We start from the raw sequence: 72089 nt of genomic DNA on the forward strand, positions 1-72089 counted from the left end.
TATGAACCCAAAGTAAATATTTTGATTTTGATATGATTTAATAGCAATAAACGGATCAAGCTGATGCCAAAATAACGTCTCGGGTTACGTATGTAACCCTTGTTCCCCGAGAAGGGGAACGAGACACTGCGTCAATGACGATTTCGGATAATAACTCCACCACCTGAGGGTGGAGTCTCCATTCCCCAGGCCTCAGCCCCTGTCTCGACACCAGGTCTGCTCCTTGATTCTGGGTCCCAGGGACGTATGTCGCTCTGAGGGACAGCAGTCTCTGCTGGGACCACAGGAGGATCTGATGTGCCAGTTTGCATAACGGGCGTGAGCGCAGACCCCCCTGGTGATTCAAATAGGCCACCACCGCCGTGTTGTCGGTCCTGACAAGGACGTGGCGACCGCGGAGACCGGGCAGAAAACTCCTCAGAGCTCTGAAAACCGCCAACATTTCCAGGCAATTTATGTGCCAAGAGAAATGATGCTCCTCCCAGGAGCCTCTTGCAAAGCGGCCGTCCATGACCGCACCCCATCCCGTGAGTGAGGCGTCTGTCGAAATAATTGTTCGGCGAAAGATCGCTCCCAACACGGGACCTTGGGACAGGAACCAAGATTTCCTCCATACAGACAGGGAACAAAGGCATCTGCTCGTAACCCATATCAGATCCGCAGATCTAAAATCAGTCGCTGTCGCTGGACAACTGCTAAGTGTTCAATAATCACAACCTGCAATTACTATAACTGTATGAACCCAAAGTAAATATTTTGATTTTGATATGATTTAATAGCAATAAACGGATCAAGCTGATGCCAAAATAACGTCTCGGGTTACGTATGTAACCCTTGTTCTCCGACCTTCTTGGGAACTATGAAGTACCGGCTGTAGAACCCGGAGTCCCTGAGGTCCGCCAGGGAAAACCTGCCGAAAACCCGTGGCATGTGAGCCCGAGCGCCTCCGGACTGCGGCCCCTTGGGGCAGGCAGAACGGCACATGCTCGCTGGACAGCGCCTGCTGCCACGAGGGAGGGGACCTCGTTTGCCTTCTCTCGGGGGGGGGGGGCTTCTCAGGACCTCTTCCCCCGGCCCCGGCGAGACTGAAGAACAGTCCTCAGATCCGTTGTCTCGGGGGGCTGTGGGCGAGAGCACCGCCTCGAGTCCCGGGTGCGCTGAGGGGGACCTTGAGCAGCGACAGTCTGCCTCTGGCTCTGGCGGTAGGAGCTGGACGACGGCTGGGACCGTCTCTCTGCAGCCGCCGCCATCCTGGACCCAGACCGGCACGGGAGATACTGCTGGAACGCCTCCCCTTGCGTCCTGGCATGCTGGAACCTGCTGACTACGCCGTCCACCGCCTTGCCAAACAGGCCAGAGGTCGCAACCAGTGCATCGAGCAGGAAGGTCTTCTCCCTCTCCTGGATGCCCGATAGGACTCCTCCCGAGTCCACGTCTTTCAGCAGGTCGGCCTGGTATGCCTGCAAAACCGCCATTGTGTGCAGGCTCGCACCAGCCCGGCCCGCCGCTGTGTACGCCTTGCCCACCAGAGCAGATGTCACGCGACATGGCTTGGTAGGCAGCGCCGGCTCTTTAAGGGACTACGCAAGGCCGGGCGAGAGATAGCTGGCCAAAGCATCCTCAACCCGGGGCATCGTCCCATAACCAGAGCCCTTGACCCCCGCGACGTCACTATAAACCCTGAGCAGGGAGTAGTCAAACGTGCTGAGAAGGGCTTATCCCAGGATTTGCACAACTCGTCATGCAAATCCGGGAAAAAGGGCAGAGACCGGTGTGGAGGCGGCGCACGGCGCTGTAGGAAGCGCTCATCCAGCTTACTGGCAGCCTGTGTGTCTGGCATGGGCTGCGGCCAATCAAGCTGGAGCTTGCCCACCGCTCGTGTCACCACCTCCAAGAGCTCGTCATTGCTCGGCGCTGACTGATGACGTTGCTCCGGAAGTCTTCCTCCTCCAAAATGCAGAGCACATCCAGCTCCTCAGAGCCGGACAGCTGCAGCCTCTCCGGGCTCACACCCCGAGCGGGAGAAGCCGAAAAAACGGGCTCCCGAACGGGGGAAGAGGGGAGTCGGACCCAGCAGACGAGGAACGGGAAAAAGCCTCAGCAGTCCCGATGCCGTCGGAAATGTCGCGCTGGGAGCCCCATGACCGAAGCCGCCGTGCCGCCTCAGCGACCGAGCCATGGGGAGAGCGCATCCGGCTGTCTCCGGAGAAAAGAGCCGCACGGGACCTCAGCACCCTCAGGGGCAGGGCCTCGCAATGGCCGCAAGCAGCCCCCTCGAGAGCTGCCTGGGCATGCGGCATCCCCAGACAGGAAAAGCACAGGGCATGAGTGTCCCCAGCCGTGATGTAGCGCGGGCATGGAATGACACACTGCCTGAATTGCTCACCAGCCATCTCTTCTGATTCTACTTCCAGGTAATCTTTCCGTACTGTGGTAGCTTTCTTCTGCGTAGTCTCAAACATGCCAGAGTGCCTGCTGAATAGAAAAAAGCAAAAAGCTAATGTGTGCTGGTGTGCTTATATATATATACGCGTCCAGTTACGCTGTCACACGCTAACGTTCTAGCAACGCCAATAGGATTGGAGTAGTTTCATTCATGATTTCAGCCCTGCCACGCCCAGAGGCGTTCCCATAGTGTCGTCACCGACGCAGTTCGAGTTCCCTCGAAGGGGAACTATAATATGATGCCGATTTGTTAAATATATTAATTCATGCTTTGTCTGTCAACAACTTAAAAAATGTTTTTCTTTCTGAATGGAGTTCAGATTGATCAGGGCTATGCTATGCTAACTTGTTCACAGTAAAGTACAACGATAGCTGGAATAAAGTAACACACCATAAGACCAATGCAACCAGCTCAGTTATCCAGCGGCTAACTATAAAGCCTGGTTCACACTACACAATTTTAAGCCCGATTTGCCGGTCGGTGAGCTCGGCGACCGTCAGGCTGTGATCAGGGGTAAATTTGCGATCGACTGGCGATCACCAGTCTTTATGTGTGAACTACTCAACGACGCATCAAAACAGCTCCCTAACACAATGCAGACGCCAGCCAGATATTTAGCATGCCAAATATCTGGAGGACTCGGCCGACTCTGCTACTTTTTTCTCTGCAAAACACTTTTTACTCACCTCCAGCTCTCTCTGTAGCTCAGACGATCCCTGCTACCTGCATGTGCTATTCCATTCTTTCACCCATATTCTTTGTCTTTATAATTGCTATCTTTATAATAACAAACAACAGCCGTTTGACATTTCACTTGTCTTTTCTTGACAAAACATGGTTTGGAGACCAGCTGTTGGATGACACAGTAGTTGTCAGCTCGTGTAGTGTGTGACCCCCTGTTATCAGTCACATAGTGTGAACACCACAACGATTTCAAGACTCCTGTCACAAGACTGCAAGTTGTGTAGTCTGAACAGTACGGCAATCGTCCGACGCTGAAAGTCGTGTAGTCTGCAAAAACCTTAAGGAGAACAGGCGGAGCGGCTGGACCCTGTCATCTGTAACACGACACAGCAAAGACTGCACGGAACCACAATTCTTCCCCACCTGGCTGGATTAGGGTTGCCAGTTTCTTGAAATGGAAATAAGGGACAGGGGAGGGGGAGCGCAGGCATATGCTTATTTAACAAATGTAATGTTTTTACACCTGCATGACTGCCTTATTATTACTTTTACTGTATCTAAATACACAATAAACTTAGTTGTAAGAAGTCCTGTTCATATGATATACAGTATCTAGTTGTGTAGTTGGCCTGATATTATTGCATTCTAAAGAATCTAACTCCTATATGGAGTATTGTAATTGTTATAGTTAGTTCTTCCTTTAACAATGGAGGTGACACTTTTCTGCATTATGGTTCTGGTTTTCTGCTCCAATTTCTGCCTTTTCTGCATCAATGATGGTGAAATGTTTTTAATCAGGTTATGTAAAGTGAAACACAAAACTCACTTGGTAGGTGACAATTCAAAATATAAAAATATAACAGAATATAATGCAGTAGGCTTCTTCTTTCTTTCATGATTTAGTCAACCCTCTTTCATGTCTTTGATTGGGGAAGTAAACTTTAAATGTGCATTTGGCAACTGTTCACATCTATGATACATTTTTTCAGTTATAAACTCCTAGACTTATAGTTCTTGTGTTTCAGCTGTAGCATACCTACTTTACGTTTAATACAAATTATGAATATTAATATTCAAAATATTAATTCATAAATCCTCATTTTTCGGGGCACCACAGGAAATTCAGTTCGCCCAAGGGTCTCCGTAATCCTAAGGTAACGTTATGGGTTTAATAATTACACAATTATTCCTAGTGATCAGTTAGTAGTAATTGCTTAATCATTTCTATAAAATCTCATATCGAAGGCGTAAATCCTCCGTTACAGTGGCCTGGAGTTAAACAATATACACACACAGTTCCTGTGATTATGGTGAAATTTATTAACTAACTAAAGGTGGATATAAAGTGAGTTGAAATATATCAAAGACATACAACAATAATGATTAAACAAACAGGATGCAATCAATGAAAATGATGGAGTTAAATGTGGATTTAGTGGTCTATTGTGGAAAATATTTGAGTCTAAGGAGGCAAGAGAACCAATAAACGCAAGTTACGGTAATAACTCAGTTAAATTTGGCTAGGATTAAACTAACGGATTAAAAGACTATTGGACATCAACTCAACCACAGAATGCCATTGGTTCCTTACTGCTTGTTGTTTCTCTAGCCGGTTGGTGTTCACGCTGGCTGAGTTTCGTGCGTTCTCGGTTGCGACGGCTTAACACGCCGTCTGTCGGTCGCTTTCTCTGCCAGGGAATTGCTCCGGAGGTCCGTCACTTCAGCTGGTAACTTAGTTGAAGAAACCTGCAGTGATGTCTGTTAACCTTGGCTCGGTTCGTGGGCCACGTGGCTGGCCTCCCAGGCTCCGTTGTTGTGGGGAAGAGTGAGGTTAGTTGATTCGACGGAAATAAAGCTTAAAAAGAAACTTGGTTGTTTCTGAATTAAAATTTGCGTGACTTAAAACGGTCTGATAACTTTACAAACAAACAAAAGAAAAGAATAACTTCCACGAAAGGAAGCGAGACTTCGAGTGTGTGGCTTGAAAAGAACAAAGAAATCTTTGCGGCAATGCCGGGCCGGTCTCCTTAGGGCGTTGTTGGGAGCCAGGACACACTCCGTAAGCATGTAGAGCAGAGAGCAAGAGCGAAGAGACCAGAGAACAAGAGAGCGAGCGGTGCGTGTTGCCGTGTTTTGTTTCCTAGGGTGTGTCCCAGGAGGGGGCTGTGTTTCCCCTGAGGGTTTATTTCTGGTCTCCTGAGAGAGGCTATCCCTTAACTTTAATGTCTATTTTAAAATCTATTTGCGTGTATTTTAATCAAATACCTTCCCACAATCAAACCTTAACCGTTCTTAGTTTCAAGCATTTGATAAAAAGGAAAGGAAACAATTACTCAATCGTAATGATTGGAATAGTTACCAGTTAAACACATTTTCAGGATTTCAGGATGGCAGGAACTTAACTAACATTTCCTGGATAATATTGGCTGTTAAACAATCTTACTTAGAGAATTTAAGCAAGTTCCACGAACATGGCATCAGATTATACACAATAAAATACAGAGTGATACATTAAACTGCGGGAGACGCATTACAAGTAATACTTCTTTTGTCCTCTGGGGGGGAGCTCTGGTCCTATGAGAGGAGACTGAGATAACTTTGATTATTTCTTTAAAACAATCATTTGCTCAGGAGCTGGGGAAATTAATTATTTAACACATGGTAATATTTTTGTTACATGTTCTTTAAAAAGAAAATATATAAAAAGGTGTTGAAGCATGGCATTAGTATAACATAAATTAAATGAATATCAGTGAGTATTGAGGAAGATTAAAACACTGCAAATTTACATTCTTTATAGATTCTTCTTTTCAACACAGTCTTAACAAGAACATGGTAATAGAACTACTCAAATTTAAGTGGTGAGAACTACTAAGTAAGCCATGAAGAGCTTTAAAAGTGATCAATAGAATTTTAAAGTCAATTCTAAAACATACTGGGAGCCAGTGTAATGAAGCTAAAATAGGAGTAATGTGGTCATATTTCTTTGTTCTGGTTAAAAGCCTGGCAGCTGAGTTCTGGAAAGTCTGGAGTTGATCAATAGATTTTTGGGTTAAACAGGTGAAAAGGCTGTTGCAATAATCTAGCTGTGATGAGATGAAGACATGTAAAATGGTCTCGGTGTCCTTAAAAGTTAACATAGATCGAATTTTTGCTATATTTCTAAGTTGATAAAAACACGATTGAACAAGTTTTGTGGTGTGCTGCTCGAAATTTAAATTACTATCAAACCAAACACCAAGGTTCTTTGCCACAGGTTTAATGTGATTTACTAGGGAACCAGCAGATGGCAGTATTTGTTTTCCCATCTGCTGGGACCCAATGACCAGGATTTCTGTTTTGTCTGAGTTCAGCTGGAGGACATTATTTGACATCCATTTTTTAACTTCACAAAGGCAGTTGCTAAGTGAACTCAGCATTCCAGGGTCTGTGGATCTGACGGGCAAGTATATTTGTGTGTCATCAGCATAAATCTGAAAAGAAATGCCATGTTTATGGATAATATGTCCAAGGGGAAGCAGATACAAGGAAAACAAAATGGGTCCTAAGACTGACCCCTGAGGCACACCATATTTAACTGGACAGAACGAAGAGACATAGTTGTTTACAGACACGCAAAACTTCCTATTTGACAGGTAGGACGAAAACCATTCTAGGGCAGTACCAGAGATCCCCACCCGGTGCGTCAGTCTGTCTAACATGATGTTGTGATCAATGGTGTCAAAAGCAGCGCTAAGGTCCAGGAGTACCAGGACTGAGCACATACCTTCATCAGCAGACATTAAAAGGTCATTGGTGACTTTAAGTAGGGCAGTCTCAGTGCTGTGGTACTTCCTGAGACCAGATAGAAACTTTTCAAATATTTTGTTATTTTCCAGTACAGTGAGCAGCTGTTTGGACACAATTCTTTCTAGAATCTTTGCAATAAAAGGCAGTTTTGAAACTGGTCTAAGATTATGTGGGAGGGAGGGATCTAAACCAGGTTTCTTTAAAAGTGGGTTTACGCAAGCCTTTTTAAAATAATCAGGGACACAACCAGTAGATAGGGAGCTGTTAAAAACAGAGATCAAATGGGGCCCAACAGAATCCATTACTTTCAGTAAAAACTTTGTAGGTATTACATCAAGTGGACTGGAGGACACTTTCATTTGTGATAATGTTTTTAAAAGCTCAGACAAGTCGATGGGATAAAACTGGTTAAAACTCTCTTGTTGCTGGTGAGGGACTTCTGAGTAAGAGGCCGTAGGGGTAATAGAGGCTCTGATTGACACCACCTTATTGGTAAAATAAGATAAAAACAATTCACAGTCATCATTACTTCCAGCTGAGGCACAAGGAGGGGTTGGGTTAACCAGCTGATCCACAGTCTTAAACAGAAACCTGGGATTGTGTTTCTGTGTAGTAATGAGTTCAGAAAAATAGTGTGTTCTTGCATCCTTAATTAATAAATCCTTCAGACTGAGGTAATGGACTTGGAGACTGGATTTTTTCCATCTGCGCTCTGCTTTCCTGCATTCCATTTTTAGGCTGCGAATGCTGTCATTTATCCAGGGTTGCTTACTAGCTTTAGACGTAGGCCTAACCTTTAGAGGAGCAGTAATATTTAGTGACGACAAGCAGATATGATTTAAATGATCGACCAGATTGTTGGTGTTGGAATCAGACAGGTGTTGGCTTTGGCTCTGAAAAAATGCACAAAACTTTGAAACACTTTGTTCATTAAAGATGCGAGAACACACGGAGCTTGGTGAGGCGGCATGAGTAACAGGCGAATCGCAGCTAAAAACAATACATCTGTGGTCAGATATGGTCATGTCCACTAATTCCACAGAGGAAATGCTGACACCCAGGGTAAAAACCAAGTCCAGTGTATGACCAGGGTTATGTGTTTGCCCTTTGACATGTTGTTTGAAGTTAAAAGAATGGCCATATTTAAAAAGTCAGTTGCATTAACATTGTTGGGGTCATCAACATGAATATTAAAATTGCCACAAAGAACAATTCTGTCATAATTTAAAACCAGAGAAGATAAAAATTCAGGAAGTTCTGATAAAAATCCTCCAGGCGGTTTTGGGGGGCGATAAATTATAACAAATATGATAGGTTGCAGCCCTCCAACTTTAAGAGTGAGAACTTCAGAGGAGTTAAATTCATCACAGTGTACTTGATGACATTTTAAATTTTTCCTATACACGCTCACTAGCCCACCACCACGACCACTGACCCTCGGTTGACTAAAACAATCACATTGAGGCGGACACAGTTCAGCTAGCTGGCTATAGTCACTCATTTGCAGCCAGGATTCAGTTAAAAACATAATCTAGATTTGCAGACAAGATAAAATCATTTAAGATAAAAGTCTTACTTTGACAGAGATCTCACATTGAAGAGAGCCATTTTAAATGAGTTTGTTCTGGGTGCTGGAGTTGCTGCAGTTGTCCTAATCCTTAAGAGATTACTATTATTTCTCTGTGGGATGTGCACATTTTGTTTTACTGGTCTATGCGTGATGATGACAGGAATAGACGTCTTTGGAACAACGCTGGTAAGAGGAGCAGGTGGAGACAGTTGGTTGTGGCAGTGAGGCAGAGATCTGTTCAGTGAGCGGTGGTGTGTCCAGGTGTGCTGCATGAATGATTAGTCATTCACGTAAGTCATGTGGACCGCACCACATGCTGTATGTGAGCAGCTAACATTTCTGAGCCCCGTTTGTTTGGGTGAAGTCCATCTGTCTTAAAAAGCGACATTCTTTGCCAGAAAATATTAAAATTATCCACATAACACACACGGTGAGCCCTGCAGGAGGACTGGAGCCAGTTGTGGAGGCAAAGGAGTCTACTGAAGCGGCCAGCACCGCGACCAACTGTGGGAATGGGACCAGAGATAAAAACGGACTTTCCACACTGCTTTAAAAAGTTAAAAAGACGGTTAAAATCTGATTTGATTTTAACCGAGCGCACCCCGTCCTGGCGGTCTATGTAGGCCGCTGCAGCCCTGTTGTCGGTGAGGGCCAGCACGTGCTGGTCCCGCAGCAGAGGGGCTGAGTGTCAGATTACCTTCCACACCGTGAGGAACTCCGGCACGTTTATGTGGAGAGGCATGTGGCCCTGCCGCAGACCACCTACCACTTGAGAGAAGCAAGTCCCCCTGCTGCCCTTGCCGTCGTCACGGTTGGGGGCGCCTCAAAAGGGCGGGGATGCCGGCTGTGGGGGGGCCTGGCAGGCAGCTACCTCTGCGTTCCACCGAACAGGAGAGCTTAGCACCTGGCGGGGGGAAGGGAGGGTCATGGGCGCTAACACACGCCGCCGTGCAGGAGGTAGTGCCTCCCTGCGTGGCGGGCATGTGCGAGTAAATCTGACGACAAGGCGTTGCCACCTGGGGAGGCTAACCAGTACTCGCTCCACCAGGGGGGGCCACATCGTGAGAGACCTTCACACACAGTCTGTTTGGGTGTCCTCCCGTGTGTGGTGGGAGGGACCACACGAGGCATCGTAGTTGCCCTCGTGGGTCCACTGCCGTACCGCATCCCCGTTGTGGGGAGGGAGGTGGAGGCCACACGCGGTGGGGCAGTCACACCCGTGGGCCATTAACCATGCCGCTCCACCAATGAGGGGGGGAGGGCAGGGACAGGCACAGAGGAAATGGTCTGCCTGCGACATTGGAGCCAGGCTGCATGAAGGCCGCACAGCCAGCTGCATCGCTGCGCTGCTCGACTGGCAAGGGAAGAGGGCGGGGAAGGCATGCATTTTCTTGGCTCAGGCCAGCCACCTGACCATGTCAGGGAGGGGGGCAAGGGAAGAGAGGATGTGCAGCTTTGCAGCAAGCCCAGGCTGCTCGTTAGCCATTTGGCTTACACACAGCTGGCTCACACAATGTGGGGAAGTGAGAAACAGCAGCTTTCTTCATTATCTCAAGAGCAGCTGTCTATGAAGTGCAACACTATGTAGTGTAGTTTACAAGAAACACAGTTCTCCCCAGCGTCACTGTCGCCTGCCGTGTGTAACGTGTTCGGCACGCACTTGTTGCTGTACATCACACATGTACAACGCACAGCACAGCCTGTCACACACCTCTGGATGCAGGAGGAGGGACTGCGTTGGTGATGCCGTGGTTACGCACAACTGTACTGTAGCATCATCAGCTATAAGGTTCTGTATGTGGCACTATTTGCTAAGCAGCAGGTTCTTATTCAATTTACAGAATAGGACAATGCCTATTACAGTTATTTTAATATTTTTGAAGATATACTACAGTGCTCACTTTTGAAATTAAACACTTTGAAAGGCCAGTGCTTTGTCTTTGATGTGGAATTAAAAAATCAGAACCAAAGTCTAAGCTGCTGTGTGTTTCCTCTTCAAGGCAACACTCAGGAGGGTTGTGTTCACAATAAGGCCAAAGTTATAGACTCTGAGAGAATCTGGTTCACACAAGCATAAATGAAAGGAACAAGAACAAGAGAGCGCACTTGGTGCACTCTTCTGCTCAGGTTTCAGGATTGTTATGTATTCAAATGAAATCTCCCTCTCTCTTCCTTACAGAGGTTTATGTGACTTAGAATATTCATGCAAGTTGCTCTTGAGTTGCAGGTCTGCCCAGAGGAATGTGTGTTTTGCATTGTACTTCTCCAGGGCCATCATTGTGCTGGGGATATAAGATCAGGTATTCATTCTCAGCAGCAAATGAGTAGTGTGTGACATTTACGACCAAAGAACTACTTAAACATCCAGTATGATGGCTACTGGAGTTGTAGGGTTTGGTATTGGGATGTGTAATTTTCAGTAAAATCAGATCAAACTATAACAACATCCTTTTCACCGGTGTTTAATATACAGCAGGACTCAGATCAAGTGGATTTTGCACTTGTTTTTTAATCTATAGCCTAATCTGTAAAGGTGGCTTATTGCTCCGCTCTGTAGCCTCACGGAAAGTGTTTCAGGCCTCAAACTTCAGCCGAGTTCTTTGCGTGGTGGAAAGTAACTAAGTACATTTACTTAAGTAATTTTATTGATTCAATGGAACTGCATCTGCTGGGGAGTGTTGTGTGATTGAACAGCTTGTGGTGAGAATGTTCTCTCAACTAAGATAAGACGTTTTTCCCCACAACACCAATCCGAAACTCAACTGTTCTTCAAAACAAGTACTCTTCCTTTTGATACTTAAAGTCTAGAATCAAATGCTCATCTCCTGTATGCTAAACAGGTTGTAGCTTCCCCATTGACAGAGAACAGCAGGTTTTGCTCAGTTGCCTACAATGAATTCCAAAGACATTTTGAGATTGTTTTCTTTTTTGTGTGAAGACTTAAGTCGTCATTGTTGTTGGGGTAGAATTACACAGGAGGGAAGCAATGTATATAGCTATTTTATAATCTAAAGAATAGGGGAAGCAGAGAATTGGATTACACTGTAGTTGTGGTTTGTGAACCTCTGTGGACAAAAAAGCCACTATGTAAATATAATGCATGATGTAAAATACCAAAAATCCATTTGTAAATATTCTATTATTTTTCATGTGAGTGTGTGTCTTTTGGGGAAACCTTTTCTACTTGTTACATGACATTTGACCTTGTTGGTGATGTCAACCCTTGCATCATTTGTCTTAGTCTACTGAGTCGCAGTTAGTTAGAATTAAAACTGAAAACACTAAACAGTAAATTATACATGGATAGTCAACGTTAAGAAGCTCGTAACGGTGTGCAGGTGCACATGCTCATGTGTTGAAATGTGCTCTTAACTACTAAGATCAATCATTATTGGGAAACAGGGCCTAGATCAGCTATGTCTAGGATTTGAAAATGTCTGACATTCTTACCCCCTACTGGCAATAACAAAAAAACACTGTGGCAGACACCAAACTACAAGGGATGCAGCATTCAGTTCTTTAGAGCTGCCCAGCAATAACCTATACGACTTACCTATACCTAACTTTTTTTTACGTCACATTTTTGAGGGACTTACTATATGAGTCTAAGAAATTCCCCTATCATGTCATTAATAGAGAATACTTTTAATTGTCAATGCCTGTGGTTTGTAACGAGACACGAAAGAGCCAGCTGATTCATAATACATACCCTCCTGACAGTGTTTAAAGCAGAACTCCCTAAATTACAGCTATTAGCATGAATTATCAATTTGAAGAGGGTGAAGAGACCAAGGGCAGTGAAGGATGAAACATACACCATCACTTAACATGCTACACAGCATGCTAAATGAGGAATGGCTCTTAATGTCTCTGCATCCCTCTCCCTCTCTCTTCCTTACAGAGGTTTATGTGACTTAGAATATTCATGCAAGTTGCTCTTGAGTTGCAGGTCCGCCCAGAGGAATGTGTGTTTTGCATTGTACTTCTCCAGGGCCATCATTGTGCTGGGGATATGAGATCAGGTATTCATTCTCAGCAGCAAATGTGACAAAGGTGATTTTTTAAAATATTGTAATAAAAAGTGTGTGTGTACATTTACAAACAGTGAAGAGAGATGGGGAGAGAGAGTGAACAAAGAGTTTCTCAGATCAGAAGCAGTGTAATATTGCAGCAGTATTCTTTCAAATCTGTTAAGTTGTCCGTCTGTAGGGATGGCAAACGATACACATCAGGTGTATCAACAAACACTACTCCAAATGAATGCCAATGTTACTCCATACAGTACATACTGGATGCGTAAACAGAAGCTAGTCATATTACCTTAAAAATGTATCTCAGGTTTGTTTTACAGCTTGTTTTTATTGCCCCCAACTGGCCAAAAAAAAAGCAGAAGCTAAACCAGTCTTGACAACAAGGGTTGATAAGCAAGACAGCAGAACTTAATGAAATCAGACCCTGCATAATAAACTAAGTCAGGTGTACATCTGTGATGATTTCAAACTCCGTTGCTACATTTCTTCCCCACATTGATCGAGCAGTGTTAGTGCCCAGGTGTTTCCTGAATCCAAGAAAGACTCAATATCCGTTTCATTACATCCTATCAGTATCTTCAGAATGCATGCTTACCATTTTTGGCATATATGAGCAGTGTAACCTGCATAAAAGTATGTCTTGAATGGGGCACCACTCATTAGAGTGTTCCAATCTCTCTGCCTGGCCAGTCACAGGAATGTTTTATTTAGACGCAGACTGTTAATGTGGTGTGCTCATCTTGATATTGGTACCAAGTGAGGCTATCCATTTGGCAGTCATGTCCTGCAGAAATGTTACCATGTTGCTGCCCTCTCTATTGGCAGATATCCTAATCATTCTGTCCTATTCGCTCCTCCTTCCTCTAGAAGGCAAACTTGTGTATTAAGTTTACTGAATCCCGTGGTTGCCTAGTGCATTTTGTGGCCATTTCACTGACTCTTTCAAATTCTTGATCTTGCTGTTTGGGTAGGGCTATGGAGAAGGCCCTCTTTTAATTGTGGAATCAACCACAAGTAGTAGGTCATTGGCTGCACGGACTCTGTCGGCGTCTCCAAACACACCTGCTACTTTGGTTCATGTATATGCAGCAGCCAAAAGTACGAAAGGGCTGGGTGAAGTGGAATATAGATCAACCAATCACACCACTGCCCTCTTCTCTCTGAAACAGATAAACTAAACACAACAACAAGAGCTGATGGAACAACATTTCTCCAGGAATCATGTTGTCTGGACACTGCTGAGAGGCACGCTGTGAACACACAATTACAATAATGATAGAAAGAAATATTTAAAAAAGTTGATGAAGCAATTTATATGACCTCATCAATCCAGCGCTATTTGAGTTTTAAAGTGGTCATATTATGCTAATTTTCAGGTTAATAATTTTATTTAGGGTTGTACCAGAACAGGTTTACATGGTTTCATTTTCAAAAAACACCATATTTTTGTCACACTGCACATTGCTGCAGCTCCTCTTTTCACCCTGTGTGTTGAACACTAAATTTTAGCTAAGGAATGATGCATCTCACTTCTAAAAGATCTTTGTTGGGAGTTGCACATGCACAGTTCTTAATTTGACGCAGAGTAGGGTGGGTCTGAAAAGTCAGTAAACACGGCTTCGGTTCAGCTATATATCTTCCCCTTACCAGCTTAGCAACATGGACTAGAGCAAGTTTTAGTTTTAGAGTGGTGAGTTATTAAACTGTAACAAATCTTGCACATCTTTCATCCAGAAAGCTTGGACTGAGCTCTGTCTCTACATCACAGTAACAACTTTATGTCCATTGACTGCTTGGATGGTAGCTAATGTTTGGAAGGGATAGAAGAGGCAGCCAGCGGACGTCTTGTCACTGTGTGCTGCAGCTCAGTGAGTTTTTCCACCGGTGTTTTTGAGGGCGTGTCTGACTAGCTGCTAGGCGAGCATTATGATGCGTGTTTTTTGTGACATCGACATAAAGTCGAAGAAAAGGCTGGACTTGTTTTCTGTGGGAGATGGGAACTCCCTTTGGGTTGGACTTTGGGCTTTTCACTTTGCAAACCTATTACTTGCACAAAAAAGATATATAACTCAATAAAGGAGAGGGAAAAAGCCAAAAAGCATAATATGACCTCTTTAATTCCATAGTATCTCACGTCATAAATGGTCACATCATATCATAAAATGCCATTTTACATTTCAACAATAAAATGACACTTTTGCTAAAAAGAAAGCAGAAAAGGAGGCAGTGACAGACAGGCCTTATGAGCTGCTGTAATCCAAAGTCTCTGGTAGAATAAAGTTATAGGAGGAGGTGTGTGTGTGTTCATTCTGTAGCAGCCTGGGGTCATTTACACGTCATTTCATGAAACTAAACACAGTGTATGGCCGTGTGTAATGGCACTGTGCTATGATGCGGCACCTCACAAATCAGAGGCCACAGATTGTGAACATATGTGTCCTGCTGCCTTCAGATGGCTGCAGGGATTTAATGAACTAAAGGAGAAGCTGTTCAAACAGTATAAAGCAGCTGTGGGCAAATACAAACATAGACTGATTTTCCTCCTTTAACCACATTAAACAGTCATTTTTGAAGCCATTAAATGCATCTACTGGCTGGGGAGTGTTTAATTAAAATAGTTTATTCACATTTTCTTCAGTATTTGGTTTGCTCTTGCTGATTGAATCACCAGACTGGCAGCAGACTGATGTTGCTCCAGAAACAAACATGTCAATGAAACAACCCATTTCCCCCTAAAATACCAACAACATGCTTTGCACTGCGTCATTTGAGTGAGACTCTCAACTGCTTGCACTTCTCCAGGGCACCGAAGTACATACTGAGCAAAGTGAATTTCGTCTGTGTTACCTTTGGTTACAGTGCTGTTAGTCTGTCAGTTCCCACTTTTAGTCGACGAGTCAAATAGTTTCCTGTTGCTTGACATCTTATGTACTCTTTATGACCAAAAGAAATGGATGTTAGCCTGGGTAATGAACTCAAACATAAAATTTGGAAGTAACCCAATTGTATCCCCACTATCCCTGTTATCCTTGAGCTCCTCTCAAACTTTACTTTAGCTCAGGCCCTGGAATCACTTTGCCGCTTTGACTCTCTCTTTCTTCTTCTACTTTTCCCCCTGAGCAAGCCAGCACTGAGCTGATGTTATGTTGGCCAGACCAGTTCTTCCCCCAATCATTCTTTTTGCTCCTGCCCGTTTTTCTCTGCCTCTTTAGGTGCCACAGCAGCTGCCACTTTTCTTTTGATCATTGTAGTCGTGCCTGCCTAGGACACCTCTAGGTCATCTGGAGTTGGACACATCAGGTATTTTCTTGAGCCACAATGAACTCCTGGCTGCCAGAGATGAAATGTAACCGTGAATTCATTGTGACTATTCCTTCCATAAAGTGCCTGTGTTGACAGAGGTGCTGGACTTCAGAGCCAGTGTACCCGCTATATAGTATAGCTCAAACCCCAACAAAATGGATGAGGAGGCTAGCCTAAAATTTAAGTTTTAATCAAATGTACCTGTAACCTGGCTAGCCCATTTAGATTTAATGCTTCATGATACTGCCTTACATTTTTATTCATTTAGCTGACGCTTTTATCCAGAGCAACTTACAATTTCTATATATGTCAGAGGTTGCATGCCTCGGAAGCAACTAGGGGTTAAGTATCTTGCTCAGGGACACGTCAGTGTCTCACAGTGGATTTGAACCCGGGTCTCTCACACCAAAGGTATGTGTCTTATCCACTACCCCATCACCACACGCCTGTCTTAGATTCCATTAAATTTTATTGAATATATTTCAAACTATATTTCATCACATGTCAGACACATCAGATTCAGACAGGGGACAGAAGAAGTAATGGGAAGGATGTTTCTCATGTTGCTTCCTAGAACAATGTATTATTCACTGTTCCAAAAGTACTACAAAACTTGCATCAAAAGTAGGACCCGAATATTTGGCCTCTACTGTCAACATAATATACGTCACATTTGTTGCATATTCTTTACAGTTTGTCAACATTTTGAATGTAATGATGTTTTAACCAGTAGTTTAAATATATCACTAAGAATACACTCAAAAAAACATACCAAATGTATATAGGACTTTATTGTGTTTTAAAAATGATCTCAGACAATTGAGCCAAAATTACTATAAATAATATAAAAGAAAACTGTCAAGATTCACAAAACGGCTAACTAAGCCACTTAGGGGCAGGGGGAAAAGCCGTGATCACAACACTGACATATTATTGTCGTGGAAATTATATTCCTGGTGAGGGGTTGAGCAAAGAATTGATTTACAACCGACCGTTGTCTTTGAAGAATTTATTTAAAAAAAGAGAGTAAACAGAAGTACTTTAAACACTTATACAGCTGGTCCAGAGACCAGGGCGGCTTCGGGCGTCTGGCCCCGAGCAAAGGGATGCATCATCATTTACACAGTCTAGGTTTCTATGTTTTGGTGAACAGAGATCCTCTCTTGGCCTTGAATGAATATTCCAGGAGAGGAGAGGAACAACAAGAGAGGAAAACACCAAAACGATCTCACAGCTCTGACCTAAACCCTAGTTAATGTGGACAGACTAACATAAGGAGTATAGGAGAAGAAAGGTTACGGATAAAAAACACAATACATATATCTATAAGCCATAATGAGAATAGTAATAATAATAATAATATTAAAAGATCGTACATAAAAGATTGTGTATGGTTCGTTCTTTGAATATTTGGTTTCAAAACCGAATCGGGAAAAAAAAGTAGTTTTTAATCAAACCTTTTAATCAGTGTATGATTCATTAATATACAGCTCGCCGATTTAACTAATAACAGTTTATGTTTGCTGTGTACCATTGGATGTACTGACAACTATCGATGAATTAATTTGATAATGAAGAAATCTTAAAAACCGGAGGACTCTACATCTTCTGAGGCGTTCCTTTTCTTGTCCCAGTTGCTAGAGTTGGAGACATCATGTTTGCCTGTCTGTAACAGAGGGAGGAGGAGAGAGAGAGCGTCATAATGTTACCTCCACTGGAAAGATTTTTAGAATCGTGTTTATTGAACCTCTTCCTTTTTAGATGTTGCCTCACAAACTATTTTTGATGATATTTAAAACAGATAAGTTACATTAAAATGAATTATATGTGTAGATGAATGACAATCAATGAACTGAAAGACAATAAAAGGCTGAATAAAAGGAGTAGAGGTGAGGGGAACTGCAGTGATAATTCTAAGAGTGACACCTTTCTCGTCACACAGTCAATATTGATTTGTGCAGCCTTATCCAGCAACTTTAACCCGTATTTCTGAATCAATGTACACTACTACTGATAACAGAATGAGGTAATCATGAGTTTTTTTAGATAAGAACTAAAACCACCAGTCAAGTCGATTGACACAGGCTGAGTTACACAATCCAAACCACTGTGAAACTCTTCCTATTCCTTGATTTGTATTTCACGTGTTGATATCAGCTTGACCCAAAGTTACCCAGCTCTGTCTGTATTTATATCTCTCTGTGATCCAACTTTGTGGCTCTACTTTAGCTTTTTGCTCGAGTGACTTTAAAAGTTGGTAGTTTGCTTATTTGCAGAGAGCAGAAACTGTAGTCAGCTTGACTACACGGCAGTTACATTGGACTGAATCAGAGTTACACAGTTCAGTTTAGAAATCGTCCATTAAAACTTCTTACACAATTCCTGCGTTATAATCCATTCCTGTACTGACCATTGTTGATGTTCCAAACAAACACAGTACAGCTAAATGATGTTTCAATCCTCATGCACAAACCTAAGGAGGTCTCAGGGAAGACAGCAGGAATTTTGTACTGTTTCGTTCCATCAGTACACCTGGTGAATGTCCGCTCTCTGGACAACAAGATGGATGAACAGCAAATTTGAAATTGCGAATTTAACACCCTCAGAGTTAAAATTAACACCCACCCAGGGTTTATATGATAACCACTAATAAAGTGTTAAATTAACACTTTCGAATGAGTTAACATTATAAACACTATGACAGTGTTAACCAGCAAACTCTTATATTATAAATTTTTAACACCACAACTGATGACAGTAACACTAAGTCGGTGTTCAAAGTTCACTATTAGAGACACCTATGGAGTAACTGTTCAACACTGCACCAGTGATCAGTAAACACCTAACTAATGTTGAGAATGTTAATACAGGGTACACGGTCCATTGGGATTAACACTATTAGGGAGTTAAAATGTAGACTATTAAGAGTTAAATGGACACTATTAAGAGTTCAAATGTACCCCATTAGGGAGTTCAAATATACACCATTAGAGTTAAATGCACACTAAGAGTTCAAATGTACAACATTAGGGAGTTAAAATGTACACTATTAGAGTTAAATGTACAATATGTTACAGTCACCATCCCACCACCCATGTACAATAATCACTTCAAAAAGTACTGCAATGAAAAATATTTTATTTTTCTTAAACAAAAGCTTCACTTTTAAATTTGACAAGAAACAGGGCACAAAAAAGCCCTGTACAATGACCTTGTACAATACTGCTCAGAACACAAGGTAGCTCTCTTGCTTGCCCTATAGAATGCAGCCGTCTGGCACAACATAGAAAAATGAGTCTGTACCATATGACATTTGGACATCAAAGGGCTTAAAGTATCTCAAATCATGAGGTGTAACAACTGAAACATTATGCATGTTGTCAACAACATGAAATGCATGAAAATGCTCTACAAACGTCTCCAATTCTACTACCAAAAAATAGACTTCATTTCTCAGAAAGATGCAAACAATCTTTATTGAAAACTGGCATCTCATGAACAAAATCTGTGCAAACAACAACACCAGTATGATATTCAATACCATTGTGTTTAACCCAAGATTTGACACTCATTTCATCTGACATATCCATTTGAAAATGCTCTGAAATCAAATTTTCAACATCAGTCAGTATTTTTGGGCCCCGACTCAATACCTTTGGCAGACAACGATTCCCAATGATAGGCAGCAGCTATTTGGTGTTTCTTCACAAGGGATTTAGTTATGTTCTTAAAGTTTTTTATGCTAGACGTAAAGAATTTATGTTTTGCTTCATATCTCATACTCCAAACATGCACTAAAGAACCAATTTGGCGTATACACTCAGGATAATGGATCATGAAGTGATGTTTTGGGATCAAATTATTTTGAGGATACAAATCTGTAAATAACCTGTGATGTTCTTCAATAACATGTTTTAAATATACAGTCATTCCCTCTGTAATACATGGTGAAAATACAATGTTTACAATGTGCAACAAAAGTAACAACAAATGCCAATGTGTGTCACCTTCTGGGACAACGTCACCGAAGATTAGTGTGAGGTTCCGAATAAGGCATAATGTTTGACTGGCATTAAGCCCAATACCACTGCCAGTACAAAACATATTTATGCGGACGATTCTTTTTATCCATGAAGCCATAATTGAATGCATATACGCGTTGGAGAATGTTTTCATTACAAATAAAGTTCTGATTCAAATATTCAAACAATAACCTAATTTCATACTGTGCAACACCTTCTAAGATATCATGCATGATGTCGAACACAAAGTTATCTGATACATTGAAGTATGACAAGTAATTGAGAATACTATTGTGTTTGATCCCAACACAAGAATTTTCCCTTGAATTCTCGAAGATAACTGTAATGCTCCTCATTGGTTAATTTTGTGCATAACATCACACGTGGATCATTTTCACTAAACATTGTTTGAGCAGATGCTTTGTCAATAAGACACCTCCTGCAGTAGTAGTTCGCAGTGAAAGATTCCACATAACCAAGAATTGAGTTAAGACCTAAATTGTCACCTGTTACTTGTGCAATGGTGCCATAAAGAGGTTGTTCAGAAAATGTCACTTTCATTCCATTTTGCTCTAGTACCTTTGGATTAAGTATTTTGTCAATGCCATATTTTTTTGCATCTTGGGAATGAAAGAAAGAAATGAGATGGATATTCATCAGGAATTAATTTAGACGTAGTGGTAAATTGCGGAGGGTAAAATATAAACATCCAAGCTTATGAATTCCTTGTTTTGACCCTAGTGGATTTGATGTTTCAAAGTCATCGTAATAAACTTGAATTTGTAACGCATTTAGGGATTTTGAATACAGTGGGTGATGTCGGTAGTATTTTCCGTCACAGAAATCCTGATACAAGTTACTAAGAGCAGCAGATTTGTTAATTTGACAACACACTTCCTCATTCTTGAAAATAAACTAATGTTTTTAACAGGGGTACATAAATGAAAGTGTCATTCACTGGTACCTGCTCATATACTTACATATACTCTTTGAATCATATCTCACTCCTAAGTGAATTTCTACCGGTTCAACGACACCCCATTTCTCACTAAAATACTTTGTCCATTTTGAGTTTGTGTTTAACTCACTAAATGGATTGAAAGTATTGCTGAAGACTTCTTCCACGGCACTTCTACTGGGATTATCAGCAGGCACTGCACTCAACACTTGTTCTTCAAGATTTGCATGAACTTCATTGACATACTCCTCCATGCTTTCAACAACGGATAACACAACATTGTTGGCAACACCACTGCCACTGTCCCTCCTGGTTGTCTAGGTGTTCTTCGAGGCTCCAGCATGACTGTAGGAAAAATTACATATCACATATATTTCCCATTTAAAATCATATTCTGTGGCCAAGTGCATACCTTGTGAAACACAAATAGATGGTCCACGGCCTGAGCTGCAATGATCTTTTTTGTAGGCTGAGGTGGTAGGATGTGCAGGAGCAGCAGGAAAGATGCCATATCATTGTCCCACTCTGTAAGAATAAAAAAAGCCCCTTTTGAAACTTTCAAACTTTGAGGCTTTCACACCTGAAAGTCCACACGAAGGTCCTAACCAAAGTTCATGTTTTAGTACAATTGGTCAGCGAGTGGCAGAGATTTATAATTTTGTCCTTATTTCAGAGCATTTCTCCATGCATTTGTTTATATTGGGTTTACATGGCAACTGCCGAATGTCCTGTTCATGGTCTAAAAGTCCAAACCATCCCAAAAATGCTTTCACACTAGAAACAAACCGAACCATGGTTCAATTTGATCCAGATCGAGATTACCTCTTTTCGTCATACCAAAGTTCTTCTGTTTGGTTAGGATCTAACTCAAAAGTCCGAAAGTCCGGACCAAAGGAGGTAGGTGTGAAAACCCCCTTAATTTCCAGGCCACTTAATCAACGGTCCCTAATTCTCTCTGGGTTTCTGGGCACAAAGAAACATCTTAATTTATCAGCTGTGATAAGTCATCATAAATCATCAAGTACCGTGTATGACATGATGCATTGAAAATCATTTCATTGGCCTTTAATTGAATACCTGGGATATCCTCTGAAGATTCATCATTGTACTGATTCCTGGCAGACCTCAGCAAACTCTAGAGAACTGGAGTGGTAGTAAGACTCTCTGCTTCTCTGATCACCTTTCCTTTGTAGGCTGTATGCCACTTCTCAAGCAGTTTGGCAGCTGTTTCCGGTCCAAAGAGGAAGCTAAAATCTTGACATATCTGTAACAACAGAGAAATGAAGAACATTTTTGGTTGCAATCACATGCCATGCTTACATCTATGAATTGTGGTAACAGAACAGGATGCAAATACTTACCAGCCCTTTAGTGTCTAGCAGTCTTGGAAACAGTGTGTGATTCATTACGGTAGTGGATGAGATGCTGTCTGTAATCAAAGGTCTCCTTCATCTTCTGGAGGATGATTTCCATGTCGCTGATGTGGTTCATCAAGGATATGACCTCTTTACAGTGTTCATCCAACTGACCACCTATCTGAGGCAGCTCCCTCTCATTTCTTGGACCACCTCCTCCCGTTGTCTGCGTTTTCGGGTTCCTTGGACACAAGTTTCGTCTTTCTCTGAATTGTCTTGAGCCGCCATGCCAGAAATCCAGAGCCGCTTTGGCTGTTGTAAAATTGTTCCTTACCAAGGACAGAGACATAAATAAATTTAACTTCGCTATCAGAAAATAGAAGGAATCTCATGTAACAATGTGTTAATAATATAAATAAAAGTCAGGCATTAGTTTTAGGGTGATTCTGAAACAGACAGTCAATAGAATTAGAGGGTATTCACTGACACTACTTGACACTTTTTTGTGATACCACCCCTCCTCACAGAGTGGCTACACAAAGTGGCTATGGTTACTACGAAACAGCAGAGCTATGCAACTAGCTCAAACTAATACGGTCAAATTCCTCAAGCCTGCAATAAATCTTACCTTCACGACAGCTCTTATGTTCAGTTTGTTGTTCACTGAGGTGTTTATGGTCATGTTGGCCACTGTAGTTTTTGCTACTGTTTTTTGAATTGTTTTGTGTCATACTGAAATTTACACTTAACTTTGGCCTATCCCATTTTTATCAGAGCAGGTAGACTAAATATTAATAACACCTCTCAGTATAACAATACAGTATAACAGCATAAACTTCAGTGTCCAAAATGACCATAAACTTTAACAAACACCTCTGTAAAGTTTGAACAAAAACTGAACATTAGAGCCTTAATGGAGGAAGGATTAATTTAAGGACTGCTGGGTTTAACTGCATTGGTTTTATCTAGGGCAGTGGTCAAAGCTGGCCCGCCAGCAATAATATCTGGTCTGTGGCCAGATTACTTTGATAAAAAAAAAACTTATTATAGCGGCTGGTGCTGAAACAGACCTCAGTCATGACAGCAAAAGTTACTCACATAATCACTTCCTCTTAAGTGATTGTGCCTACAAAATAAAACCCCGAGAACATTTTTGCAGCAGTAGCCTACTTTATGTCATGTTTAAGTGAGAGCCTTTACTTTGAAAAGTTCTCAAGGAAATTCAAAACAGTGTCTGGCTTGCTTGACACACCATCAGAAAACGTGAGATTGCGGATTCCCTGAATGAGAAAAGCAGGAATTTCCTTTGCCTGGAGATACTGGAGACACGAAAATAAGCGTCCATAGGTTGATGTGAACCAAAAAACCCTTGTATCATAAACTTACCCTTCTGTCTCAACCATGTGTGCTGCAAGAATGTTAACCATCTGTCGTCTTATACCGTTACACAGCATCCCAGTTTATTCATATTCTCCAGGTTTTGTCTGCAGGATCTGCTTTATCAACTAAACAGATTATGACAACAAGAAATTAGACTGTCAACCGAACAGTGTAGCTTCTATCAATAGCCGAATTTACTGGGTTATTAAGGAGGAACCACTCCAGAGTTACATGAGAACAAAACAATTAATAAAACACATGTGACTAACACATGTAAAATAAAACAATTTAAAAAAGGACGAGAATATTTCCTTCCTCCCACAGGTATATTTACTGTAATATAGGGCTGGGCGATGTGGCCAAAAATGTTATCACGATAAAAACATTTACTATCATTCAATATTGACAATTATCACAATAAATGTCAAATCATTATTTCTTTCTAGTTTAAAAGCTGATTTTTGCTCCTGAGTATAAATTGAAGAAACCAGAGAGTATTTATGTGGTTAAACTTTTCTTTATGGTCAGAATGTGACAAACACTTGATGCCAAACAGTGGATCACTTAACAAATCTGAGGGAGAATATTCAAAACTATTATGATAAAAAACAAATATTAGTAAATCTTTTTTTCCTCAACAAAATAAATATTTTAATAGAAAAATTAAGTGCTAATTTGTTCGTGATTCAAATTAATTAAACCAAATATTTATTGATATATTGAACATTTATTATATTATTGAGGAAAATTATATTGCGATTATTATCAATATTGTTTTATTGCCCAGCCCTACTGTAATATAACTTTAATGTAAACCTAGTACGGTACACTAGTTTCAGACATCATCATTATACCATGCTGTAGTCAAGTCAAGCCAAATTTGAAAGCGAAAGTAGTCCAGAATGTTCTGAAAGTAACGTCATGCTCTTTCCATATCTTATTGTTTGTCATATGGCATCATTTATTTATTTTAAAATTAAAACCATTAAATAATCCAGAAATGTGACAAAAATTTCAATTTAGAAATGATCTAAACTATCCATATGTAGACATTTGATGATAAACTTTACATCTCTGGCTGAAGAACTCAATGCAATGCCTCTTCATCACTTCTAATTCTCTTGGGTTGTCTTGACGTTTCACTGTCACTCCTACTGATGGACATAGAGAGGAAACTCCCACGGGATGACGATAGTGGTGTGGATGGAGGTGACGACTGAGAATGTTCCTGAATCTAAGAATAAAAGATATAATAAACAATTCACCTTATTTGCACTGTAGTTGTGGATCAAATTTTGGAATGAAAAACTGGGAAACAGCTAAAAACTATGCCCTAGTTGGTGCTATAAAGACATTCCTTGTTTTTTAAACAGTTTTTACTTCAAGTTAAACCTGTTTCCATCAGGAGTCTTAACATGCTAGTCCTAATACTGGGTTAGGGTTGTAAGGTAATAAATTCATTGCAGTGGATGCATTTGAAATGAGCGCTCCTATTAATGCAATGTGAAATGAAGCAATTTTTTAAATTTACCATTGTCATGACTGTCCTTGATAACAAAACAAATCCCTTCCACTGTGGATAATTCTGAAAACACAGATTCATCCACCTCAGTGCCAGAATCATCTTCCATAGTAATCTTGTCCACAGGGATCGAGAACTTCTCTCTCACTAAGTGATGAGGTTAAGAGACAACATAATTGTTTAATTTGTAAAATATATTGGCCTCCACTCAGTCTGAATTACATGGTTAGTCATATATGAGATATTTACCTTCAGAAATTAATTTCTCGAAATCAGCAGCTTGTAACTTGATGTATTTCTTGCGGTTTTGATACTGGACCTTAATTATCATTTTGCCATCTACATCATGAGCCTGTAGAGAAACAGAGGGACAACATGACAATGCTAATTTAAATGATAAATAAATATTTGTTACTTTTAATAAAGTAAAAAACAATAAAATAAAATTAACTGTTGACTACACTCAAATGCTCTGATGGATCAAAGTATACTTCTTGGAACTGAAGTTGGAGGGTATGCAGATGTTCTCTTTCTGCCCGACAGGTCTGGCACTTTACATACTGCTCTTCGCACTTCATATGGTGACTGTAATATCTTTGTATCCTGTCAAACAAACGCACTGATAAACACAAAATAGTCCCTTTATGGCTGTTTGCCTTTCATGGCATATGTGATCAAACATTACTGAATAGTACCACAGGAGCATCTGTTAATAGCTTGCCATTAACTGTTACCTGTGTGATTTTTAGGGATGGGGATCATAAATTTTTATTGATACCATTCCTGAGACTGCTTAACGATCCGAGACTTTATCAATACTTTACTATTATTTGGTAAGACCAGACCCAACGGGCATGAGGTAGGCCTGCACGGAATGAGGAATAATATTTTATGTGTATATTGAGATGACATATGTGATAAATACACAAATATGGCAGTGTGTATATTAACTGCCTGGTTGTTTTTAAATTAGTTATAGGATTAGAATTGAAGATTTTAAATACAACTGTTTCTAGAGCAGCAACGTTAATGTTTACAACAGCAAATAAACTCAATGTCTGACATCACAATAGAGTGATGTTTAGAAAGAATGAAAAACTCAGTCAGCATCTTCCTCCTCCTCTCTGCTGTTATTCACTGTCTGAAGGTAACGTTACTTGGTCGGAGGAGAAGCGGCTGGTTTGTCTCAGCCAGCAGCTGAGTTTTTAACAACGTGCCAAATGTTAAGACTACAGACCAGTCTATGCTTCAGACAGCTTTTTATTTAGCTTGTTTTTAACATTTTGCTAATTGCCAAGCTAACATTAGCTGTGCTTGTATAAAACATACAGGATGACAGACTGAGGACAGAGCAGTTCAAATGAACCCTTTCTAACGTTACACGTTTACCCTACAGACAGGTTATTGATATAGTAATGTATTTGTACTCGCTAACGTTTTATTGCATGTACTTACAGTAACGAGCGTAGCTGTCGTCAACTCGAGTAATGTTATTTTGAAATTAACTTGTCTCCACCGTGACGGAGCGGCGTCTGCGTCTCTCTGCTGGCCTGCTGTCTATGTGTGTGTATGTAACTTATGTAGGAGGCGACAGACAGCAGTGAGGCTGCAGCCTGATTATAAACTGTCCTGGACTGGTACTTATACTGGCCCGTTTAATACCGCGTTTCGGTCCCATTAATAAAAAACATTAGTTGTCTTATCCATCGCGCTACAAGTTAAATCAGATTTGATGCTCAAGACATAAACTTACACGACCCACTAGTCTCGATAGCAGTATCGATAAGCTCGGACCTTATTGATTTACGGGTTTTGAGAAATTTTGGAAACGGGTCCTTTTAGAACCGGGTAATGTTATCGATCCCCATCCCTACTGATTATACTGTAGGTATGGGTTTCCAACATTAATGTTATATGCACAACATACAGAATTAACGTTAGCCACTGCCAAGAAACAGTAATGTTAAACTTGCATCTGCAGTTCAATAAAAACGCTGCTTTGAAAGACACGTTAAACTGTAACGCTAAGTTAACCTTAACGTTAGATTAAACTTTTTTTTTTTTTTTTTTAATATCTAGTTAACTATACATGATCACGTTTGCATTATGGAAACGTAGCAGGTATAATTCAGCCAAAATGTACTTAACTGAAGTTTGAGTTTTTGAGTGGGCACCCTCGTGGTCGTGATTGCTACAACTTAATAATATCAAGTGATTAATGTTAACGTTAGTGAAAAGACGCGCAAATTTTTGCTGACAAAAACCGGACACACAGCCGTGTCAGATTAAACATGTTTTAATAATATGCTTGACCCAAATAGCTTAAAACTATTTTCAAAAAGAGTTTAGCTAGCTTAACTTCAGCTCAAAGTGTCTTAAAATGAACTAAGTTAGCTAACCTCCTCGTGTTAACAGTTATCCTCAATTGGCACCTGCTTAACGTTACCAGCAAATTCCTCTACGCGCGTACCTGCCAAAATGCCCGGATGTTCAAAGTATCACTCATAGTGTTGAATACCGATAACTCTGTAATTTTACGCCAACACTATTATGTATTTTCACTGTACGGAGTTCATTTTATCAGAATTAACACCAGAACCTCAACCTAACACTAGAATTTTGACTGATGAATTTGCTGTGTGCTCAACAGAACAAATACAGACTTTTACAGATCTGCCACCCTATGCTTCACTGAAACCGAGCACATCTGGTAGAGCTCACTTCACCTGCTGGGATTCTCCTCCGAGTGGACCAGGTAACGGAGCTTTGAGGGAAGACGAGGGGTGGAGGAATCTGCGTCTTCATAAACGAAGGTTGGTGTACAGATGTCACAGTGTTGAGGTAATCATGCAGTCCTCACTTAGAGACATTATTCATAAACTGTAAACATTTTTATTCATCGTGGGACTTTTCCTTGTTTATTCTGGTCGGTGTTTACATCCCACCTCAGGATCCTGTATAACCAGGCCAAAAACATGCTGACAAAGGAGGTCAAAGCAGCAAAGAGGAGCTACTCTGAGAAGCTGGAAAACAGCATTTCAGCCTGTGACTGCATCGGTGTTGAGACCTGCAGGACATCAGCAGCTGCAGGAAACCAACCCCCACGCAGTGGAAAACCACCAACTGGCTGATGACCTGAATGTATTTTAAAGTAAATTTGATAAGCCCACATTCACACCCCTCTCCCGCTCCGGCATCAAACAGCCACCTTTACTCCCTGCCACCCCTCCCCAGTAAACCCCCCCCACCACCACCTGCACTCAGGATCTGTGAAGAGGATGTGTGTCAGCTCTTTCAGAAACAAAAGATCAGGAAGGCACCAGGATCAGTTGGAGTGTCACCATCCTGCCTGAAAATCTGTGCTGACCAGCTGGCCCCCATCTTCACGCAGGTCTTCAACAGATCACTGGAGCTGTGTGAAGTTCCCTCTGGCTTTAAACCCTCCACAATCATCCTGGTCCCTGAAAAACTAGTATGAGTAACAGATTAATGCACCTACAGGCTTAGCAGGCACTACAACACTCCCAATGGTTTGTAATACTCACAGACAGGATTTTACAACACAGTTTTAATGGCAGCACCTATTTATCTTTAATTGCAACAATTTGAGTTAAACAGTAGAAATACAGCATTCTCATTACTAAGACATCTACCAGGAATGTGCTTGCATGTATGTGATCGGCAGCGCCTTGCCGGATTTGACAACCCTGCGTTATTTTCCAGAAGTCCACTGCAATGACACCCCTGCTACGCTGCGGGACCTCCATTCAAATGAATGAGAGCTCATGTTGGTCTGAAAAGCCTACAGCTGAGGGGGATGTTAATGTCACTAGTTTTCGCAGCTATTTGGTCCACCAAGTCAAATTCATGTTCATCTAGATGAAAAGTAATGGTAATCGATCCAGAAGATATTAAATATATTTTTCACAAAAACCAAATATGTTGACCTCATAGTGGTACAAGATTTAAAGCAAGATGTAAATGTCATGGCAATTCATCTGAAATTGCCATTCCACCATACCTGCCACCCGTCTCGTTTTAATGTTCCGACCAAATAAAATTATTGTCTGTGCTTATTACAGTCCTGCACCAGCCACAGATATCGGAATTTTTTCATTTTTGTGACAGAGCTTTTGATTTATTGATTACCGTTGGGATATAATGACAATTTCAACAAATTGCCTAAACTGCCTACGCCAGCTTTAAGTCTGGAGTTTTGTTTACAGATATTGTAGCTGTCTGACTGACGTGAATGCAACAGCATAGTAAACTACAAACTTAGATAAATAAATTAGTTGCAAGAAGATGGGTTATGGTAGATGTATTAGTGTCACTGACTTGAGGCAAGATGTTGTGCTGGCTTTTCTTCTCCATTTTCCCTCATGAGTTTGTTACAAAAACAGAAATAGATAAAATGACATCTTCACCTAACTTGAAGCAGTACTTGTCCAAGACAACCCTCGTCAAAGCTGGTTTTGCGAATCCTTGCACGATTAGCCTCTTGAAATCCTTGAAGCTCTAGTGAATGCAATTAAAAGCTTCAACCACAATCACTGAGACATTATTACAGCCACTTTACAGCATGAATGTTAAAGCAATTATGTTAAACTAAAAATTTTTTAAAATTTGCATTTGCTGAAGACCATGCAGTGATTCAGATGATCTACATTTGCAACATGAGCATTCAGCCATTTAATTTCATGGCACTCTTCTCTCTGCTGCTTTAATGGTACAAACATTCAGATCTTTTTACTGCTGCTGGAGTGAGCAGATAATTTGATGATTGATAAGAGCTATTCAAAAGCACTGGCTACGTTTCCCATATTTGCTTGCATCCATGTAGAGGTTGGCTGTAATTCCAAACTGCCACAGTTCCTATTAAAATATATCTGAAGGCATTCACAGCATCAGTATTACTTTCACAGCTAATCTGCCAAACTGATAAGGTGAGGAAGTGTCTTACAGACAGAAAGCAAGTGGGATGACACTAACAGACTCTCTATTTAATCAATGATCTCTACTATCTCAACCTCCTCATTCAAACAGCTGCTGCCAACAAAAATCTGATATATTTGCATAAACACCTTATCATTTAATTACAGCTGAGAGTTCTCCAATCATGCCCTGACATTATGCTTTTGTAGAGGCTTAGTGACTAAAATGATTACGCTTTGAGACAGCATGTAAATGAAGACTATACATACTGTATGTTAGAAATTACAGTATATTCAAAATAACTGAAATGAGTGCATCCAGTAAAATTCCCAATGTGAAAAAATTACACGTAGGCTCATCTAGATAAGTGCCTGGTCTTTTTAGTCCAAAATAGCTGCCCGGAGGCGTTGCCAAGATGGCTCCCAAGTGGTAGGACTTGCCTAGGACTTTGCTTACACTCACCTTTTACTACAGAACATAAGCCATTACGTAAACAGTCACATCTCTCCTCTAGTAGCTTCCTGTAACCATAACTGTAATCTGGTATCCCCTGGACACCCCAACCAGGTCTAAAAACCCCACCTCCTCTATTGTTCTGTTTCTTTCCTGGTTTGCCTCTGATGGCTCTCTGACCTCTGGGAACGGCAACAACACAAGAGCCTTTCTCAGATTCCTGGGTAGCTAACGTTGTTTAGATTACGAAGCATCTGGAACTGGCCAACTAGATGTTCATCTGAGAGTATTATATCTCTGTGATACCATCTACGTCTTTACTCTTAACGATAATAATAATGAATATCCCATGTCATTATATTAAAGATGAGCATTAATAGTTTTATTAATAGCTGAGTAGAAATTGTACTTAGTTGAAGAATGCAATAAATGAGTCATTTGGAATCTTTTTTGTTTATTTAAATTAAACATGATGGGATTAAACAGAAATTAGTGCATTTTCTATAAACTACTGGCTACTTTTACCTGGTGTTGTAGTTATGGGTTTTGGTTTAATCTGTCCTTGTGTGTTTCCATGTGCTTTACTTCCTGTGTTATTTTGTAGTGATCTGTTCATGTGTCCTTGTCTAGCTTTGTTTCCGGTTGTCTGATTAACCTGATGTGATTCATCTGTGCGCTCCCTCTCTGCTTGTTTGCCCCTGTATTTTGAATTGGTGTCTTATCCCGAGCCTAAGGATGTGGATGAATTAATTGCCCTATCCATCCGTATTGACAATAGGTGCCAGGAACGTCGGAGGGAGAAGAGACGGACCACGGGCACTGACGTCACCCTCCTGCGGAGTGGCCGTTCCCTTCCTCCGTTGCGAGTTGCTTAGCCACACTGCCCTGTCTATGCCCAAGATGCTTTTCAGTGTGACCAACGGGAGGAGGCGGCTGGTGAGGAACCCATGCAGTTGGGCCGCAACCGTCTCTCGCCGCAGGAGAGGGCATGAAGGGTAGCAGAGAACTGTTGCCTCTACTGCGGGCTGCCGGGCCACTTCGTCGCCGCCTGTCCTTCCTGGACGTTAAACAGGAAGGCTCACTAGCGCCGTGAAGGATTCTGGCGAGCCAAACTTCCTTTCCACTATCTTCCCGACCCCGGACTAAACTTCATGCAACCATCTGCTAGCAAGGTCAGTCCGTTGAGGTGTTAGCATTAATTGATTCTGGCGCTGACAAGAGAGCTTGCTAGATGCTAGCCTTGTTAAACAGCTGGGGCTTAGGGTTAGGAGACTCGAGAAGCCTGTGATAGCTAGCGCTCTTGATGGCTGCCCCCTTGCTAACATAACAACTCAGACCTGCCCTACAGCCTTTCCAAACCTGAACAGGAGGCTATGGAGACGTACGTCAAGGAGTCCCTGGCCACTGGCATCATCTGTCCCTCGTCTTCCCCCCTCGGTGCTGGATTCTTCTTTGTGGGTAAGAAGTTATAAATTTATAAATATATAAGTTATAAATGAAGGGGGCTTGCGGTTATGGAGATGTGAAATGAAAGTATGAGAACGGAAGTGTTATCTGATTTGCAATTAATGGCGCCAATAGCGGCAAATTTCACACAGCCCCTCGGGAGGGCGTGCCAGATAAGGCCCCCGAGTTTGGTGTAGATCGGCCATTGCAAACGTAAGATCTGACATGACATCCTGTTTTTAGCGTTTGCGCAAACATTTGTTAGCTTATAATTCGAAATTTTTTAGCGGATCAAAATTCCCTCTACAAACTTTCTTCGGCTTGGTCCAGAGATCGTCCGTGCCAAATTTCGTGGCAATCGGACTTGCGGCTTCGGAGGAGTTAATTAAAATAGGTTTGTCCAATACCATCGGAATCGGCAGCATCCCCCAAACACGTAGACATAAGCTTTACGAATGTGCGATGTCGTGGCACGTAGTTATGAGGATAAATGTCCTTCAGTTGAAAATCCCATTGAAATGAATGGGATTGTCCAACCTTATATGAGCTTTGAATATAGCGCCACCTTTTGGTCGAATTGCACCAAATTTTTCAGGTGTCATCAGGGCCCCATGGAGAACAATTGCCCCAAATTTGGTGTCAATGGTACTTCTTGGTTATGGAGATATAAAATGCATGTAAGTGAATAGGATTTTTTTTTTTGACGTCTTTCATCTACAATAACAGCGCCACCTATGGGCATATTTGGGTGAACTTTAGCGCCTGTAGAAAGGGGACCATGCTGAACAATTTGGCTCTGGTTTCATGTCAATGTGAGTTGTGGTTATAGAGGAACAATTTTTTTGAATTAAATAGCGCTACCTAGGTGCGAGTTGTGTCCCACATTAATGCTCCAATTTTGGTGTCGATCGGCCATTCCAAACTTAAGATATGACATCACTTCCTGTTTTTAGCATTTTTCGCAAACATTTGTGAGCTTATAATTGTGTCATTTTTTTGTTGGATCAAAATTTCCTCTACAAACTTCATCAGCTTGTCCAGAGATTATCTGTGCCAAGTTTGGTGGCTTGCGGCTTTGGAGGAGTTAATTGTGATGTTTCACAAATTTTAACATACAAAGTTTTTAAGTACGGAACACTAACAAAATTCAAATTAACATGCCGTATGTGTTTCAATTCCTTCAGAGCTTAAACACAAAACTGAAAGCATCAGGTCCAATGAGCAGTTCAATAATCAGTTTTAAATGCAAAACACTCAAGCAGTTTAACACATCCAGCTATACTGACACTTTCTCCAGACATTACTTTGGTCCCTCTTTAACACCTATCATCAATAGCCATACCCAATGATCAGTGTTGAATGTTAAATCTGTCAATCATATCTGGCAACAATCTACTTCAATCAATCTATCGATTTACGGTAGGTGTTCTTTAGTAATCCTTCCAGTTGTGAGCAAAATCCAGTCACTGTCTACTTTTACACCATATGCATGAAAATGTGAGTCAAAAGACAATAGAATCAACATTTTACTGCAACGCAGCCACATCGTATCAATGTTAAGAATGTACACTGCTCAAAAAAATAAAGGGAACACTAAAATAACACATCCTAGATCTGAATGAATGAAATAATCTCATTAAATACTCCTTTCTTTACGTAGTTGAATGTGCTGACAACAAAATCACACAAAAATTATCAATGGAAATCAAATTTATCAACCCATGGAGGTCTGGATTTGGAGTCACACTCAAAATCAAAGTGGAAAACCACACTACAGGTCGATCCAACTTTGATGTAATGTCCTTAAAACAAGTCAAAATGAGGCTCAGTAGTGTGTGTGGCCTCCACGTGCCTGTATGACCTCCCTACAACGCCTGGGCATGTTCCTGATGAGGTGGCAGATGGTCTCCTGAGGGATCTCCTCCCAGACCTGGACTAAAGCATCCGCCAACTCCTGGACAGTCTGTGGTGCAACGTGGCGTTGGTGGATGGAGCGAGATATGATGTCCCAGATGTGCTCAATGGATTCAGGTCAGTCCATAGCATCAATGCCTTCCTCTTGCAGGAACTGCTCACACACTCCAGCCACACAAGGTCTAGCATTGTCTTGCATTAGGAGGAACCCAGGGCCAACCGCACCAGCATATGGTCTCACAAGGGGGTCTGAGGATCTCATCTCGGTACCTAATGGCAGTCAGGCTACCTCTGGCGAGCACATGGAGGGCTGTGCGCCCCCCAAAGAAATGCCACCCCACACCATTACTGACCCACCACCAAACTGGTCATGCTGGAGGATGTTGCAGGCAGCAGAGCGTTCTCCACGGCGTCTCCAGACTCTGTCATGTCTGTCACATGTGCTCAGTGTGAACCTGCTTTCATCTGTGAAGAGCACAGGGCGCAGTGGCAAATTTGACAATCTTGGTGTTCTCTGGCAAATGCCAAACGTCCTGTACGGTGTTGGGCCGTAAGCACAACCCCCACCTGTGGACGTTGGGCCCTCATAGGAACTGAGAAGTGGTCTTTGGTCACCACCTGCAGAACCACTCCTTTATTGGGGGTGTCTTGCTAATTGCCTATAATTTCCAGCTGTTGTCTATTCCATTTGCACAACAGCATGTGAAATTGATTGTCAATCAGAGTTGCTTCCTAAGTGGACAGTTTGATTTCACAGGAGTGTGATTGACTTGGAGTTACATTGTGGTTAAGTATTCCCTTTATTTTTTTGAGCAGTGTATTTGATCTGCCCAAAAACAGGAATTTCAACGTGTAAAAGGTCTAATGTCAACACATCTTTAACAGAATACTTGATGATGTCTACAGTCATTACAAAGACACATTTAATTACTTGCCCTCTAAATCTACATCTCTGAAGTTGCCATTTTGCTTTTAGAGCAGTCTGAACATCAATGGGTAAAGACAATAATGTTGTGCTGATACTTCTACCAGGCACCTTTTCAAAATTCATAGGCGAAAATTCCCAACATTGTTTGAGCTGGTGACGATTACTCAGTGTCACTGTTATGTTTCTAAAATTTCGACAGTTATTAGTCAGATTTTTAAAATATTGATGCTTTCCTTCAAATCTCATACACCAAAAGAAAAGAGGACCGTACATTAACACTGGTCTTGGATAATGTATAAGATAATGACATTTAGGTGTTAAAATAGGTCCATAAATCTCGGTCATCTCAGAAAGGAATGCGTGCACAAGTAATTCTAGACATACTAAATCATCTTTTCTCACTTTAGCTGCCATAACAATATCTGCAATATCTCTACATTATAGAAACACATGCCAATATCTGCTGCCAGGAGGAATACAGTGCCCCAGTATAAAAGGCAACAATCTAAAAAGACACCATTTTTGAGTTGCTGTTCCTACAATCCCTGAGGTTTGGAGGAGTCTGCAGACAGCAGCACAGACTTATTGGCCCTGTCATTCTGACCTAAACAGAATTTTTTAAGCTCTTCATTTAGCTCAGCTATAGTTATATGCTTCTGTCTATGTGCTTCGCAAATAGCATGCTTCATTGTCAGTGGTAAAACTCCCTCCAACATATCAAGCATCATGTCTGAGGCAAAGACTTGGTCACATCAATATAACCTAGTGCATGAACTAGTGCCATGTACACCATACAAAGCAGCATTTTCCTTTTTATGCTGGACACACTGGAGATGATATTCGTGGATTTCAGTTGTTCTCAGAACAAAACTATCTTCTTGGAATTTGTGATTAATTTCTAGATGAGTTGCCATACAGTAACAACAAATTCGACCCGAGTTGAAACACATACGGAAGCCACTAATCATATGTGCTGACAGACTGTCAGCTGAAAAAGTTGCTAAAGTAGAATAAACTTTGTACTCCATTCCACAGGCACTTATAATCAAACCTTCAGTTGAAAGCTGTTTTAGGTCATCTATCATTGGTTTTAATATGACGTCCATACCAAATTGTTTCACATGTGAATAACAAACTAGCAGAGGTAAGTGAATGTTCCACTCAAATTTCAAATAGTGTAGTAAAATGAACACAACTTGTACTTAGTTCTTTTGGAGCCTAAAGGGTTAACTATTTCAAATTCGTCTTCGTATAAATGAAGCCTTAAAGCATCTGGATGCTCCCTAAAAAAACAAAAGTTCATTAAAATAAAGAGCAACTCTTTGGTCCGTCAGAAGCTCTTCATCATTGATCTCATTATTTTCAGGTAGTATCTGATCCCAGACATCTTCATGAGATCAGTATTTCTTCAAAACTTCAGAGATGGGAACACTGGAATAGGTTCTTATTTTGTGCCTTGAAGAGCCTCTAAGTGTATAATGTACAGGTTCTGTATAGTCTATCTTGGCCTTACAGTGTTCTTTGATTATGTGTGGAGAACGAACCACTTCATAAGCTTGCAGCACTTCATAAGTGGCACACGCCTACTCCGTCTACTTTCACCTCACTGAACACTCCTCCATTGATCGCCACGTTCCAGTGCTTGTCCATCAGTTATATGGTTCGATAGGGTGTAGCAGGGGCCCCCTACAGATAAAAAAACATGCAAAAAGAACAGATTGCCTGTAACCAGAGACAGTTTATATAGTGGAGACATGACACTTTAAGAATCCTCAGTACAACTCTTTAAGGAAACCGTAATGCCAAAGATGGTGGTTATCCCGCCCCTCCCACTACTAAGCCAGTCGTGTGCTTTTAAAAGTCGAGGTGGGAAACATTTTCGCCCAATGGTGTGGTTCAACTGACGTAAGGGTCTACTACGCATGTGTCACTACCAGAGATGCTCACAAATCTTTGAGCTAGAGTCCAAGTCAAGTCTCAAATCTCTCGTGGTTATTACAAATGTTATATCACCTGCCAATCCAGGTTGGTTATAAAACTGCATAGCTTTATAAGGAATACTGTAACTGTAACCTGTTTTTAACTGACAGAGCACAACCATGTTGCTTAATGTACAATGCGTCTACAATTAATGACTTATTATAAGCTTATAAACTACTGTAAGTCAACAAACCCTGTTGACTCTCAAACCCAGTGTAAAGTTAACTAAATAAAACTGTAAAGTTACATGGTCAACAATAAAGCTGTAACCTGTTTTTAACTTACAGAGCACAACCATGTAATGTGCAATGCAATCAATGACAGGTTAAACTACTGTAAGTCAACACAACCCCCACTCTCAAACCAGTGTAACGTTATAACTAAATAAAACTGTAAGGTTACATGGTCAACAATAAACCTGTAACCTCTTTCTAGCCAACGGTAATAATTAACGTGATGGCAGCCAGCGGGACATAATGATTACGTTAATCGACTACCACAAGTTTGGCAAGTAAACAAACACTCATTCATCTTTTCATAACGAACGACAGTCGGAGTTAACCTCTCGTAGGTTGTAGCTGAAGCAAGAAGCAAGCTAACATTAGATGGCCAATGCTGAGTTGGTGATGTTTACTCACCACAGGTTACTAACCTATTTGCGTTCAGCGCTTCTTTGTTTGGGTCTTGTTGTATGAAGTTTTAAAGCTAATGTTTATGAAGAATGGCACAGCAGCCGCGGTGTTTGTTGTCCTCTCTCACGTGCGGCCACGCGCAGCAGATACTACGTGTTACGTAGGCAGGTTATAGGTAACGGAGGGAGGAAATAATGGCAAGCTCATCAGAAGTTTCCTAAGAAATAAACATTGTTCACAAGTCCTGCACCTCGAGTCCGAGTTGAGTCTTAAGTCTTTTGAGGACGAGTCTCAAGTCGAGTCTCAAGACACTGACTGTGTATGCGACTTAAGTTGCACTCGAGTCCGAGTCTCTAACTCGAGTCCCCATCTCTGGTCACTACTACCATGATGATGTGATGTCATGTTATTCTTCTGCGCATGCGGGTCCCTTTCAGGTAGCGGACAATTCACACTGGGGTCCGATATGGGCCACACTGAAACAATATTGTGAACTGTCAAACAAAACAATCGAACTGGGAAGAAAATTGGAATTGAGCCTTAAGGCCTCCAGTTTGAACTGCACTTAGTGATGGATTCTATCATGTCCTACCGTTAGTTCCTTGTTTATTGTTTTTGTATATGTACAAGCTTGTTTTACATCAGTCATGCAAGCAACATTATTTTTTAGGTTACTTTAATCTGCTTAAAATAAAGTGTAAAACGCATGCCATGGCTGAACTGATTTTTGCACAAATCCGCGACTTCATATTCCGTCAAGTGGGTTTGTTGTGGTACGATTGCCACTACATTCACTAGGTAAACTTGTTTTAATTTATGCATATAACAAAAGGTTTCTTCTGTGCATGTATTTACCAGCAAGTACGATCAAGACGCTTACATCTCCCACAGTGATATAGTGTTCGATCTTTTCTTTGAAGTCAGTTAAGTCAATTCCTGCACTGCATTAAAAAATCTTTCAAAATATACATTTTCATGTGTGCAATGCGGTAATTACAGCAATCTATGGTTAGCATCATTAGCAACGTGACTGTCACTACCTGGTAGATCTTTGGGGGCGGCAGTTGCTCAGTCCGTAAGGGCTGGGAACAGAAGGGTTGCTGGTTCAAGTCCAGCTTGGACCAGAGAGTGTGGAGTGTGGACTGGTAGCTGGAGAGGTGCCAGTTCACCTCCTGAGCACTGCCAAAGGTGGCCTTGAGCAAGCCCCTGAACTCCCAACTGCTCGGGGCGCTGCACTGAGTGGCAGCCCCGTCACTCTTACATCTCTGTGTGTTGTTACATGTGCACGTATTTCAGACCTGTGTGTGTATACTAATAATAATACCAGAGTGAGAAGTATGTCTTCTTCTTCAGCCAGGGCATCCTGTCTTGTGTCAGTGTATTGTTTTGCAAGGGAAAATTTTAGCACATTTGGCAAAATACTGGCAAAGCCCTCCCTGAAGCCATGACAGAGGGATTTGGAATTGTTCCAATTCCAATTGACACTTTCTTCCATTCAAAGCATGTCTTTTTTAAGCCTCAACTAAATTACTGTAATGTATTATGGTGAAATACCTTTCCAATTTACCTAGTGAAACAACAGATTTTAAAGAATAAAATTACGTGCCATTTCATGGTCCAAGGTAAATGCTTACACTGACCCTATCTTCCACAGCTACAGTTTTCTGAAGCTTAGTGAATGTCACATTTTCCACAATACCTGTATAATGTAAAATATGCTCAACAACTCTTCCCATTCCCATTCACTCCACCTTGCACACATATAAGACAAGGAAAACAGATCTTATCATGGTTAAAAACTGTTAATTTAAATGTACAAACTTTAGTGTGGTTTGCAGAGGTCCACAGGTATGGAATGAAATAGATTTTACTATAAAAACAAGTACTTGCATGCGACCAAATATGTGAAAGAGAAGACGAGCACTGCCCAAGTACGCAGGGACTCAATAAAGGAGTGACAAAACAGAGAAATGGTGATGGCAAGTGTAATCTCATATCCCAGATCGAAACTAAAACATATCAAACCAATTAACGTCAGCTAGCCATTTAACATATGTGGCACACTTCAAATAAAATGCCTAAATGTAACGTTACAGACGTTTTAAAAACTTACATTACAGAGATGGTAAGTAGCAACCATGGAAACTTCAAGAACAGGCCAGCCAAACAGACGGCCACACGTCGGAGATGAGACTACAAAGTATGTGTCAGAAGGGGGGAATGGGTTGCACTACCCAAATACGCAGGTAGGAGAAATAAAACGGGGAGTAACTTAATGGTGATGGCAATTGTAATCTGATATCCCAGAGCGAAACTAAAACACATAAAACTACTTAATGTTAGCCTGCCAGTTAACAACTCATAGATGTTGCACAGCAATTCGGTTTCACATAAAAGCCTAAATATACAGACTTTAAAAAATAAAATAAAATAGTGACCATGGCAACCATACGGACAGACAGCCACATCAGGATACCCTTGGAGGATGATACAGGTGCACCATCACTGATGGTGATGGCTCAGATAGGTAGACTATTGAATGGCAATCTAGAGGTAAAATATCTGGAGGATGAGGCAAATATTCATGAGAACAAATTGGTTTGTGATGTCAATAGAGGGGTGGTGATGGAGCCGTGGCTAAGGCACATGTGTTTGGTGTGAGAGATTTCCACTGTGACACATTCACCAATGTGTTCCTGGGCAAGAGACCTAAACCCTTAGGTGTTTAAAGAGGCGTGCAACCTCTGACATATATAGCAATAAAAAGTAGTTTTGGATAAAAGTGTCAGCTAATTAGGGGTCCAAGCCCGGGTGGGCTGGGAACGGCACCATACTTGGCACGGACCATCTCTGGACCGAGTCGATAAAAGTTTGTAGAGGGAAGTCGAATTATAAGCTAACAAATGTTTGCCCCAACGCTAAAAACAGGATGTTATGTCAGATCTTACGTTTGCAATGGCCTATCTACACCAAACTCGGGGACCTTATCTGGCACGCCCTCCTGAGGGGCTGTGTGAAATTTGCCGTCAATCGGCCTCTAGGTGGCGCTATTAATTGCAAATCAAAAAACACTCCCGCTAATGCAAGGCATCGCGGTTCCCAGTACCAGCGGAGCTGGGAACCCTATTGTAATCACTCAAATTATTATTATTTTTTTCTTACGTGCATAAAACTGATACTGCAGCCTAGACAGTAACTGCTAGGTACGCAAAACTCACAAGGTAGGTTCGCAGCCTTAAGAGTACCTCAGGCACAAAATCTGCACACTTCTACCTCTAGGGGGCGCTATAAGCAAGGTAAACGCGTTTGGCCTTGGAACTCCCACTCACGAAGGCAGATATCAAAACCCTTATATCCACGCATTCGGGGGTTCGAGCTGAATCTCGTGGGATAGGCTACGCCCATTTCCGCCTAATTTTTTTTTCTTTTTTCGCTACATCGCGAAAATTGAAAAACCTATTTTAATTAACTCCTCCGAATCCGCAAGTCCGATCGACACCAAACTTGGCACGGATAATCTCTGGACCAAGCTGATGAAAGTTTGTAGAGGAAATTTTGATCCGACAAAAAATGTTGCAATTATATGCTAGCAAACGTTTGCGAAAAACGCTACTAACAGGAAATGATGTCATATCTTCGCTTTGGAATGGCCGATCGACACCTAGGTGACGCTATTTAATCCAAGAAAATTGTTCCTCTATAACCACAAGTCACACTGACATGAAACCAGTGCTGAATTGTTCAGCATGGTCCCCTTACTACAGGCACCAAACTTCACCCAAATATGCCCATAGGTGGCGCTGTTATTGCAGATTAAACACATGAAAAAAAATCCCATTCACTTACATGCATTTTATATCTAATAACCACAAGTCCCATTGATACCAAATTTGGGGCAATTGTTCCCCATGGGGCCCTGATGACACATGAAAAACTTGGTTCAGTTCGGCCAAAAGGTGGCGCTATAATCAAAGCTCAAATACCTTCGGACAATCCCATTCATTTCAATTGGGATTTTCATCCAAAGGACATTTTTGAATGTATGAAACAAAGTTGTGAAATTGGTTTTTGTGGCACTCAGTGATAAGTAAATGGCTCTTAGGCCTTGTGCTTCATTTTAAAATTGAAAAGCACTGCTTTTTGTTATGTGCTAGACAAATCAGTTATAGCAGAACAAAAAAAATTATTAAAATGTGAATTGTTAAAAGAAGAAACTAATTATTGGTGCTTTAAATACAATTTGATGAAAATTTGTAAAAAAAATTTAAGGGTTTATACCAGGACAATGGTACATTTTCATCCCTATGGGTGCAGAAATGTTCTATTAGAGGTACAGACAAGAAGGTACAAAAATGTACAAACGTTCAAAGGTACAGTGCTCGTACCCCGCTAGGGTACAGATGAAGCGACAAAGCATTTGTACACTTTTAGGTCCATTCCTGTACCTTGATTTCTCTGTGTGCAGTCAGTGCAGTCAAAGCAGGCCTGTAACTCCAGCTTGGACTCGTTGGTCCATCTTTTCACACTCTTTACAACAGGTTTAGCAGATTTCAGTCGCTGCTTGTAAGTCGGGATAAGATAAACACAGCAATAGGCATCCTTTAATGTGGTGTAGCAGTGGTCCAGTGTGTTAGTGTCCCTGGTGGGACACTTAATATAATGTCTGTACTTTGGAAGTTTGTGGCTGAGGTTTGCTCTGTTGAAGTCCCCGAGAACAATGAGCAGGGAGTCTGGATGTTTTTTCTCCACGTTAGATATCTGGTCGGCCAGGTGTAGTAACGCCACAATAACACAGGCCTGAGGTAGAATGTAGACGGCAACCAGAACAAACGAGGAAAACTCCCGCAAAAAAGGTTTACATTTTATGAATAATGGCTCTAAGTGAGGGCTGCATGATTTCTTAAACACTGTGACATCTGTACACTAACCTATGTTTATCTAGAGACAGAGTCCGCCTCCCCTTGTTTTTTCTGTGAGCTCCGTTACGCGATCCGCGCGGATGACATTAAATTACGCCAGGGAGCACTCTACAAATTACAAGAAGTAGGGTCAGGGGACAGAGACAGACACAAAACAACAGAAACAGAACCAAAATAGGAAACAGGGCTGACACTAAACATGGAACAGATGCAAAACAAAACACAAACCAGGACATGATCAAATACAGAAACCAAAGAACCCCAACCAGAAAAACACACTTACAACATCATAACAGCTCAAAGCAAGACTGAAACAGAAAACCAAAACCCAAATCCTAACAAAGTCACCAAATAGCCTATCTGCATGTCTTTGGATGGTGGGAGGAAGCCAGAGCAGGGAGAACACGCAAACTCCACATAGAAAGGCCTGGGATGACCAAGGTTAAAACCCTGGACTTTAATGCTGCAAGGCGAAGCTGCAATCCATTGTTATTAGAGTTCCAAATTATGGAAGCCCTTAGCAGACATCCATTCAAACATTTTTTTTCCCTGTGATAACACAATAATTTTCTGGGGATAACTAAACAATAGTCTAATACATGGGTCGGTAAGTAGTCTTTTTAGGATAATTTAAGACTTATTAAATCCATTGTGCCTGATTAGCTCAGTTAGTAGAGTACAGGACTCACTCATATTAAGGGTTGTGTGTTTGACCCCCGTGGATGTTTTGTTTATTTTTTTATCCTCTTCAACAATAAAGCATGTGCTGGAGTGTGTGTGTCCCGGTGATTGCTACTCTAAAAATACAGCTACCACTATGTGGAGACATTGCATGCCAAGAAAGGGCAGCTAGTTATTAATTATAAAATAATAGTAATCATTATTATTATACTATTTAATTTAACTATTGATCCTATTTATATCCTAATGGACCAACACAGCCAAAACACACATAATAAGGTAGTCATTGTGGATTAGTTCTGCAGATACAGGTGCTGGTCATAATTAGAATATCATCAAAAAGTTTATTTATTTCAGTAATTCCATTCAAAAAGTTAAACTTGTATAATGTATACATTCATTACACACAGACTGATATTTCAAATGTTTATTTCATTTAATTGTGATGATTAAAACTGACAACTAATGAAAATCCCAAATTCGGTATCTCTGAAAATTTGAATATTACTTAAGACCAATACAAAAAAAGGATTATTAGAAATGTTGGCCAACTGAAAAGTATGAACATGAAAAGTATGAGCATGTACAGCACTCAATACTTAGTTGGGGCTCCTTTTGCCTGAATTACTGCAGCAATGTGGCATGGCATGGAGTCGATCAGTCTGTGGCACTGCTCAGGAGTTATGAGATCCCAGGTTGCTCTGATAGTGGCCTTCTACTCTTCTGCATTGTTGGGTCTGGCATATCGCATCTTCCTCTTCACAATACTGCATAGATTTTCTGTAGGGTTAAGGTCAGGCGAGTTCGCTGGCCTATTAAGAACAGGGATACCATGGTCCTTAAACCAGGTACTGGTACCTTTGGCACAGTCCTGTTGGAAAATGAAATCTGCATCTCCATAAAGTTGGTCAGCAGCAGGAAGCATGAAGTGCTCTAAAACTTCCTGGTAGATGGCTGCGTTGACCTTGGACCTCAGAAAACACAGTGGACCAACACCAGCAGATGACATGGCACCCCAAACCATCACTGACTGTGGAAACTTTCCACTGGACTTCAAGTAACGTGGATTCTGTGCCTCTCTTCTTCCAGACTCTGGGACCGTGATTTCCAAAGGAAATGCAAAATTTACTTTCATCAGAGAACATAACTTTGGACCACTCAGCAGTAGTCCAATCCTTTTTGTCTTTAGCCCAGGCGAGACGCTTCTGACGCTGTGTCTTGTTCAAGAGTGGCTTGACACAAAGAATGCGACAGCTGAAACCCATGTCTTGCATACGTCTGTGCGTGGTGGTTCTTGAAGCACTGACTCCATCTGCAGTCCATTCTTTGTGAATCTCCCCCACATTTTTGACTGATTTTCACAATCCTCTCCAGGGTGCGGTTATCCCTATTGTTTGTACACTTTTTTCTACCACATCTTTTCCTTCCCTTTGCCTCTCTATTATTGTGCTTGGACACAGAGCTCTGTGAACAGCCAGCCTCTTTAGCAATGACCTTTTGTGTCTTGCCCTCCTTGTGCAAGGTGTCAATGGTCGTCTTTTGGACAGCTGTCAAGTCAGCAGTCTTCCCCATGATTGTGTAGCCTACAGAACTAGACTGAGAGACCATTTGAAGGCCTTTGCAGGTGTTTTGAGTTAATTAGCTGATTAGAGTGTGGCACTAGGTGTCTTCAATATTGAACCTTTTCACAATATTCTAATTTTCTGAGATAGTGATTTGGGGATTTTCATTAGTTGTCAGTTATAATCATCAAAATTAAAAGGAATGAACACTTGAAATATATCAGTCTGTGTGGAATGAATGTATACATTATACAAGTTTCACTTTTTGAATGGAATTACTGAAATAAATCAACTTTTTGATGATATTCTAATTATAAGACCAGCGCCTGTATTTGGCACTGCACTGAATCTCTCTCTCCAGGAAAATCAAGCAGCTTGTTGCCTCCAGTTGTTTGACAAATTTACACCAGGAAGTCAATGCTAAGAGCTGTAATCTAAATTGTTGACCATTTAGTTTTGGGAATTATCCCAGCTGGCATCACCAAACTATTATTTCTACAGTAAAAAGCCCAGATATCTCCCGCTCTGATCAATGCCTACTGTGCATTCAATCATAAGCATTCGGCCATTCCACTCACGGCACAAAGCAATTACAAATGGCTGCGAGTGAATTGAAACATGGATAAGCTGTAGTGGTGGCTGTTGAAAATGGATTCATTTTTAAGCTCAAATTAATGGGCCTCCTGGCTCAATAGAAATTATGTTTTGTAATGTATTTTCATAATAACCTCCTGTGAGCTGAATCCAGAGACATTTTATTTGGCAAATATTGATAGTAGCCTATAGGCCTTTAGGACCAGAGGGATAATACAAAAGAAGGTAAAGCTCTGAGTTTCTAAAGCACTACAGTCTGACAAGTCGTGATGGAGAGAGACCAGAATATACTGAAACAGAGCAAAGAGGAGCAGTAATCTTTCCTAACACTAGAACCGCTAGGGTTCCCTGTAAACCTAAAATTTACCTTCTATTAAAATGCATTGGTTTTGTTATTATTTCTGCTACATCTTGCTCAAACACACTTTGGCGAACATTCAGCACCTTGGCTGTGCATTTTCCATAAACAGCATCCCCACACTTCAAGCATTTAACAAATGTTTTATTCTGTTTACATTGTGCCTTCACTATGCAGGTCATTCTCCTTCACTCTTCTGCATTATGGAGGACACGTCCACACGCAGTGGTTCTGATGCCATCCACTCCATGCTGTAATAGATGTTGTAGTTATATTCTAAACACAGTCTGAATTTAAATGCAGCATACAATTTGGAAAAACAGCTTACTATTGAATTTTCTTTATAGGCCTACATAATATGATAATAATTAAAATATAGAATAAGGTGTTCTTACTGTTCTGTTTGTTTCAGACTCCATCAGGCAAACAATTGCATACAAAGGTTTTCCAAATGAAAATATTTATTGGACACAGCACACCAAATATGCATATACAGAAGTGCAAATACTAATACACTACAATGTGGACATAAATATTTAACAACCAAAATATTAATATACAAAAACAAATATATGCTTTGAAGGGCAGACAATGACTGTCAGGATTCAAAGGGGAACCCAGAAGCAGATCAGACAAGTGATTGTTCTTTTAACAGTTTATTTGACAACGAGTAAATTGTGCAAAGGGGGTGCTGGCAGGCAAGAGTGGGGGTCCAGATGTGGGGGAAGATCCAGAGGGTGGCTGGCTGACAGGCTTGGAGAGTGGAGGTCCACACACTGTCTTACGGGAGGTGTAAGCAGAGTGAGTTGAGTTCTGGAACTTCCAGAGTTCCAGGGCTGATCTCCAGAGATGATTCCTGAGACAGAGAGACACGGTTAGTTGTAGGCAACAACAGATAGAAGCGAATAGCTCAGGCAGGCAGAAACAGGTAACTAAGTTCAATAACTGGCTGGAAAGCGGTAGCATATACAGGTGAAACTCAAAAAAATAGCATATCGTGCAATAGTTCATTATTTCAGTAATTCAACTAAAAGGTGAAACTATTATATAGACTCATTACATGCAAAGTGAGAGATTTCAAGCCTTTATTTGATATATTTCGATGATTATTGCGTACAGATTATGAAAACCCCAAAATCTCAGAAAATTAGAATATCACATGAAATCAATAAAAAAAAAAAGCATTTTAAATACAGAAATGTCAGCCCTCTGAAAAGTATCATGCATATGTACTCAGTACTTGGTTTGGGCCCCTTTTAATTCTTCAATTTTATTTATATAGCGCCAAATCACAACAACAGTTTTTTTTTTCATAAAAGAGCAGGTCTAGACCATACTCTGTGATGCTGTTTACAGAAGCCCAACAGTTCCTACCAAGAGCAAGCACTAGGTGACAGAGGCAAGGATAAACTTCCTTTTAAGAGTCAGAAACCTCGAGCAGAACCATGGCTCAGGGTGGGCGGCCATCTGCCTCGACCGGTTGGGGTGAAGGAGAGAGAGGGAGAGAGAGAGAGCGAGAGCGAGAGAGGCCAGGAGAGGAACAGAGAGAAAAAGAGAGGGATGGAAGGAGAGAGAGGCAGCCTACACAATATACACACACAGAGGTACAGACAGTAAAGGTGATGTTGCTATACACTAAGTGAAAAATGGTACAGATATTTATAGTAGTGTTAATGATAACAATCGTAATGTTAATGATTATAATAACAATAATAACAATAGGACTAGTAACAGTAGTTGTTGTAGCAGAGGGTGTCGAGCAGGAACACGGGGGCAGCAGGTGACCCGTAGCCACAGATCCAGACTCCACAGCTCCAGACCCAGAAACACCTGCAGGAAGTGATAAGAGGCGAGAGGAGAGGGACGAGAAAGCACAAGACTACCGGAAAGGTGAGAAGTTGTGTTAGTTACATGCAATAATGGGATGAGGTTGCATACAGAGGGAGAGAAAGTAGAGGAGAGAGGAGCTCAGTGCATCATAGGAAATCTCCCGGCAGTCTAGGCCTATAGCAGCAAAACAAAGGGATTCTTCAGGACTAACCTGAGCCAGCCCTAACTATAAGCTTTATGAAAGAGGAAAGTCTTAAGCATACTCTTAAATGTGGTGAGAGATGGTGTCTGCCTCCTGAACCCAAAACCTGGTTCCACAGGAGAGGAGCTTGATAGCTGAACGCTCTGGCTCCTAGTCTACTTTTGGAGACTCTAGGAACCACAAGTAACCCTGCATTCTGGGAGCGCACTGCTCTGGTGGGGTAGTAAGGTACTATGAGCTCTTTAAGATAAGATGGTGCCTGACCATTAAGAGCTTTGTAGGTAAGAAGAATGATTTTAAATTCTATTCTGGATTTTACTGGAAGCCAATGCAAAGAAGCTAAAACAGGAGAAATGTGATCTCTTTTCCTGGTTCCTGTCAGAACACGAGCTGCAGCATTCTGAATCAGCTGAAGAGTCTTAATGGACTTTTTCGAGCAGCCTGATAATAAGGAATTGCAGTAATCCAGCCTAGAAGTAACAAATGCATGGACTAGTTTTTCTGCATCATTTTTAGACAGGATGTTCCTGATTTTGCAATATTACGTAGGTGAAAAAAGGCGGTCCTTGAAATTTGCTTAATGTGAGACTTAAATGACATGTCCTGATGAAGATAACTCCAAGATTCCTCACAGTGGTGCTGGAGGCCAGGGCGATGCCATCAAGGGAAACTATATCTTTACATAATGCGTCACGGAGGTGCTTAGGCCCCAGAATAATAACTTCAGTTTTATCTGAGTTTAACATTAGAAAATTACAGGTCATCCAGATTTTAACATCCTGAAAGCACATTTGAAGTTTAGCTAACTGATGAGTTTCATCTGGTTTGATCGATAGATATAACTGAGTATCATCTGCATAACAATGAAAGCTTATGGAATATTTCCTGATAATATGGCCTAAAGGAAGCATATATAAAGTGAAGAGGATTGACCGAGGACAGATCCTTGTGGAACTCCATGACTAACTTTGGCATGGATGGAGGACTCATCGTTAACATGTACAAACTGAAATTGATCTGATAAATAGGACTTAAACCAGCTTAGAGCGGTTCCTTTAATACTAATGAAATGTCCCAATCTCTGCAATAGGATCTGATGGTCAATGGTATCAAATGCAGCACTAAGATCTAATAAAACCAGTACAGAGACAAGTCCTTTGTCTGATGCAATTAGGAGGTCATTACTAATTTTCACCAGTGCTGTCTCTGTGCTATGATGAGCTCTGAATCCTGACTGAAAATCCTCAAATAAACTATTGCTCTGAAGAAAGTCACACAGCTGTTTAGCAACTGCTTTCTCCTGAACCTTAGAGAGAAATGGAAGGTTAGCTATAGTTGGCTAAAACATCTGGATCAAGTTTGGGCTTTTTCAGAAGAGGTTTAATTACAGCTACTTTAAAGTACTGTGGTACATAGCCTGTTGATAAAGATAGATTGATTATATCTACCATAGAAGTGCTGACTAAGGGTAAAACATCTTTAAGCAGGTTGATGGTTTAGATGAAGAAATTATTGAAGTTAGTTGGTAAAGATTGAGGGAAGCAAAACAGTCTAAACATATATCTGGTTCTACAGCTGTTTCTAAGGTTCCTGAGTTTAGAGATAATTCGGTGCCAGTTGAGGGCAGGTCTTGGTGAATTTTGTCTCTAATAGCTAGAATTTTATCATTAAAGAAGCTCATGAAGTCGAAACAACTGAGAGCTATGGGAATACATGGCTCAATAGAGCTGTGACTCTCTGTCAGCCTGGCTACAGTGCTGAAAAGAAACCTGGGGTTGTTCCTATTTTCCTCTATTAATGACGAGTAGTATGCTGCTCTGGCATTACGGAGGGCCTTCCTATAAGTTTTAAGACTATCTTGCCAAATTAAATGAGAATTTTCCAGTTTGGTGGAACCTCTCAAGTTTCCGCGATATTTGCTTTAATTTTGCATGAATTACTGCCTCAATGCATGGATGCGATCAGCCTGTTGCACTGCTGAGGTGTTATGGAAGACCAGGATGCTTCAATAGCGACCTTCAGGTCTACTGCATTGTTCGGTCTCATGTCTTTCATCTTTCTCTTGGCAATGCCCCATAGATTCTCTATGGGGTTCAGGTCAGGCGAGTTTGCTGGCCAACCAAGCACAGTAATCCCATGGTCATTGAACCAGGTTTTGGTACTTTTGGTAGTGTGGGCAGGTGCCAAGTCCTGCTGGAAAATGAAGTCAGCATCTCCATAAAGCTCGTCTGCTGAAGGAAGCATAAAGTGCTCTAAAATGTCCTGGTAGTCAGCTGCGCTGACTCTGGACTTAATAAAGCACAGTGGACCAACACCAGCAGATGACATGGCTCCCCAAACCAACACAGACTGTGGAAACTTCACACTGGACTTCAAGCATCTTGGATTGTGTGCCTCTCCATTCTTCCTCCAGACTCTGGGACCTTGATTTCCAAATGAGATGCAAAATTTGCTCTCATCAGAAAAGAGGACTTTGGACTTCTGAGAAACAGACCAGTTCTTTTTTTCCTTTAGCCCAGGTAAGACGCTTCTGACATTGTTTGTTGTTCAGGAGCGGCTTGACAAGAGGAATATGACATTTGAAGCCCATGTCCAGGACCCGTCTGTGTGTGGTGGCTCTTGATGCAGTAACTCCAGCCTCAGTCCACTCCTTATGAAGCTCCCCCACACATTTGAATGGCCTTTTCCTGACAATCCTCTCCAGGCTACGGTCATCCCTGCTGCTTGTGCACCTTTTTCTTCCACACTTTCCCCTTTCACTTAACTTTCTATTAATGTGGTGAAGAATGGAATTATCCTCCTGATTTTGACATGATGACAGCTTGTCTTCCAATGTCACAGCCAGGTTCCTTGCAGTCTGAGGCGGGGAAACTACAGAGTTCTCAATGGTAATGGAGAGGTCATGAACTGAACATGCCTTCCCTGGAAGAAATTACGTGTTTAGCCACAAACTTTAACTAATTGTTTTTGTTGCCTAAACCTAATCACACATGGAACACCAGTCTCCAGTGGCAAAGTCCTGAGCTTCGTACAGCAATTATGTTTCCCATCATAATTGCTAAGATTTGGAAAACAAATTAGTAGTAAATAAACAGTTTCAAGGAGGCAGGGTTGGCAAATTGATATTTCTTTTGCCATAACCTACTGACAAAGTGACATTTAAAAAAAAAAACAATGACATGAATGATTTGTCATTAAACTGCTTTTCATGTGTTAAATAGCCAGTCTTACGCCACTTACTATTGGCCTTCCATAAAGTTGGGAGATTCACAAGCAGCAGAGATTTTAGGGCCAAGTATGGACCAAGCTTTAAAAACACTGGAACCTTCACTTACAATAATGCAACTGGATAGCATCTTTCATTAGATTCTCCCTGTCTGGTAACGCCACACATTGTGTAATGCAGGCTTTCTGTTACAAATTTAGTTAAAAGGTCTCCAATTTAAAGCGCAGATAACCCTTCTGACATCCTCTGGGTTATTTTCTAACTCTCAAGGAAGCTACTCCCGAACCACAAAAGACATGCAGCTGTTGTACAACTGACTGGTAAACTGATATTCATGTGCAAAAAAACAAATAAAACTCAATCAGATTCAGATGATATACCTTTGATTGGCACTTGAACACTCCCTCTGCTCATTATTACAAACACCAAAATTCTTTTTCAAGAGAATTGTGTCTAATTAGCAAAGTGAAAGTTCTCATGGGGCATGAGGAGGTTCCTTAACCATCCAGTTTGGCATTGTAGTATAAATGCTTTGAAGAATACACAGGGAGGTTCCAACAGGGAAACAACAACTCATACTATTCAGAGAACTGGGGTTATGCAAATAACAGTAAGTCATGATGGTGTTACAGGCTCTTTGATCAACATTTATTTTAAGACATGCACTGATCTCTGTGATAATTGCACTGATCTCCTTGAAAATTGCATATATTTTACACATGCCAGAAACATGTAGGAGTGACGGAAATGATCTCAGGGTCAAGGACTTCTTTACACATACCTGCTTTAAATACTTTCACTAAGCTTTTAATGGTTTCCCCTGAAGAACAAAGTTTCTCCGCATGCATGGAAGGGTTTCTTATGTATACTCATTTAGTGTCTAAATCTGAAAAAGATGCAACTGAGGGCAGTGCCCGGTGAAACAGTGCAGTCAGGGTGGCAGCCTAACCTCATGTGACTCTCAGCTTTAGCTGCTTAAGTAATTCTGGACTGAAAAATGAACATGTTCATGCTTAGAATTACAGCAAAAATATTAATAATCTAAGTGAAACAATACAATCACACTATCAACAAAATGCATTATATAAACAATTTGAATAGAGCTGGTTCTCACAGGCTTGCCAGGGAACCCACTCCAACTTTAGAGAGACAATTTTCTATTTATCTTTTAACTTCATGCCCCCCACTCCCCTTCTCCTCAAGCCCATTGATTAGCGTTATTAAGTCTCATCAGCCCAAATCAACAGCACACCCCCCGAAATGAGCGGGAAGAAGCTCATCAGACATCACAAATCAAGTACAGCTTGATGCTAGTTTTCAGCCAATCATGCGTAGCCTCTGGCATTGTGAATAAATAAGGCTGATTTGATCGTCTAAATTTTTAATCAGGGTTTTCAACTGCTGCAGTTATTTTCTCAGTACTGCTGCTCTTTGTTTTGATGAGCTGAGGTCAAGAGGAGCTCAGGGTGACTTTGGCTCAGAAAAAAAATTGTGACTGTTCAGTGCCACCTCAGCTATTGGTTTTCAGACTGTACTTTGAAACTGAAACTATAGAAACTGTTAAAGTGCAAAATAAAAAAGACTGCAATGTTTCAGCACAATGTGTGCATTTCACAATAACTGCAGGTGGGATTCACTAAAAGGACTATTTCACCTAATGTCAACCATATTTTTCTTTTATCATAATAGCTATGGCTGTACACTTATATAGAAGTTTGTCAATAGTTTCTATGCTTCAGTAGTTTGGTTCACTACCAGTGGCTGTACATGCTCATTTATTGTATGTGAGTATACAGTCATTGTCAGAGGTGGGTAGAGTAGCCAGAAACTGTACTCAAGTAAAAGTACTGTTACTTTGCAAAAACAAGTACTCAAGTAGGAGTAAAAGTGGTCATCAAAATAAGTACTTGAGTAAGAGTACAAAAGTATTCACTAAAAATTTTACTTGAGTAGTGAGTAACTTAGTGAGTAACTTAAAAGAAATGGTTCTTTTTCCCCCCTTTTCTTTGATGTGGATGTGAACAGAAGTATTTGAGATGGTCTCTCTCAGGGAAAGGTAAAGAAGTGAACATACACTTCATCATCATCTTCTCCTGATTAGATAACCTGCCACATTTACACCAGGACAATATTTCCTGTGTTTATTCATCAAATGTGATTACAAAATATTGTATTAATATTATAGTCTGTTATTACTCCAATAAGTAAAGTTTTATTTTTATTTTTATTGTTGTCTCTGATATTAAATTCTGTTTTGTATACCAACGCTTTGAGAAAGGCTAACAAAGCGTTTGTATCGGACATCCTGGGATGAGACAGGGCTGGCTGCACGGTGTTCTAAATTATAATCTGTAACCTAAATATTAGCTGCTAACGCTATTAGAAAGCCATACTATCATGATGTAGCCTCAGCTATTATTCTGTTCTAACAGAGTCATGCGTAACAGTGGTAAATAAATAAGTAGCGAAATAGTGCGATGAATATATCCAAATGTAGCGGAGTAAAAGTAATGATTTTTCTCCAAAAATCTACTCAAGTAAGTGTTAAAGTATGATGCATTAAAACTACTCCGACATGTGCCATTTACTCAAAAAAGTTACTTCAGTACATGTAACATAGTAAATGTAACTCGTTACTACCCACCTCTGGTCACTGTTGATGTTGCTGTTAAGAAAAGAACAATATGTCTGAGCATACAATCAGTGTTTAAATGTAGAAAACTGATCACTGGAAAATGAGAACAACGACTGGCCTTATGACTGTTTATCGAGGGATAGAGGCCGGCGGATGCTGCCAGAACCCCCCCTCCGTCTTTTGTTCAAGAAGCGTTGTTGTGAAGCGTCAAGATGTGTTGCTTGTGTACACTATGGTAAGACTTCTGTGAATGTTAAACTGTTTTTATTAAAGACCTAACTAGAGGTCGACCGATATGGTTTTTTTCACGCCGATGCCGATACCGATACCGATCTTTTGAAATCCGGGTCGGCCGATGGCTGATTAATGCTGCCGATTTATTTTGGCCGATATTTGCTTGGTTTTTAACCTCTATTTGCACCGAACTGAAGCACAGAAATCCGCGTTGATATTCGGTGCGGTAGATAACGGTTGTTGAGGTTCCAGTGCCGTATTAGCACCGTCTGTAGCTACCCGTTAGCAAAGCAAAGCCAGTCTGTCACTAGCCTATAGTGCGTTGGTCTCTTTTTTATTACTTATTTCTCTGCATTGAGTGACAACACTCTCAAATATAAGACATACAAACAGAACAAATAAAAGTCTCAGATTCACTCTGTAATTGCAAAATTATTGCTTACTTATTGTGACATGATAGCAACTCTTCTGTGATAATGCAAATTCAACTACGATCCAAATTAGCCGAATGTCATGTGTCTTATTCAGGTTTTTTCTCGAAGTTGGCAGTAACATATCAAAAGTTTTTAATTAAATATAAAGGAGTAATAAGAATTGAATCCTTACCGTTAGCTCCTTAGGCACTGGATGAGGTCTGCTGCTCACTCGGCTGGAAAATGACTAGCGGCAGCGCGCGTCAAACACGTGTTCCACGACAACTCTAGGCTGCCCACAGATGCGCCTGCCTAATAATCTGCTTGATATACTTGGATATTGGCCGATGCCGATTATGTTAAAAAATGCCAAAAATCGGCCGATTAATCGTCCGACCGATTAATCGGTCGACCTCTAGACCTAACTCCCCACCACCAACTCCTTCCCATCAAAGGTAGCTGCGTCACCTTGCTAGTCATACCACCCGGCCCGCACTAGGGTCAGCTTCCACAACGTGAAAGCTGAGAAATGAACTGCTCTTACTGTGGAGACCGCATAATGCAGCATTTTTACGGGTGCGTCGCTAGCTCACCAACAGTGCAAGCGTGTTACATAAACAAACATCACGCTCTGCTGACATCTCTTCACCGAGAGAGAGACAGCCAAGGCCACGTCTCTTACAGCATAGCGGGACAGAAGAGATCTCTCGCTGCGGTTGGTTTTGTTTCCTCTACAAGTGGCTCGCAGCAGATGAGTGTTCCACTCTGTCGCTTGCTTTACATGGCAGCTGTGTTGAGGCTAACGCCTACGCTGGCGACACACCTATGACAACACCTTCACAGCAGCTCTGGTGCATTCAAGGACGCGGCCTGCTCAGCCATTTCAATTGCAGCCCCCATGGAAAAAGAGTTGCAGCCAAAATAAAAATAAATAAATAAAGTGACTGGTGGCAGAGGGAGAGAGGCTCATGCACACCAACAGAGCGCCTCCCTCCATTATGTGTCCAGCATGCCGTTGTTCTGATGTCTCATGTGCTGCTTGTGTCCACACTGAAAATGCTGTTTATGTTAAAACTGTTTTGATTAAAACACAGTCCATTCTTAAACAGCATTCTACTCCCCACTGAACAGCCTCCCTCTTCGGCTGGGTGTGTAACGTGCTCCAGTCTCCACAAAACCGCACGTTCACTGATGCTAGACTCATGGCCCGTCCTACGGCCCACACTGCTCCCTGCTTAGTTTGAGCGGTAAGAGGGCCAGGTCCTCTCTAGTCAAACCGCTGAGACAGAAGCCCATGGCCCATGTCGCTCTCCCAGTGGCAACCGAGCAAGATGGTAGTAGGGCTCAGGCTTCCTCCTCACTAGCCAGGCTGCCTGGCCCGTATTACAGGTCGCCTACACCATTTGTATGGAATAAATATAGTCCCAAATGTATTGTAGCTGTGTGGAAAAGTTTTCTACTCGTGAAAATGTTTTGTAGCTGTGTGAAAAAGTTTTGTACTCGTGAAAATGTTTTGTACTCGTGAAAATGTTTTGTAGCTGTGTGAAAAAGTTTTGTACTCGTGAAAATGTTTTGTACCTGTGTGGAAAATGTTTGAATGTGTATCTGAATATCCCAAAGTTTACAGGTACAGATTGATTCTACAGGTACAAAACAAATCTACAGTTACAAGTACTTTTGTCCCACATTTGACACGTTCTACTAAATAGCCACTGGGAATGCTCGGGTTAACGTGTCATTTGAGTATCCAATCAGGAATCTCAGTTCACCATCCAATCACGGATCCAGGTGGGTGGGCCTTTCTTGCAGACAGGAAAAGGCCTGTTAAGTAACATTTACTAGTGGCCAAACCAGCAGCTGTAACACGGTGGATCAATACATTGATATCACCATCACAAACCGAGCGAAATGACTCGTTTCACTATCAGAATGTGATTTATACGGTCGATAACATATACACATACAATTTTACACCCATTCACGTTAGCGGAGTGCTAAACCGGAAGTTAGCCTGCTTGACCGGCAAAAAGTCAACACAGTGGACGCTGTAGCGATACCGCCGCATCTCTCTCTCTCACGGTAAATGTGAGAACGACCCAGCTGTTTTCTAGGTGGAGATGGACTCTCCCCATTCTACACTTCACATTGTAAGGATCAACTTGCTGCAGGAGTTCAGGCTTCCATCGCCACACTGAATTCATAAACTTCCACGGAACAAAGTTTTTTTTAAAAGAGCACAGAAATCAAGCAGTGTGTATACTGGTTTATAATGCCTTGGTCTGCATGCAGGTTGACTTTCATCATTTATGTTACCATTCTCATCTAGATGCAGGTACCCATATCAGCCACAATATTAATGGTTAAATGTATGGCTGACATTAAACTCGAATAGTATAAAATACATGTCTTTTGCACATCTGTCATGTTGTACTGTGACAAGGTAACTTCCCCATGGGGGCATAACAGTCCCACAATAAAAAAGAAATTGCATTAACTGCATCCTTTGCACTCTGTACTACTGGTCAATCTGTCTATATTGTTCTATTTAGTGTGTATATTTAGTGTTCTCTATTCTGTAGCCTGTGTTTGATTTTATTAGTTTTATTATAGTATTATTGTATAAGTAAGCACATCCTGAGCAATGTACAGTCCAGTGTCACATTCCTCGTATGTGTACACATACCTGGCAAATAAAGCAAATTGTGAAAACACTGAAAAATATCAATTAGATTTTTACAAATACCCTAAATTTTCATTCTGTCAGAGTCCAACTCCAGTTTGAATGTCTGCACCTTGGTCAATGGTAATGACATGTAAAAACAATTCACCATTCCCGTTTCTAAAAACCTCCGCACCATGGTCTTTCAGTACAGAGGTTCAGTACTTTTTGATTGTTGAGTAGGTATTTTGAGAACCATTGTAAAAATACTACCTATACCAGCCAAATGTCCATGTGGTAAGTTATTCTTTAAAGTAAATCTATTTTCTGTCGGTTAAGTCACTATCGCTGAATACAATAACACAATGGAGATGGACCCTATGGCTCAGTGATGAAAAAAAAAATTTATTGTCCAACTTCTTTATTAAAATGGATGATTATTTTTCTCGACCAGTGATTCTTTTCTATTAGACTGGGGCTTCATGCAAGTACATAAAACAGAACATCACCCTTTTTATTACCCCTTTAATGTAACATTTAATCACTGCCAATATTAAAAGCACAGGTGAATTACTGGCTCAAAATTACTGTTGCTGTCATTGAGGGAAAAGATCATTCTAGCTGAGATTGAGATGCCTCTGTGTGTGTGCGTGTGTGAGAGAACGAGAGAGCCTAACTGCATGATATTCTACAATTCAGCAGAACAGTGTCTGCAAACAGTGATTTTTGTGACATGTCAACGTAACTGTTCAATAAAATTCAATCGGTCTTTTGACTTATTAGGTCAAACACCGAAAGTGCTTTTTCGTCTGATTAATTCCGGTGGCCGAACATTCGGTGCATCCCTACTAAGTAGGTAAGTAAGTAGGTAAGTAACGGGTAGGGCTGCAACTAATAGCGATTTTCGTAGTCGACTAATCTGTTAATTATTTATTTGATTAGTCGACTAGTCACGATACGTTTTGTCACCCCTAACCCTAATTAAACCATTTAACTGATTAAATATGTTTCAAGTGAATTAATAATCTCCAACACACAGACTAACTAGCTAATGTTACCATTAAGTCAAAGAGGTTTACTATTCAGAATGAACACCAGTATCAACGCCAAGGGAAATCAGGGAAGAAAACAAGACAGCAAAGGCTACTTCTATAATTCACTGATTTATACAAACTTTAAAACTTAGATAGACCTAGATAAAATAAAAGCTAATTAAAGTACTATAACCATAACTGTACACTAACAATGTCTATTTAGAGAATAAAGCAACAGCCCCCTTTCATAAAAGACTTCTGTAGTTTATTTGCTTATAAGTTTTAGGCAATAACTTAGTGGAGAATGTTCTGTAGGCTACATCACGAGCCAGATGTTACTTGATTTACTTTAAACCATTACTCATTACTAATAACTTTCTTAAAGCTGGGTCTCTGACATTGCCAGCTTTGTGTTGGACAGATTTGTGCTGCGGTTTTTGTGAGAGCGAGAGACCGAGAGAGAGCGAGACATGCGCTATGGCACTGATCTGCAATCAAATACAATTTTAAATAGGCCTAGTAAAAAAAATAAATCAGTATGTGGCGGTCAGCGTTGATATTATTACAGACCGCCACAAATAAATGAACGTATAGGAAACAATGCCTTTTCTCTGTCGCAGCTGCTCTGTTGTTGCTGCTGCAGTGGGCTTAGTAACTGGGACCAGGGCGCTCTGTGGGCGTGACCAGCTGGCGCTTGTGGAGCTTCACAACCCCGAAAACAATCACACTTACCCTTGCAGTGCTTCTGAAAAGTTATTTTATTCTTCAATTCAAATCAAAACTTGACTATATTTTTCACTCCTTTACACCAACTGTTTTCTTGGATAGTAACACATTTGTATGTTGCATTGCTATTCTTCCTATTAATATTATCAGTGTTTCCCTTATACTACTGATTTCATTTTTTAAAGTATTTTTATGCCACTGATGTTACATGTATTGTTAGCATTTAAAAAAAATGTTTTACTGTAAGGTACCAAAGATAAAAGCAATAAAATGTTGCCATGACATGTTTGGTATTACCTCAGGGCTGCATATGAGCTGATCCTCACGGTGGAAGACTACAGAGGCAATATCGTTTCTTGCCATCAGCACCGGCAAAACCCTTCAAGCCCCTCCTCATCTGTTTAATTTGCCTCATGGTTCTCCCCAGTACTTGTGACACATTTTAAAATAAATAAATTGTGATATTCTAAACTACAACAATCCACTCAGTAAAGTGCAGATCTCTAGACTTACATGTGTGCCCAAACTATAGATTGTGGTGTGATTGTGTATAGGTCCTCAGCACGCTGGCCTGGCTCTGACTCCCCGGGCCTCGTGTCCCTACTGCACACAGCTGCCCGTGGAGGAGAAGCGACGGTGGGTTGATACCTTGTAGGGTTGCGGCCCTACAGGAGGAGGAGGCTGACGATGGTAGCTGGGCTAAGCCAGTTAGCTTCACGGCGGACCTTGCCGGCGGGACTGCCGGCGATGCAGGGCTTGAGTCCTCTGACTCTGCTCCCTCCATTGTTGGCTCCCCGCCAGGCTCCCCCCTCTTCCCACTGGTAGACCTGGAGTTTGTATTCGAGTTGGATAAGAAGGCAGCGTCGCTAGCTCCTGCTCCACTTCCGCCTTCCAGCTTGCCGTCCTGCGTGGCTCTCTTCCGGGATCTCCCCGACATAATCAAGACGGCTGCTGAAGGCAAGGGCGTGCCAATGCCTACTGAGCCTCCTGCACCTGCTCCTAGCGCCATGCTCGGCGACATCTACCAGCCAGAGCAAGCGTCCAGACAACTCCCCGTGTGGCCCCTTTCGCCACCGCTTTGGCCCTTTCTTTCCGAAGCGGGGACCGAGCCTGGGAAGCTGAAGGCGCCGGTGGCGAGGTATGTCCACTTCACTAAGGTTGAGGGCCTCACTGACCGTGGTTTTCCCTCCGTCCCACCTCTGGAGCCCAGCCTGGCAGCCATCCTGCTGCCTAAAGCCACTTTCTTCGGCAGGAGGAAGCCGACTCCGCCTGCACCCACTAGTGTGCCACGCCACAATGCGTAACAACCGTCCTTACTGTTCCCTCAACATAAGCCGCAGTGTGCGTCTGTGTGTGCTTGTACTCTGGGCGCTCTTGTGCGCCATGAGTTTTTTCCACACACACACCCCGTTGCCGTGGTGTGTGTGTGTGTGTGTGTTGTTCCACTCTCACGCCTGCTCTGCTCGTTTTTGGGACTGATTACAATGCATAACTCTTGTTCCAATTCCCTCACAGCAGCAGGTGTAAGACATGTGAGAGATGTATTCAGCCATCCTGTTATCTGGTCTAATGCGGATGGCAATAGCCATGTATCGCATTTTTTGTAGCATAATGAATTAGATGCTTGCCTTCTATACTGAAGGTTCCTGGTTCGAGACCAGACGCAAACAATCACCTATATTTTGGTCTCTTATCATGCATTGTGTGATTAGGGTGCTGTACGCTGGTGTGTTAATGCTTATGACTGCTGGTGATCCAGTGGGCATTGACTACATCTGGCTTCGCACTTATCCCAATAGCGACAGCTCTTAGAGGGCGAAGCCTATACGAAATATAACGTTGGTTACGTATTGTAACCCCAGATTCTATGAGTATAGGCGTAGCCCTCTAAGCTGCGGCCCCAACTGGAAATCTTCAGGACTGCGCATGCGCGTGGGGATGAACCCAATAGCGAGAGCTCTTAGAGGGCTATGCCTATACTCATAGAATCTGGGGTTACAATATGTAACCATGTTATTGAGGTTGCAGGCAAGTTACCATAAGTTATCTTAAGTTATATTAATTGTATTAATATACCGTTATTAGTTTTAAGCATTTGATAAAAAGGAAAACAATTGTCAGTAGTTAAACCTTAAAAGGTTAGAATTTCATAGGAATCAAATCAGAACTTAACTAGCTTCCTGGATAATATTGGTTGTTACACATTCTTACTTAGAAGCAAAATACACGAATGGCATCAGATTATGAACAGGTAAATACAGAGTGACATTTATACATTAAAACAGCATTTCAGAACGATGGCATGTAATACTTATTTTTTCCACTTGGAGGAGCTCTAGTTACATGAGGAGTAGATATTCAACTTTGATTATTCTTTAAAAAAACCCTTTGCTCCGGAGCTGGGGAATTTAGTGATTTAACATTAAATTTGAGCTGGAAAATTAATTGAATAGTATAGGATGACATTTCTTTATCATCATTTCTAAAGGAAGTGTCAGAAAGTGTTGGGAACAAAGCATTGGTTAAAACATAAAATGAAGAAATGTCAGGGATCCTTGCTGAAAATTAACACTGCAAAATTAACTTATTTAGATTCTTTTCAACAACAACAACCTGGTAACATAACTACCAACCTAAGAGGCAAACGCCACTACTAACTTAGCAAGGATTATTATTTAAACAGAACAAAACACAGTTTATAATGAAACATTTGTTAGCTAAAGAAGGCAGGGGTTGTTAGTGTCCCCCCTTTCGCATTCCTGGCTTATCACATTTGCACATCAGCTAAAAGAAGAGAAGGGAGTGGTGTTTTATGGCTCAGCCATTGTACGTACGGATAAATAATAATAATAATTAGAAAATTTGCACTTCCTGCGGAAGCTGCGTGTGAATGCTGAAGCTGGAATGAACTTGCAAAAAACTGCGGAAAAATGCAAAAGAGCTTAATTCAAATGCATTAAGCTGAAATGTACAAAAAACTTGCAAAACACAGCAGAAAATGCAAAAAAGATTTATTCAAACGCATGAAGAAGCTGAAATGCACAAAAAAACGGCAAAAGATTGCAGAAAATGCGGAAGAGATTAAATCAAATGAATAACGAAGTATTAGGGTTGCAATTCACTGAATAAGAACTTGGAAGTTGAACAGAGCTAAAATAAGCTAAAATTATGAAAGTTGTTATAAAACTAAACACTATCACGGCGGAAACGCACACAAATGGGCTGAAGGAATCTTTCAGTTTCTTGAAAAGTAGATCCCGGGACTAAAAGTCTTTACTTTGTCTGTACTTTTGGTGGAAATGCGGCTAAACATCATGACATACTGTCTATGAAGATTCTCAGTCATCCAGGTCTTAGTTATCCAACGAAGGTTAAAAATCAAGGGCAACTGGACTTGGTTGAAGATACTGGAAGACATTTCGTCCCTCATCCAAAGGACTTCTTCAGTTCAGTTGCCCTTGATTTAACCTTTGTTGGATAACTAAGACCTGGATGACTGAGAATCTTCATAGACATCTTGCTAATCATTTTGGGATGAACACCCTCAGATTGGTACGAAAGGACAGCCAGGAAAATTGCAGACTACAGGAACCATCTACGATTCAACCTGAGATGCCGACAACACAAACTTATTCCCAACAGCCTACACTTAGGCTCCACGGTAAAAGGACACAGAGCCGGAATAATCCTGGAGAAAGCGCAACACCAGCTACTGAACGAGAGAGTGAGACAGATACACTTCACAATTGAAGCCCTGAACAAAGAAATGGACAACATACACCACAAACTAGAAACATATCTGCCCAGTACAGCACTGGGAAAGGTCATGGACTTCATCAAGAAAGCACAGCTATCTCAGCACAACAAGAGCAAAGAAAGACAGACCCGGAAATTCCAAAACCTACAGTCCAGAGTGAGCTGCACTAACAGAACAGGAGAATTGTCTTGGAGGAGAAAGGACAACAACCCCACAACACTTGAAACAGACAACAGATGGGTGAAAAACTTGTCAGATAGGGAACTCACCCAACCAGAGAAAGACATTCTGGCCAAGGGATAAAACTTCGCCATTACACCACAGCAACTACCTATAGTAAACCTCATCACAGCCACAGAATCGGCCATTAGAAAAAACAAATTAACAGAAACAGAAGCGGAACAGCTCAGACTAAAGGTATCTGCAGCCCTTTCTAATGCGAAGGCCTCCCCTTCCAACCTCACCATCCAAGAAAGGAAGGCTGTGACATCTCTGAGCAAGGATCAAAACATCACTATCCTACCTGCTGACAAAGGACAATGCACGGTAGTCCTTAACACAACGGACTACCAGAACAAAGTCAACACACTACTAATGGACACAAACACATATGAGACACTGAGACGAGACCCAACCAGTGGATACAAGAAAAAGGCCATAGAATGTCTACAACAGTTACAGAACACCCGTGAACAATATTACCGTTTGTATCCTGGAGAAGCCATTCCATGCATTTATGGACTACCCAAGATACACAAAGAAGGAGCCCCACTCAGGCCGATTATCAGCAGCATTAACTGCTGGTACATTTCTACCATCTTAGCTCCTTTGGTGGGAAACATGCCTCACCACGTCCAAAACTCTATTGACTTTGTAAACAAAGTTTGAGGACTAAAACTGGATCCAGATGAAACCATGGTATCCTATGACGTGACGTCGTTCTAAACACCACCTACTTCCAGTACAACGGTGGATTCTACAGACAGAAGCATGGTTGTGCCATGGGCTCACCGGTATCCCCGATTGTGGCAAACATCTACATGGAAGAAGTGGAGAATAAAGCCCTCAACTCATTCAGAGGAACAGCACCGAGCCACTGGTACAGATATGTGGACGACACCTGGGTCAAAATTAAAAGCCAGGAAGTGCAAGCCTTCACAGAACACATCAACTCTGTGGACAGTAATATCAAGTTCACACGAGAAGATGTTCACAACAACAGTATGGCCTTCCTGGACTGCGCTGTACACATTGAAGAGGACAGGAGCCTGCAGATTGGTGTTTACAGAAAACCCACACACACAGACCAATACCTTCTCTTCGATTCACACCACCCACTGGAGCACAAGTTAGGGGTCATGAGAACACTGCACCACAGAGCGGAAAACATACCAACAAGCGCCCAAGCCAGAGAGAAGGAACAGAACCACCTGAAGGGGGCACTTACAGCCTGTGGATACCCTAAATGCCACAAGATCCAAGAAGAACAAAACTACAGGGAAGCAGGAAAAGAAGGTCAAACGCAACAACATTGTGATTCCATACGTGTCTGGAGTATCAGAGAAACTCAGGAGGATTTTCAACAAACTTAACATCCCTGTGTTTTTTAAACCCAAGAACACACTAAGACAGATGCTGGTACACCCCAAAGACCGCACACCCAAACACAAGAAAAGCAATCTAGTATGCGGTCCAATGCAGTGAGGAATGCACAGACCTGTATATTGGGGAGACTAAACGACCACTACACAAACGCATGGCTCAACACAGAAGGGCCAATTCCTCAGGTCAAGACTCTGCAGTCTACTTACATCTGAAGGACAGAGGACATTCGTTTGAGGACCACCAGGTGCACATTTTAGACAGAGAAGATGGATGGTTTGAAAGAGGTGTTAAGGAAGCAATCTACACCAGGGTTGAGAAGCCATCATTGAACAGGGGAGGGGGTCTACGCCACCACTTATCCCCCACTTACAATGCTGTCCTTTCATCACTTCCCAGGAAACTCAACAAACGTAACCTATTGGCCTCAGGTGAAGATACCAACGAGGGTCGTTCAGTCTTGGCCACAGGTAGTCTTAACGACTGTAACGACTGTCGTCACAGCAACCAGGAACACTAACGAACCAGCGGTATCGATGACCCTGGCCAACGACCCCACTGAGGTTAAATAGCTGAGTTTCCCTGCCAGTCAGTCAGAACTGAAAAAGTCCTTTGGATGAGGGACGAAACGTCTTCCAGTATCTTCAACCAAGTCCAGTTGCCCTTGATTTTTAACCTTCGTTGGATATCATGACATACTATTAGTGAGTATACTTTTGTGACACATTTGGATATGTAGCTATTGTTATGTTGTAACTTACTCTGTAGTGCAACTGCTTTTATTTTAATTTAATTTTAGTAATACATAAATTAAAACTTAGCAATAAGAATTGATGTTATAACCTATAACTAGGCTGTAAGTTTTAACTTACACACATCTTCTGCAATAGGTTGCTGAACTTGAATTAACCATCGACATGTCACGTTAGCGATATATTCAATTCAGTCCTATTTATATAGTGCCAATTCACAACAACATTGTCATTGTTATCTCACTGCAGCTTATACTGTATATTGGGATACAATAACACGTCCACTATATTTTTCATTAATGTTAAAAGGGCGGCCATCTTTTTATCTAACGTTATCTTCTTTAATAGCCCCAGGCTATAATGGAGCCTATTCAATTGGATAGTAACTTGCCTAACAAGACCAGACGAAAACTCTGCTGTGCTTCGACCAAGGGCACCATCTGTCCCGAAGGATCCATTTCCTCTTTGGCTGTCAGAAAATGCTGGAAAAGGCACACAGATGCACACATCTAATGTTAAGTTACACTTAACGTTAAGTTAACGTTACTTTTTCTCATTTATTTATTTAAGGACAGTGCACATTAATCAACATTTCTGTAAATGTGCCAGTGTTAGCCAGCAGGCTAATTTTCAACTGTAGTCCATTGGCAAGATGTTATACTAGGCACATAATGGCTTAAAAGAAACAAAAAAAAAACAACAACAAAAAAAAACACATTAAATCACACAGCAATTGATATACAACAATAAAACATAATGCCATAGCACTGGCTCCATTAAAACATAACATCATAAAACATATAACATATAACCATACAACTTTTAGGGCATTAATAAAGTTACCATCTAACCATCTATTTAGCATACATATACCAAAAGTTACAAGACAGCTAAAATATAGAGACAGACATACATTATTATTATGAGAGGTGTTCACATTTTTGTATGCTCAAAAGCCAGACCTTAAGATGGTGTGAGAATGTATGGTATGAGGTGGAATTTCTAATATCCACAGGCAATTGGTTCCATAGTTTAGAGGCTCTCACAGAAAAGCATAATTGGCCAAAGGAACTGGACCTACGAGGGACTACACAGTCTCCTCTTAAGGCAGACCTTGTGGTTCTGCTGCTAGATGACTTCTGCTGTATAAAAGTACAGAGTGGTGGGGGAGCCTTCCCATTAATGATTTTAAAGATTAGGCATGCATCACTGTTTTTTAAAATATTTTCCCAATTGAGTAGGTTATAAGTATTAAGAATGTTACAGTGGTGGTAAAGTTGGGGTTTTTTGTCCAATACTTTAAGTGCTTGTTTGTAAAGTGATAAAATAGGCCTTACTGTTGTACTGCATACCTGGGTCCAGCTTGTCATACAATATGTTAGGTGAGGAATTATCATATTTGTCATGTATAGCTTTGCTACAGGTGTTGTCAAACAGTTACTTATATACTTAAAGTTCGCTAGGTTATATTTGGTTATTTGCACTACCTTTCTCACTTGATGTTTAAATGATAGAGTAGAGTCAAGAATAATGCCTAGATATTTGAACTGTGAACTGTTTTAATGCCACCACTAACGAAATAAGGACCATGGTTAATGAAACATACTTGTAACTTTAAGCTAGTAACGTTAGCTAGTTCGTGTAACACAAATAAAATTACTGTTATCTCATTCTGGACTCATATAACCCAAGTTTTGCTTTAATCTGTTTGAGCAAAATACATGTAACGTTAGCTCTGTAGCCTACAGTTAATGTTAGCCAAGTTAGCTAACACAAAAGTAACATTGGTAGAGAATGCTGTTAATGTATCATCTAACCACAAATGATTAAATGATCCATGTGGCGTGACATGTTAACCCGAGCATTCCCATTGGCTATTCAGTAGAACATGTCAAATGTGGGACAAAAGTACTTGTAACTGTAGATTTGCTTTGTACCTGTAGATTTGTTTTGTACCTGTAGAATCGATCCGTGCCTGTAAACTTTGGGTTTTTCTGATATTCAGATACACATTCAAACATTTCCCGCACAGCTACAAAACATTTTCACGAGTACAAAACTTTTTCACACAGCTACAATACATTTGGGACTATATTTATTCCATACATTTGACAGCCGAATAAAGGGCCATGACGGTGACACAATGCAGCAGTGCGGGCTAACTTTTCCACAGCGTTATCACGACAGTGTCAGTTTGTGTATTCCCGAAACACACAGCATTGTCAACATCTGCTCAACCGAACTGGTGCAGCGCTCAGCTGACTAGCTGCAACGGCAGGAGCCCAGCTAAGAACAAGCTATAACAAGCATGGATTACTTCAACCTCAAACTGACAAAACTACTACTGTAATGTTGCAGTGGGAGTTTACCTGAGTTTCCAACATGTTGTGAGAAGCTGTCTCTGGTGTGTCTGACTTTCTTTTTCGCTCATTCATGAGTTTGAGCATGCGCACGAGAACACTCTTTGGAAGATAGTAGTTGCAATCTGAAATGGCACCGCTAGAACCCTCTGAAAACTACATATAGCCCCTTTAAAAAATGTTTACATTACATTTTTAGCTGACACTTTTACCCAAAGCGACTTCCAATAAGCGCATTCAACGATGTAGGTACAATCTCAAATAAAGTACATCAAATATGCTGAACTGCCTCAAGTGCTCCATTCACAAAGAATAAGAGATAGAAAAATACTTTTTGGGGTTATATAGGCTAAACTGCAGCCAAGGCAATGAGTTTTCAGTTTGCAATGGGAGAAGTGTTCTGCTGCCCGATGTCAATGGGAAGCCTGTGCCACCGTTGTGAAGGCAGGACAGCAAACAGTTGGGATTTTGTTGGGTGGTGGCTGAGCCCCCCCTCATAGCAGAGCGTAGTGGACAGGCTGATGCGAGAATAGAAATGGTGTCATCAGGTGAGTGGGGAAATGAGGAGTGTGTGTGAGAAAGTAGTTAACAAAGTTGCTTGGTAGGGGAGTGGGGGGATCAAGGAGGGTAGAGATGAACGAGGAAGTAATTGCATTCAACACAATTGTTAGAGCTCTAGTATACACACAATGGGCCTCATTCAAAAATATCTGCATAGAAATAAATGTTCACTGCGCACAAAATAAGTGCACAAGCAAAATTACCATTATCAGATTCATAACGTGCACACTGGCCAATTTTGTTCTTACCACCGTCTCTATGTTAGTGAATCAGAATAATTCTAAATTGATAGGCACATGCCCACTACTTGCATTTAGCATACTGCCATGCCCCCATTTCTCTATAGAAGGAAATACGTTTGCCAAGACGTGTATCATGGAGAATGAGATGAAGTTAATGTGAGAGTGAAGAAACAATAGTGTCCAACGTATATATTATATTACACTGCATAGGCTAAGTCTATAAAACAGTGAAAAAAACTGGTAGTTTTCAATATGGACATTATGATATTCTCCACTGTAAGCTAGGACTCTAGTCACTTTCATGGTTATTTTATACATTTGGCCAATGCATTAGTAATAAATAAAATTTGTCTCTTAAAGGCTTTTTTAATGAATGAGGCTTTAATATAGTATGCAATTAGCTAAAAGGTGCGTGTTCACATTTCCTAAGACATCATCATCTGTGCAAACACATGGTCTGAGGCACTTCAAGTAAGAAAATACTGATGAATCATGGATTTGTCTGTATGCAAGGTTTAAGCACAGAGTTGTGTGTACACACCGTGAATGAGCGGTCAGCGGTCAGCTGGAGCACGAGTAGAGTGAGACGAGTGGAGAGGAGCGGAGAGGAGTGCAGTGCAACGGCTTATATAATGTCTGAATCATGGGTAAGAAAACATCTAACTTTATCATTATGACAATAAACAACTAACCTGGCTTTTATTAACTCATTATCAAGCTTGCATGTTAATATTGGGGAGGATAAAATAGACTCAGCTTGATTCAGTAACAAGCTGCCTAGCTAACTGTAATAGCTAATAACATGTTGCATTGATATACGTTTTCCTGTTACCATCAGTTACACTACACAAACGTGAAACATATACGTTGTTTTGCATGTTAGAGCTTCCACATGACAGCATTGTTGTCTCTGATGAGGACTGCACCCAAGAGCCAAGCACAGACCCGGGACCAGACCGTCAAGTTTTACCTCTAAGACCTTTGGGTGTCAAATATAAAGAAATAAAGGGCTATATAAATGTAATCCATCACTATTGTTATTACACCACTAACTACAGCTCTGCTTCAGCAACTGGCTCATCTGTGTTAGTTATATTGCCCTGGCGTGTAATGTGGACACAGAAGTCCTGTTAGAGGACAACAAAGCTCTGTTCAATAAAAATATCTGATCATGTTGATGAATGTTCCCCAATCTTTCCAATTTGGGGTTCCAACTATATATTCCTTTACAGGCCAGAATCTGAGGACTGTGGACAACAGACAGTTCAGTCACGCAGCATACGTTGTTCTGATCCACTAGGACATTACAGAGGTTTTATCACTAGTAGGTTTAAGATGTAATGTCACTAACTGCACAAACAATTGCAACAAATAATTTCATTCATTGTGTGGCTAAATACAGTATCTGTACTTAGTTTTTGAGGCTTTGTGAAACATTGAAATGTCTGAAGCAATTGTGCCGAAATTGTGTGAAGGCTTCGAAACACTTCGACACACATCTCCACGGTGACACCTACTGGTCACTTTTGATATCGTCACTTCTTGATAGGACTTTCATTGATACAATGACTGATCGCAATTTACAAATTCTAAATGTCTTATCAATACATGACCAACAGGATTTTTGAGAAATCACCGTTCAACAAACAAACGCTTTCAGATTGTCAGAGACAGCAGATTGGGATTGCAACAAAAGTGTGTTTAAATAAAACACATCTGTGTGTCGTTTCATTTTTCAGAATCAAGTATAAAATCTAAGAATATAATAATAAATGATAATAAATGTGGATATCTACAGTATTATACAGTAGCTTATTAATAGTGGCGTAATGATAAATAAAATGATATAAAAAAGATATAAAAATGAATAATAATGAGTGCTGGTAGTGATGAGGTGGAATGGATTAAAAATCCTTAACTAAAGTTGTTTCAAGAATGATGAATTAAAACTTTAAAATTGTCTCACATTTGTTTTATGTCAAGAATATTATTCCAAAATATCCTGCTGTTTTGAGACCGAGTCGTTTTTATTTTTTTTCCATAAATGACCTCCCCAGCCATTGGAAAACATTTGTTCACATGGAACACTTGTTGCTGGCATACATAAGTATTTTTTTGCCGTCATATACAAGTGTGCATACACAGCACGTCACTCCTGCCAATAAATCGGATTGCCTATCTTTGGAACACAAGCATCTGTCAAATATTTTTAACCTCTATAGTGGCATCAGCAGTTGCACTGTGAATGATGTGTTCCCACCAAGGTTATTATAGTTTTGGATTTTTCATTAGTTTTTATTTTGTTTTGACTTTTTGTTTTCAATTTCAGTTTAGTTTTAATCAAAGTGACAAACTCGTCCCGGCCTTTCTGTGTGGAGTTTGCATGTTCTCCCCGCATCTCTGTGGGTTCTCTCCGGGTGCTCCGGCTTCCTCCCACCGTCCACAGACATGTGGCCTAGGTTGATTGGTGACCCTAAATTGTCCTTAGGTGTGAGTGTGAGCGTGACTGGTGGTTTGTCTATGTGCGGCAGTAAATATAATGACCAGCAGACATGTTAACCCAGCGCAAGGGGAGCTCACAATCTATGTACATGGGGAAAGTTTATCCCACACCACGATGAGCTCTAAGTCAGCTCATCATAACAGAACAAAACAAAACAAGGAAAAGAAAACCACCAAGACAGTGACTCACTACCTACAACCCAAACTAAACAAAATACAACTCTGTACAGTTGTTGCATTCATATTATTTTGTACACATGTATGTATAAAAGATAATAGAAAACATGTTCAAATCCCACCAACTACGAAGCCGATCCCTACCTGGGTCACCACGGCTAAGTTAGCCTACCCTTAACGTTACATGGGGCTCTCCTCGTAACAGCAGTCGCCACCTGCTGCCCTGCGGCCAGACACCGCCCTGACCCTGGGCTCTCTTGACAGACACGCAGCGTGCCCGCTCATGCGGAGGACAAAAGCGAAACACACCCACGTCTCACCAACAAGTGCCTAACGGCTAATCACCACGCACAAACTGCCGGTCCGGCCCATAGGTCCAGCCAGACCAACTGCCCAGCAATGTCATTTCAACCGGCTTCATATCCACTCAAAATGAAGGCTTATTTAGATCCTAAATAAATGAAAATTAATCATATTTACTCTTTAATTTTAGTTAGTTATTAGTTAGTTAGTTTTGCAAACCTGCAATAAAGTTTTAGTTAGTTATCTGTAGTGGGACAACAGTGTGGATTTGTGCATTTTATATTAAATAAATTTGGAGCTACTCCAAATTCCTCTTTTCCTCTCCCAGAGAGGAGCAGGGGGGTTAAAGATCAACTTCAACAGACTGCTAAAGAGGACCCAACAGAAAGGGGGTGGAAAAGTTGCTTTCTCTAAGTGCTATCCCTGAGCAGCCTGATCATAAAACTGGCACCTTTTTGATTCCGAAGCTGATAACGCGGTGCCTGACTGTTAAACTGACAAAAGGGACACTAACCAGCGATTAGCATTTCCCTGAACAGCCTATCAAAACTGCCCCCCCACACATGTAACCGTGGCATCTGACCTTGCTCCGTGTTTCATTACCCCATCAAAGGATACCCCCTTTTTACGCCTAAGTGTGACATAATCCAGGACAGCCGAACTTTAAATAAACAAAGACTGCAGTCTCCAAAGACCCAATGCATTAACAGCTATCTGTTGTTGATATTAGTGCTGAAAAGAATCTGGGGCCTAAGCACCTCCGTGACGCATTATCTAAAGATATAGTTTCCCTGGATGGCATCACCCTGGCCTCCAGCACCACTGTGAGGAATCTTGGAGTTATCTTTGATCAGGACATGTCGTTTAAGTCTCACATTAAGCAAATTTCAAGGACCGCCTTTTTTCACCTACGTAGTATTGCGAAAATCAGGAACATCCTGTCTAAAAATGATGCAGAAAAACTAGTCCATGCATTTGTTACTTCTAGGCTGGATTACTGCAATTCCTTATTATCAGGCTGCTCGAAAAAGTCCATTAAGACTCTTCAGCTGATCCAGAATGCTGCAGCACGTGTTCTGACAGGAACCAGGAAAAGAGATCACATTTCTCCTGTTTTAGCTTCTTTGCATTGGCTTCCAGTAAAATCCAGAATAGAATTTAAAATCATTCTTCTTACCTACAAAGCTCTTAATGGTCAGGCACCATCTTATCTTAAAGAGCTCATAGTACCTTACTACCCCACCAGAGCAGTGCGCTCCCAGAATGCAGGGTTACTTGTGGTTCCTAGAGTCTCCAAAAGTAGACTAGGAGCCAGAGCGTTCAGCTATCAAGCTCCTCTCCTGTGGAACCAGGTTCCAGTTTGGGTTCAGGAGGCAGACACCATCTCCACATTTAAGAATAGGCTTAAGACT

The sequence above is a fragment of the Micropterus salmoides genome, unplaced genomic scaffold, assembly GCF_014851395.1.
Source record: "Micropterus salmoides isolate LMB-PRFRI ecotype aquatic unplaced genomic scaffold, ASM1485139v1 Ms_hic_scaffold_1, whole genome shotgun sequence".
Classification (NCBI taxonomy): domain Eukaryota; kingdom Metazoa; phylum Chordata; class Actinopteri; order Centrarchiformes; family Centrarchidae; genus Micropterus; species Micropterus salmoides.